At 37.2% G+C, this 64,521-nt stretch overlaps 1 protein-coding gene and 2 long non-coding RNA genes across 5 annotated transcripts; 1 reads left to right on the top strand and 2 right to left on the bottom strand.

Moving 5' to 3' along the window:
- Nucleotides 1-4,099: 4,099 nt before the first annotated feature.
- On the bottom strand, nt 4,100-28,933 carry LOC134221299 (uncharacterized). 3 transcript variants are annotated; one of them, XR_009982311.1, is made up of 4 exons: nt 28,781-28,933; nt 28,578-28,692; nt 28,432-28,515; nt 4,100-4,764 (listed from the first exon to the last, which is right to left on the bottom strand). It is a non-coding gene; the product is annotated as an uncharacterized LOC134221299 (long non-coding RNA). The 3 variants fall into 3 exon arrangements; XR_009982309.1 differs by lacking the exon at nt 4,100-4,764 and adding an exon at nt 23,315-23,727; XR_009982310.1 differs by lacking the exon at nt 4,100-4,764 and adding an exon at nt 23,340-23,483.
- Nucleotides 28,934-30,919: 1,986 nt separating this feature from the next.
- Nucleotides 30,920-32,395, top strand: LOC134221295 (protein farnesyltransferase/geranylgeranyltransferase type-1 subunit alpha). The gene is made up of 4 exons (XM_062700499.1): nt 30,920-31,048; nt 31,126-31,300; nt 31,373-31,727; nt 31,791-32,395. The coding sequence occupies exons 2-4, from the start codon at nt 31,159-31,161 to the stop codon at nt 32,290-32,292; spliced, it is 999 nt and encodes a 332-aa protein (XP_062556483.1). The 5' UTR covers nt 30,920-31,048; nt 31,126-31,158; the 3' UTR covers nt 32,293-32,395.
- A 1,143-nt stretch (nt 32,396-33,538) lies between these two features.
- LOC134221294 (uncharacterized) lies at nt 33,539-47,860 on the bottom strand. The gene is made up of 3 exons (XR_009982306.1): nt 47,792-47,860; nt 47,469-47,655; nt 33,539-33,909 (listed from the first exon to the last, which is right to left on the bottom strand). It is a non-coding gene; the product is annotated as an uncharacterized LOC134221294 (long non-coding RNA).
- Between the last annotated feature and the right edge of the window lie 16,661 nt (nt 47,861-64,521).

Genomic DNA, 64,521 nt, shown 5'->3' with positions numbered 1-64,521 from the left:
CCCTTGAGTATTGTTATTATTTGGGAAAAAATGAAAATAAATTTAGTTCAGTTTTGTTTAGTTAGAGTTTTGTATCCTTTTTTCACATAGGGGAAAATAGCTATTCTTGGCAGTCTAAGACATTCGCCAAATTAAATGATAAAAATAATGAATAATTACACTAAAACACAGGTATAGTTCAACTGATATACATTCGTATGCTATTCCTTTGATGATTGGTGTTCACTTAATATAATATCTTTTACCACAAACTTAGTAAATTTAATATAAAGTAACAGCTCAACGTTTCTTCTATTGGCATAGCAATTTCTATTATCAGCAATGATTTTGCTCCCTTCAGCAACTATACATGGAAGTAGAAAACTAGTAATGTATTGGTGCCAGATGCTGGTTGTTTATATCCTCTAGTAGTAAAATTCATTCATAATAATCGGCCGCACGCTCATCTCGCTTCACTCAATTTTGGAAGAAATTTTATTAATTATTAAAACTGGCTTAAAACAAAACATGAATTTTAGCCTTTGCATCAATTCACGTGGAAGATAGGCAAAAACATTTAAACACATTGCAAAACAAATTTTACCCCTTATGCGGCCAAAAAAAAACAGACGTGAATGGCAGATAGAGTACCCGTGTACCCAGATATTGACAATTTCATAACTTTTACCATTTTTAACCTATTTGAATAATGTTGGTCATTTTGGAGAAGGGAACTTACATACTTTTCGTCCGCTGCCAAGATTTACATCTTTTGTCTTTTGTAATGCCTTAGAGTCTTCACGCGTAAGCAAAAGTCTATCAACCAGTTTCAAATATACAACATGCTCTTTACGGTCCTTAGATTTGAAGGTCCTTACATGATATGTTCGTTTCATCAAAATAATCATAGGGGTTATGTACAACGACGTCAACCATGTAAAACCAAATCTATACACATAAAATTGTGCTGGAGCCACCTCATTCGTACACTACGTTTCACAGTTGAATAATTGATAATACCCTAAAAGTAGGCAATTATTTATGGTTGAAATGCGCTATGTAGGAACGGCGGGAATGGTTATGATTTTTTTGATGAGCTTGGAAAGTATTAAAGTTGCAAAAGGAAAACGGTTCTGTCAGCCACATAAGGCTTAAAATACTACGGTGTGGCTATCACTTTTGATATAATTCATGGTCTGAGTAAAAATCTGAATAGAAGCATTTGTATTCTAACACTTTTTTAAAATAAATGCCAACGCCGGATATTTTGTTCGTAGTTTTGCTAAAATCAAATCACATGGAATTGTGCGTGGTATTTTTTTAGCGTGTGTTTGATGTGCTCACAAACACATTCTCTCGCTCTATTCCGAAGTGCGCTGCTGCCAAAGAAAACGAACAGCCCCAATTTTATTTAGTGAAACATAGAGCAAATATTGGATAAATTTGCTATTTGTGGTGATAATCAAGTAATAATAAAGTGTAAAAAGTAGTTTACGTACCTAATTTGTCGTATCATACACGATAAAGAGAAGAAACAGGCGATCCAAAAAAGTAAGTAACAGTTTGCTTTTCGTCTGCTGCTTTCATGGGCGATGCAATAATGGCAAGGATTTCGTAGGTGCAAATTTGTTTCGGTGATTAATTCGTCAAATCTTGCTACTTTTACACAAACAACATATTCAAATGAAAGCCTAGACTTAAAATTGTGTGATTGAATCAAATTTATGTTCATAAATAGTGTATGTTTGCTGGAAAACGCAAATATTGTTGAGGGTGCCAACAAATGTCGCACCCTGCCAAAGCCGTATTCTACCCTATTTCGAGTGGAAAACTAGTACACTGCTAAAAATAACTATACCGTGGACCCCCGATAATTTGAACGGTACCTCATTCTGTATACTCTATTTGCATCAGAAAAAATGGTTTCTGGCTGCTCTCTAGGCTGATTTGTTTTGATTCTGCATTCCGTTTCACGATGTTCCATTTTTATGTTCTCGATTCCACGTGTTAAATGACGTTTGAACCATTTTTAATTTGAACGATGTTCAAACGAACGGGGTTCAAATTAAAAAGTGTTCAGATTAAAAGCGGTCATATTACCGGGGGTCCACGGTATATAGTATAGGCAAATTTATTTGAAACTTAGCGATCGCTTCGACACCTGGTAGTCAGTTTGAAAACTATGAAAAACGTGATGGGTGTGAAAATAATCCAAGAGAAACATGCCAAAGACGAAAATTTTCCGATTTTCTGATTAAAATACACGTTTTGAGAGATCAGAAACGTGCAAAAACTATGGAAATTGATGATAAATTATTTTTTCTTTGAAATCCACATCAATCCGGTTAGCTGTTACATACAATCGAGAGCAATTTGAAAAAAATATCGATCCGGACCAAAGGTTATGAACTCCCGGATTTGTTAATTTCGATCAAAATCACACATAATTAATCAGAATAGAAACATAAGCGATGGAAACAACCACAGCCAATGGAAAATGAAGGTATGTTGAATAAATAGGGATAATTTTGATGATCAAAAATTCAAACTATACACAGCAAAAAAAGTAGTTGAATATTACATCGAAATCGCTGCAACCAGTTGAGTCCATCAATTTTTTTATATTACATCGTGTGATGTACTAGAGAGCTAGCTATGTAATAAACAGGAGCGACGTAATTTCTATCGATGTAATCAAAAAGATGACGTAACTGAAGCGATGTAAACGATTGTGATGTAAAACCGTCCAAAATACATGGCGTTGAATGGAGTTTTTGAGTGTTTGGTGTTCATAGTGCGATATTTTCCGTTTTTATATAATACAACATACATTTGCACAGTGGCGTAGCCACGGGGGTGGTTTTGGACATAAACCCCCCCCTCCAGAGACAAAATTTTCAGAAGAAATTTTTTTTTCGAAAAAAAAATTCGGAAATCTTCTACACCCCCCCGATTTTCTGGCTACGCTACTGCATTTGCATATAAATAATAGGAATACAGCACAGTTCGATGATGTCCATGCTCTCAAATCATTATATTGTGCATTAATTCGGAGCATACTAGAGTACGGAGTACAAATCTGGGCTCCGTATCATTCCGTTCACATTGAACGCATCGAGAGAATACAAAACGCTTCATCAACTACGCCTTGCGCCGCTTACCATGGAACGATCCATCAAACCTGCCTCCATACCGAAATCGTTGTGCTTTTGATTGACTTACAACCAATGGCAGACCGTCGAGTGATGCTTCAGAGGATGTTTATTTTCGACGTCATAACGTGCAACATCGACTGCCGTTACATCCTGGAGAACGTTCGATTTCATGTACCGTCTCGTCAACTCAGGAATCGTCAAGTGTTATGGATTCGTGGTCACCGCACACACTACGGTCAAAATAATCCATTGGACTTATGCTGCAGACTATTCAACGAAGTGTGTTGTTTTTTCGACTTTAATGTTACCAAATTAGTTTTTAAAAATAGGATTAAGTCAAACAATCAGTCTGTGCAATTTACAAGTTGAAGACCATGTACAATAAATTTAAATTTATTTAAATTTATTATTTAATTGTGTATTACCTTACTACTATCGGAATTTTACAAAAAAAAAATACGATTTATGTCGATTTAAACCTATTTTTTCATTTAGCAGAAGCGGCATGTTGCGCTTGAGCAGATTCGGAGAATAGTAAATTTCACTATCATGAATTATGATATATGGTCCTGACCGTTCGTCCATCTAACGGCCACATCAGCCAAGTGTTGCGTAATCGAACGAACTTTGGATTCAGTGATTTAGCATAGCGGAAGGTCAGCGGCTGCTCAATTGAAATTCGCCAGTTCCGGAGTTACCGAGCGGCACTAAAATCGGTGTCGTTAGATGTCGTCAAACGCTGAAAAACGAAACATATAATAGTAGGGCTGGTAAAGCGCGGTTTATTTAGGATGGTTCATCAAGATAATTTATATGCACAATAGAAAAGAACAATGGGAATCCTGCCGAAGGAAATCATTCCCCAAGTAACCAAAAGTTCCTTTAAGAGTTCGTTTTTCGCTTAATCAGCTTAACAGAGCTGCTTAAGCGAAAAACGTACTCTTTGTTTTATATCCTTTCTTTCGGATGGGTTTAAAAGATAGTACTCTTGAGATAAGTTATACCAAACTGAGAACGAGTAGTATATTGTTCAGACCTTTTAAACGAATACAATATTACAATATCATGTGTGTGTGTGAATGCAATATGAATTATGCTTAAGTGTATTGGACTGTAGGCAGCTGTCATTTGACGTGCACTCTAAACAAAATAAAGTCCAAGTTGGATATATACTACAACTCCTTACCCCTTTGGGTTTTTTCGATTTCCAGCATTCACTGACGACTAATACTAAGTAGAGTTCAAAATTCAGAAGTTTAAATTCAATTCGAATGAACTTTATATTCAATTTAAGGAAAATCAATAAACTCAGACAAATCAAAGCCAATAGACCTGATTAATTATAAACATATATATCCTCTTTCTTAGATTTCTTAATTCGCTTCGATCTCCTCGGTGTAAAACCTGCCAATTCGTCACTCTTTCGTTTAACGCCTGCTCGAGGAACGATGTTCGCCGGCGTTTCATTGCCTGTTGCCCCTCCTTCATCATTTCGTGAGAAATTATTCTCTGATCTATCCTCATCGCATCGTCTCAAAACGACTACCACGTCCCGTCTACAGTTGTCTTCTGACTTACATCTTCGTACTTGGTTGCGGTGCGCCATGGTTGGAACGTTTCCAATTTGCACCTGTAAAATATTTCGAGAATGCCATTTAATGAAATTGCATTTTATCCATCTAACTTTTATGTGAGAGTTGTGATTTTTGTACCACAACTCATCACCCGCTGTCAGATTGCTCAATGGATCATTTGATCCCTGATGGACCTCTCCATCCTTTTCAAGGATGTTAGTATCATCATGCGGTAGTGATTTGATCAAATTATGTTGAAATTGCTTTTTTGGATGTACAAGATCAATTAATGTTTTTGGAGCAAACGAGTATATTCGTTCTGATGGACATTTCCCGTCTTTTGCCAAACAATTATTACGGTAAGTTATTAAAAATAAACTGATTTGGTTATCTAAGCTCAATTCCATAACTTTTCTATCAAACAGAAATTTATTCATGACTTCTTTAACGGTTCTTACAAATCTTTCGGCCTGACCATTGCTCGATGGATGATACGGAGGACTTTTGAGCACAATGATGCCTTGTTTTTCAAGGAAACTGATAAATGCATAAGAGTTGAAAGGTGGACCCCCATCAGATACTAACGTATCTGGTAGCCCAAATCTTGCAAAAAATACAACTAATTTATTAATAACTTTACTAGCGTCAGTCCCATTTTTCATCCACTCGATCTCGATCCATTTGGAGTAGCTGTCGACTATTAATAGAAAAATATGGTGTTCGAAATAAAAAAAATCGATGTGAATTCTACTAAAAGGTCTAGTAGTAGGGATCCATTTAGATAACAACTTTTGCTTGGGTACTATTGCCATACTATTACATACATCACAGTTTGAAACGAACTTTTCGATATCACTATTAATCCCGCACCAATAGACATTCCGTCTAGCTAGTTGCTTCATTTTCACCACTCCTGCATGATTGGCATGCAATAAGTTCAAAATTTTATTCTGCATTATGCACGGGATAACCACCCTGTCCTGATACAACAAACAGTCATCAATAATTTCCAAATCTTGGTGGTTGGCAAAAATGTTTATAAATTGTTTTCCCAACTTTTTCGGCCAACCATTTTGTAGATATGACACAACTTGCTGAAGAAATTCGTCTTCTTTGGATACTTTAGCAATTATTTTAAAATCAATAGGTAATTCTTCACCAAAATTCAAACTTTTCACGTTTTCCGCATCTAATTCATTAGGGACCATTTGATCTAAAGGAAATCTGGAGCAGAAATCCGCATTTCCCATTTTCGTTGAAGGTCTGTATTGAATCACAAAGTCATAAATAGAAAGTTCAAGAACATATCGCTGTAGTCGTGTCACGTAAATAGAGTTTTTACCCTCTTTGCCGAATATTCCAACTAACGGCTTATGATCTGTAAAAACTTGAAACTGTTGTCCGTATAGATATTTATGAAATTTTTTTATAGTGCTCACTAATGCTAGTGCCTCAAGGTGCAAAATAGGATATTTACGCTGTGCTGAATTAAGTGAAAATGATGTAAAACATATCGGTTTTTCAACTCCGTCAATAACATGAGAAATAACTCCTCCAAGACCATAACTGGATGCGTCCGATACAACAATAATAGGTTTATTAGGATCATAAAATTCCAAAAACTGTGCTTTCACTAATGATTGTTTACTTTCCTCGAAAGCTTTGTCGCAATTTTCATCCCACACAAATTTTACTCTATTCTTCAACAAATTATACAAATGGTACAATTTCACCGACAAACGGGGAATAAATTTATTGTAATAATTTATCAAACCAAGAAATGATTTCAGCTCAGTTTCATTTGTTGGGGCTTTAGCTTTCTGTATAGTTGAAGTTTTTTGCGGACATGGTAATAATCCTTTTTCACCAATAATATGTCCAAGGTAGTCCAGTTCAGTAACAAAAAAACGACATTTATCTAAATTTACTTTTATGTTGGCTTTTGAAAGTCGTGCTAAAACCATTATTAATCTCTCCTTACACTCTTCAATATTAGCACCCGCAATTAATACATCATCCAAATAGCAATAAACATAATCAATTCCTTGTAGCACTTGATCCATAACTTGCTGAAAAATAGAAGCGCTGGCTGAAGCTCCTTGGGGCAAACGATTGTAAGTATAGAGTCCTTTAATGGTGTTGATAACCATAAATTTTTTTGATCTATCAGATAATAATAATTGAGTATAAGCACCCTCCAGATCTAATGCGCAGAACACTTTACTACCAGCCAGGCCAGCAAATAAGTCTTGTGCCGTAGGTAAAGGGTATGTGTTTGGTATAATTACTTTGTTAATTGATACCTTACAATCAATCACTAGTCGGATATCATTATTTTTTTTTATAACTATCACCACCGGAGATGCCCATTCACTTGTTTTAATTGGAGTAATGATCCTTTGTTCTTCAAGTTTATCTAAATGATTTATAACCTTATCTTTCAATCGATATGGAACATTATAGGCCTTTTTAAAAATCGGCACCTCACTTTTCAGTACTAGATCAGCCTCATAGCCTTCAATGGGCATGGATAAATTTTTCCTAAACACGTTAGAATACTTCTCTTTTATCTCACTTACAATAGAATCAGTTCCATCAATCAATAATTTATTAATATTTTCTGGATCAGTAAAAAAATTTCTCCAATTTGGAAAAAATACGTCTAGCCAAGTCCGGCCCATCAATGGAATAAAATTATAGCTGCTATTTAGCACCAAAATCTTCAATTTTTCACATTTACCTTTAAATTCGACCATAACATTTGCTTGTCCTTCAATTTTAAGCTTGTCTCCATTAACTACAACGAGCTTCTTATTGCATTGTGTTAAAGGTTTATTAAAGTTCTTAAAGTATTGATCTTTACCAATTACCGACACCGAAGCCCCGCAATCTATCTCCATTTGCAACTTTTTGCCATCCATAATCAACTCTATAGTACACGGGTTATTTCTAATAGACGTCACATTCATGCACTTGAAATCACCTGCATCCCAATCCTCTTCACTCCCAGAATCGTCTGCTCTCAATCTGTTGAATAAGTCCTCAAAACTCTCGTCCTTACTTTCCTCTTCTTTTCCCTGGTCCACAAAATTAACTGCATCTCTCTTCATATTTTTCAGCTTAAAACATTTACGTTTAATGTGGCCTTTTATGCCACAGAAATCACAGATGAAATCCGCATATTGTCCTCTTTGGCTTCCTCGGTTGCTCCTCCAATCTCCTCGCATCCTAGAACTGTATGGTCCCATTCGTTCACTATTGTGTGCTTGTCTTCTCTGGTGATTTGGTCTAAAACCCAACCTCGTTTTGACTGGTCCCCGGCTGTGTCCTTCACCTGGATCTTCGTTAGAAGCTCTAGCCAAATCTATTGTTGCAAGCAACTTTTCTAGCGTGGTGCGTGGCCTGCTGTTATTTGTACCAGCCACATCAATTGTAGCTATCCTCTCCACAATGCTATTATCTGCTAACCCTCTTGTATTTGCACCTGCTACCTCCCATGTGGCAATTATTTTTTTCGGCATTACCTAATGTCAAGTTTTCCTCATTGAGGAGCCGCTGCTGGAGGGCTTTATCCCTTATTCCAGCAATAATGCGATCTCTAATGGCGATAGATTTATAGTCACCGAATGTACAAAATTCGGCCTGTAATTTGACCGCTAAAACAAAATCCTCCACCGATTCGTTTTTTTGCTGGACCCGATTATTAAAATTGAGACGCTGAATAATATCAGGTGCAACTTTATCGAATCTGGCCTTCAATTTTGATATCATGGTATTATATGCAATAGTATTTAAATCGGTATTAGGGAATAATAATTTCAATTCGGAATAAATCACTGGGCCACCTAAGGTAGCTAAATATGCTTTTTTGTGTTCTTCTTGAACGGAATTAATTGAAAAAAGATATTCTAAACGCTCTGCCCATTCTGTAAAACCCGCTCCTTTTCTATAGGGCTCGATGTTAGTGGCTAGGGCAGATTGCGCCATGTTTAAGCCGTTCAATACAAAAGCCGAGAAATCCTCGACAGTTGCCGACAATGTCTAAAGTTCTTTCCACTTCGGAAACGATCTTACTGGGAGGCGGGAGAGTGGTCCGGTATCGTCAAAACCGCCAGCTATGCGAAACCGCCCCAGTTGATTTCCTCGTGTTTGGCCTCACGAAAACAACTTCGCACAATGCCTTTCCTCTTATGGTGACAAAGCAGTTTGCCGTAGCTTCTAATTTTACCCCAATGGCCGATCAAAATTGCTTTTTTTTCTACCACTGTACCACACCGTACTCTTGTTAAAAATCCAATCCAAGATCCAATCGGTTCACTATGGCGTCCTCTTTGCAATAAAATCTAATAGGCCTTTTCATGTGACACTGCCGAGACTGCACTTGTTTACAACCGCTGAACAGGCCTGCAAGTCCGAAGCTGTCACTTTCATAGAAGAACTGTCAATTGACGATAAAATCAGCTGTTTTTAAACGTCTCGTGAAAAGGCCCATACACCGGGTATCAACCTCGTCGCCACTTGTTTTATATCCTTTCTTTCGGATGGGTTTAAAAGATAGTACTCTTGAGATAAGTTATACCAAACTGAGAACGAGTAGTATATTGTTCAGACCTTTTAAACGAATACAATATTACAATATCATGTGTGTGTGAATGCAATATGAATTATGCTTAAGTGTATTGGACTGTAGGCAGCTGTCATTTGACGTGCACTCTAAACAAAATAAAGTCCAAGTTGGATATATACTACACTCTTAAAGGACCTTTTGGTTACTTGGGTCTAGGATTCTGAACTTCCGAAATTCTAAAAAAAACCCTTTTGGAACTCCGAATAAAATTCCTTATCTTGTCTAGGATGATAATGGATTTTTCCAAAGTACCAGGAGAATCATGGAATCATTGTTTCAGAGATTCCAGCACAAATCCATCAGGCTTTCCGACGAGATTCCTTCAGGCATTCTTACCTGAATATTTTAGGTATTCCGACGAATACTTAGAGATTTGAACGCACATTCTTTAGATTCCGTCGGGATTCGTCCAGAGATTCCGACTGGAGTCCTTCAAAGATTCAGACATTTCACTAATAAGCTCAAAATAATTTTCTTAACTACTTTTATTGTTGACCATCGAATTTGCTGACTGTCAGATGCAAGGCCAACCAAAATAAGGTATTTTAAAACAAATATTGTATGGAAAAACTACACCTAAAATGATCTTCCCATCATATTTACGTGAAAAAATACGTGGTATTTTTCCATAGCACTTTTCACGTAACAATTAGATGATTCAAAAGTGAAGGCACTCAGTTCCACTCATTCGGCTGTCACTAGTGTGTCTCATGAAGATTACGTGACTGGTTTATATCTGTCATTTATTTATTTATTTCTTCGTCTTGAATTATAAAACTCCTCAGACTGCTTCTTATCTAATATTTCTTATTCTATTCTTAAAAACTAGTTTAGACACATTAAAATCAAAAACAGCACTTGCACTATTAAACGACCAAAAACAGTTTTCCAGAGGGTTGTTAAAACCATATGACGTCCTGTGACGCTGAATCATAATAAGATCGCGTTCCCGCAGTTGCCGAGAAGGAGCGTTAAACGTAACGTTTTGCAATAAATATGGACACTGCACGGCACTTTTTAAAATATCGAAAACAAACAGCCTTTGCAGATTGGTCCGACGAAGCGCCAGTGTCTCCAGCCCTATGAGTTTGCAGCGGCTGGAATACCCGGATAAAAATTTACAGTACCTCGTATGGCATAATCCATTGAAGTACAATAGATTGTATGGTAAACAAAATAATCTATTGTACGTTTATTGTAGTTTTTTCACGGTCATACAAATCTTTTATTGTGCTTACTTTAAATACACAATAAATTTAACTGTTACCAATACATTCTATTTTGTTTTTATTGTTCGCTTATGTTTTGTATTGCTCATCCCAAAACTAAATATATTATACAAGTATTCTAACTGGGTGATCAGAAAATCCATCTTGAAGAAAAAAATATATAATTTTTAAACATTTAATTTGTTTATTGTATTAATGAAATAATAATTGAATACAATAGAGTAACAAAAGGTTTAATTATTAAATGAAAAAAAAAGTTTTATCGATTTTTAAATAAATACTTTTTATTTCAGGTCTTGAAATATTCATGTTATGACCACACGGTTAGATGACTTTACCCATTAATGGGTACTATGTTATTGTTGATATTATTCCCACCGTGAAAAATTCACCCATTTTCTTGAAAAAGTGCCACTACCCATTTTAATGAGTAGTGGCGATTTTTAAAGAAAATGGGTGAATTTTTCACGTTGGGAATAATATCAACAATAACATAGTACCCATTAATGGGTAAAGTCATCTAACAGTGCAGGTGGAATTAAAAATATAAAAAGGAACGAAAACTTTTGCATATCATTTTACTCGGAGATTGGCTGGATTTATTTGAGCGTGTACGTTTTGTTTATGATTAGTGGTAAATATGAAAAAATGAAACTGATGTTGTGGTGCAGGAAGTGTCCCTTCATTACGGATTCTGGGGATGTGCAAGCGGCGGATCATAGGCTGCTGTATCGTGGTGAGTATCTATAATGTTAACATCATAATACCGGATGATTTTGATGCGAGAGAACTTTTTAAAGTACCTTTAGGAAGGGGTTCTTAATTTCCACCGCCGAAGCAGTTCGGAACATTTTTGTTAACATGCACACTTAATTTATTTCGCCGAGGCCGGCAAAACAAATTGCCGAGAATCCAACAGCTGAGATCTCGGTAATAATCTCGGTGAAAGTTCAAATTACCGACTGGTCGTAATTTGTATGAAATTTTCAGCTGTCAAAATTTACCGACCTGTTCGTAAATCTTTACCGATCTGTTCGGTAATACTTTGCCGAAGAGCTCAGTATAATATTTACTTATTTTTATTGTTCTTCAATGTAAATAAATGCTAATGCAAACACATTGGGACTTCAATAAATTAATGTATTTATTTCAGGCCTATGCTAAGAGCTCATGTTTAGCGTAGCCAACACCAACACCAACGCCGAGCAACGTATGTCAAATCTAAACAAGCTTAACATCATAAAACATCCAAATTCAGCTTTCTTCAATATGCAACTTTAATCGGGAATATTCATTAAATATGAATAATGAGTTTAATTGATTCAAAACTTATCTACATGATCAATCTTGATTTTACTTACATGGAGAACAACAATTTGTCTTTTATTTCGCCGTGAAAAGCTTGAGCAGAATTTAAAAATAAATCCTGCTCTTTTATTGTTGTGGATATTTTCAATTATCAAGCTACAATCTGAGACGAGACCTGCAAAGACAGCTTCTTTTTCCTTGTTTTGACACTAGTTCTTCTTTTCATCACAGTTGATCATCGATTCTCAACTGTTTCCTTGAGTGTTTCACCTAAATCCCGGGTAGAATCTTCTGAGCACAATAAAAGTGTTTGTGATTTACGGATTTGTAAACTTATTTTTATAAAGATTTTCCTATCGGAAATAAAACACGTATTCATAACAGTTCAATATTAAGCTGTCCGGCTTTTCTAGAATACTTTTCAAAGTGAAAAAGTACTCGTAAAACAAAATCATTCGGAATACTTTTTGAGAGATTCCAATACTTTTACACAAAAAGGTGCTGGTTGCATCTGACAATTCGTGACAGCGCTTGCTGGTTGCAGATGAAGTTACATTTTTTCCTCTTTGCAAGTCCCGTCCCAGGCTACAATTATTGGTGTTGTTGAGGATTGTTGACATCTCATGCGACTGACAGAGGTCTATCTGCACACTGTGCCCGGGACATGGTGGCTATTTTTAGGCTAATGGAGTTAGATAGGGATGTCTATAGCCTGATTTATTTCGATTATTCATACAGCGAGGGGAGACCAAATTTCGTAGGTCGATATTTTTTTACCACAACGCAACGGTATTGTTAATATTATCCATTATTTTCAGCAAGGCGAACGGGACAAGTTTTTCCAAGCCAAGGAGTCCTGAAAAGGACGCCATATCTCGCAAAAAAGACGACGTCTTTTCAACGGGATATTCTGTCTTTTTCGGGACTTTTCGGCTTGAAAAAGGTGAAAAAGCTTATGTCCACTCAGGAAAATCGACACATACTTTATGGCAAAAATCCATGTATTTCGAAATATGCATATCATGTGTCGGCACATACCAAATTGCATACAAATTCACACATGGATACGATGACCCACATAGATAGTATGTATGAACGCTCATGTAATTCATGCGGGCGCATGAAATATATGTGTCAAAAATATGGAATGCATTTGGCAACCCCCATTGCAAAAATCCATGAGTAAACTCATGAATATAATGCGGAGTTTTTTGTGAGTGTCCTTCTCCTAATCTTCAGTTGGGTGGGCACGATCAAATCGAGTAGACGCGGAATACTTGTAGTTGTCTTTTCCCAATTCCCAATTCCATATTACGGGTACGGCTTGATTTGGTTTCATTTGAAGGAGGAATGTATCCAATCGGCAGCACACGAAGACATAATTTCTGTATCGTGAAGTTTCTAATTTCAATGAATAAAAATAAAAATAATGTAATGTAGTTAAAACAGTATTGAGTAATGATTTAAACGTTTACTAATAGTTGTTATTCTAATATATTTACGTATATGTACTTACATTAAAATATTCCAACAAAATTTTCTCAATACTTTTTCCACACACGTGTCGACTCGAATAGCAAAGTATTTTTTGACAGTTGAGCTTTGCCGAAATTCAGTCAAGAAGTAAGTTTACCGGTTACTATGGCAAATTTTATTACCGAGTATTTGCAATCAATATTAAATACCAATTCTCGTCAATCATGTTCAAATTTTTAACGAGATTTCAGTAAATGTAAGCTTTGCTGACCATTTCGTTATTTTATTTTACCGAAATAAAATCTGGCGTTTAAGTGTGTGTACACACTTAATTTATTTCGCCGAGGCCGGCAAAACAAATTGCCGAGAATCCAACAGCTGAGATCTCGGTAATAATCTCGGTGAAAGTTCAAATTACCGACTGGTCGTAATTTGTATGAAATTTTCAGCTGTCAAAATTTACCGACCTGTTCGTAAATCTTTACCGATCTGTTCGGTAATACTTTGCCGAAGAGCTCAGTATAATATTTACTTATTTTTATTGTTCTTCAATGTAAATAAATGCTAATGCAAACACATTGGGACTTCAATAAATTAATGTATTTATTTCGATTATTTCATACAGCGAGGGGAGACCAAATTTCGTATACCTATAGGTCGATATTTTTTTTACTACAACGCAACGGTATTTTTAATATTATCCATTATTTTCAGCAAAGCGAACGGGACAAGTTTTTCCAAGCCAAGGAGTCCTGAAAAGGACGCCATATCTCGCAAAAAAGACGACGTCTTTTCAACGGGATATTCTGTCTTTTTCGGGACTTTTCGGCTTGAAAAAGGTGAAAAAGCTTATGTCCTTCTCCTAATCTTCAGTTGGGTGGGCACGATCAAATCGAGTAGACGCGGAATACTTGTAGTTGTCTTTTCCCAATTCCCAATTCCATATTACGGGTACGGCTTGATTTGGTTTCATTTGAAGGAGGAATGTATCCAATCGGCAGCACACGAAGACATAATTTCTGTATCGTAAAGTTTCTAATTTCAATGAATAAAAATAAAAATAATGTAATGTAGTTAAAACAGTATTGAGTAATGATTTAAACGTTTACTAATAGTTGGTATTCTAATATATTTACGTATATGTACTTACATTAAAATATTCCAACAAAATTTTCTCAATACTTTTTCCACACACGTGTCGACTCGAATAGCAAAGTATGTTTGACAGTTGAGCTTTGCCGAAATTCAGTCAAGAAGTAAGTTTACCGGTTACTATGGCAAATTTTATTACCGAGTATTTGCAATCAATATTAAATACCAATTCTCGTCAATCATGTTCAAATTTTTAACGAGATTTCAGTAAATGTAAGCTTTGCTGACCATTTCGTTATTTTATTTTACCGAAATAAAATCTGGCGTTTAAGTGTGTATCCTTGTTCCTTTTCAGAAGGAAGTTTATGGTAAGACCACGAAAGACTGAATATCGTTCAGCAGCTATTATTGGCCTATCTTACCAATTAGATACAATAATAACTGATACAGGTAACTTTTCCTTTTTTCTCGAAGTACTTTATATAAGAAAACTGACATGCTTTTATAATTTACATTTTTTACAGGTTCATACATAACCTGATGTGTTAGAGAAAACGACTAACTTCGATTCACACACTCAAGAAAAAACAAGTCGTATGTAAGTCCTATAGGAGACATATCAAGCTCTCTTTCCTGGTGGCTGAAATTACACCGTGCTCAGCGAGTATAGCGAGGTGCATCATCGGCGCATTTGATTTTAACGTCAATGCATCAGTGACTAAGTAACAGCAAAGCGCCAAACAACAATACTAACACATTAAATTTTGGATTGAATGAAAACTAATTTGAAATCGAACAAAAACTGAATTAAAACAAAATTTAAATTGAATTCAAATGAAATTGAAATATAATTAAAATAAATTGGAATTAAATTCAAATTAAAATTATTGTTGAATCACATTGAATTGAAATTAAAGTAAAATTAAGTTGTTTGAATATTAAGCCGATACTAAAATAAAATTAAATTGAAATCGTATAGATAAAATAAATTGTAGGACATAAAGTTGTATTGTATTTTTATTGTAATATTAGAGTAAAATGTATTCTAAATTTCATTATATTTCTACTGTAAAACAATAAAAAAAGCGAGAGACATTTAACATACATTATTTTCTATGGTTTTGTCCCTCTAAATCGTCCCATTGGAGAACCGTTGAATCAATTGTTTTGCTCTGAAAAATGTACGGAAAATTTTCGATTTTTTTATTGTAAAGATACATAACAACCCCCCTTTTTTATTGTAAAAGTCCCATTTACCATTCATTTTATCGTGGAAAACCATTATTTCCTATGTGATTTAATTGTTAAAATTCCATTATATTTAATGGTAAATCCTTTGTTTTACATGGTGTTGTTACAGTAAAATTTATGATATTTTAATTATATTTTTTATCCGGGTAGTCCGGGAGGTTTACAGGATCATTCCAGGGAAGCCGACGGAGGGCGTATCTGATGAAACATCGTTGAACCTTTTCAATCCTGATAGATTGTGTCACGTGGTATGGGGACCACACACATACTGCATGCTCCAAGATACTTCGCACCGTTGAACAGTATAGTGCTTTGAGTGCATAGATGTCCGTGAAGTCCTTTGTATTTCGACGAATGAAACCCAATGCAGCAAATGCTTTCGCGGTAGTCATGCTGATGTGCTCATTAAAACGAAGCTTGGTATCAATGGTCATTCCCAAATCGCGGATCAAATCTACACGTTCTAATTGAGTGGAACCTATCGTATACCCATTTTCGATACGTGTATTTCGGCGAGAAAACGATATAGCTTTGCATTTGCTTATGTTGAGAGCCATTCCATTTTCCGAACACCACAGTTGGAGTTCGTCTATATCGGCTTGAAGCGCACAACAATCGAGATGCGATGAGATTACTTTAAATATTTTTAGGTCGTCAGCATACAGTAACTGGCCCGATTTTAGCCGACTACATAGGTCGTTTACCGGACGTAATGGTAAACGCGCGTGAACGAGAGCTATTCAATCTGACGAAGGCCTTTCTTCCACTTAAATATGAGTGCAGCCATTGCGTTATCCAGTCAGGAAAACCCAGATATTTGAATTTCTGGATAGTGAGCTCGTGGGGAACTTTGTCGAAGGCCTGACTTGAATTTGTCATGACTTGAATTTGATTTTTTTCTTTTGCTGAATTAAAAGTGAATGATATAAACCCGAATTATTTTCCAGATTTTATTTCGAAATTGAAAATCTTTACAAAAATACATTAGGGTTTTGAACAAGAGGAACAGCATAACTTTTTTAAAACCGAAAAGTACTGAAAAAGACTGTATATCCCACTTAAAAGACGGCATATCATGTGTTGTCAGGTTTTCCATGAAATGTGCCGTTCTTTCAGTATTTTTCGGCTTGAATCATCCTTGTGAAAACTTGTAACGCCCCCTGGTGTTGATTAACAATTTCGTCGGTGCACAGAAAGAAAAAGCATTAATAAAATTAAAAAAACCATTGGTAAATTTAAAAAGTTGCGTTGGTTCTTTTTCGTAGAGAGTTCCGAAAGTTCAAAATAAAAGTACGCCAACTTTCGCAACAACCATGGTTCAAAAGTCGCATGACGTACTGATATTAAAAGTTTGAACTTTCAAAACTAAATTGTAGAACTGTCAAATGTAAATGATGACACAGTGGAAATAAAAGTAAATTATGTTCATTCTGGCATTAGGGTGGTTCAAAAAATCGATTTTGCTGTGTTAGTCTGATTCTTTATCATGTTCTGAGTGTCCTCTGAAAATTTGAGCTCATTTGGATTAAAACTGATTTAGCACAAACGATTTCAAGTTTGCATGCAAATTAGTATGGGGAAATTTATTTTTTCAGTAAACTGTAAATGACGCTTTCGCATTAAGCGCAGGTTAAAAGAAAACCTACATAGCTAAAAGGAATACTCAACCGCTTTCACCCAACGAAAACCGCATAAGAAAATTATTTTGAGCTTTTTAGTGGAATGTTTTCACCTGTCATAAGACGAGTTTAAACAATCCCATTGAATTCCACCACTTAATTGTATCCTGACAGATACGTATTTCGACCTCAACAGTAAGGCCGTCTTCAGTGTCTTGTACTTGACTCGACGAGGATTGTTTAAACTCGTCTTATGACAGGTGAAAACCGCATGTTGATTGATCGCCCCAGTAATTAGTAATCGATTTTAAGACAGGTTGCGAATCTTTAGTCATGATCGTTAAACTTCTTTGAGGGCATCACTGAAATGTGCAGTGCAACATAGTAGCCTGAATTTGTGTGTGCTATCTTTCGCGCCACGAGCAGCATTGTTGCCTGTTGAGAAGTTATGCAATTAGCTCCAGAAAACCATGGTATAGATTAAATTCGATTACTAATTATTTATTTATTTATTTATTTCGTCAAACATAATGTAGACTACATTAAAAAACTTATAACTATGTTCTATTGTAACTAATGTTCCTAAAATATTTTCTTAGGCTCATACGAGGCATGGCTAAATCAATTGCTTCACAATACTGATTGTAAACAGACATCATTTGATTCATTGGACTAAATTTTGCATAATTTGTTCGATGATGACAGGTGGCAAACAAGTTTCGATTTCTCAATTGCCGAGTAGGAGTGTAAAAATTTAAACAAGACAATAGTTTGGTGGAATCAATGCGGTGCGAAACAATATCATTCACAAATGAGATCATGGCAAATTCACGACGCTTTTTTAATGATTGGATATCTATAAGCATACATCGCGCCTCGTACGACGGAAGTGGGAATGTTGTCCACCCTAATTTGCGTAAGGCATATAAAAGGAATTGCTTTTGAATTGATTCTATTCGATCATCATGTGATTTCATATACGGAGACCATACAATGCTACAATATTCTATAATTGATCTGACATACGCAACGTACAAAGTTTTAATTGTATAAGGATCTTGAAAGTTATAACTAAATCTTTTAATAAAACTGAGCATATTTGTTGCTCTATGGATAATAGTGTTGTAGTGGTCAGTAAAGGTTAGCTTAGCATCTAAGATTACACCCAAATCTCTAACCCTTTCACATTTTTGTACTGGTTGATTTCCTAGAGTTACAGTTATCGATGGTGTGCTCCGTTTTCTACTGAAAGTGATCAAATTACATTTCTTGACATTAAGTTGTAGTAAGCTTTTGTTACACCAGTTATCAAATATGCGTATTTCGTTCAAGTAGATGTCATTGTCAACAGTATTTTTGATTTCCATAAATAGTTTCATATCGTCCGCATAAATAAGGATTTTAAGATGCTTAAGAATGAGTGATATATCGTTTACAAACAATATGAATAGAAGAGGTCCTATATGCGAGCCTTGGGGAACTCCAGATGTTACATTGACTGGAAGCGACTGTTTCCCTTCAAATCGTACTATTTGTTGGCGGTCAGTTAAATACGATTTAATCCATTTAAGGAGTCTCATCTCAATTCCCAATTTCTCAAGCTTGAAAATCATCATAGGAATATCGAGTCTATCAAATGCTTTGCTAAAGTCTGTGTAAAGCGCCTCAACATGACTACCTTTGTCCATAGCATTCAATGAGTAATTTACAAATTCTAAAAAAAATGGTTGTGGTTGATCGTCCTTTAAAGAACCCGTGTTGTGCATCTGTTATTATATGTTTTATTTGGTTGAACATCCTTCTATTGATGATTGATTCAAAAGTTTAGGAATACATGAAATAATGGCCACTCCACGATAATTTCTAATATCAGATTTTTCCCTGATTTAAAAATTGGTATTAGAAAAGACTTCTTCCATTCTTTTGAAAGCTACTGGTTTCTAAAGATAACTTGAATAACCAAAATAAAGGTGTCGTAAATTCGCTTGCCAACTTTTCAAAAACATAGGTGGAATTCCATCTGGTCCGGATCCTTTGAGACATCTAAATTCTGTAGAGCTGCCAAAATCTCCCTTGCATTAATTTGGTTTACACCAACACTGCTTAAATAGTCAGGAAAATGTGAAAATATTCATAATCACGATCACTTTCGGAAAATTCGGTATATGTCTCTTGAAAAAGGTTGAAAAAAGAGTACAAATTTCATACCCATTATCTCTTAATTTTTCATCTAAAGTCTTTTTCGATGGAAAATTTCTGGATTTTAGCTTGGTTTTGGCATACTTGAAAAGTTTTTTGGACATGATTTGATTTCATTTTCGGTTTTAGCATTATACTCCTTAAGAGCCGAAGACATGGCTAAACTAAGTTGATCGCAAATATTCAAATAGTTTTCTAAATTTTCTTGACTTGTGTATTGTTTATAAAGTTTATGAGCCTTTTGCTTTCGGTTTTCAAATTTTGATTTGTTTGTTGAACCATATTGGGTTTTTGAGTTATAATTGCGACGTTTCCTCACGAATGGTACTTCATTCCGAACAATGTCTAATAAAATTGCATAAAAGTCTGTAACAGCACATTCAATGTCAGTTTGATTTTGTAAAATTTGTTGCCAATTAGCTCTGTTCAATTTTTGTTTAATGTTGTCAAAATTTGCATTTTTATAATCGAGAATATTTTCGAAATCATAGCCATAAGGATCATGGTTCCGATGCACAAATACAGAGTATTCTATTGCTGTGTGAAATGCTTCATTTTTCCATAACGGCGATAGAGACTCATTTACACAGAAATCATCGAGAGTGTTTGTGAATAAAAAGTCCAAATAGCAATTTTGTCGATTTTCACATGATTGATTTGATTCAAGCCTAAACATGCAGTTTTCAAAAATAAATTGTAAAGTCTCATTTTCACCGACAACTGGCAGCAAAATACTTTCATTCTCAGAATCTGGAATGAAGTCTGCATTACGTTGGTTGAAATCGCCGTAAATGTGAACTTTGAATTCAGGAGGAAAATGGGAAATAATTTCATCGGCATTATGGAAGAACTTTTCATATGAGGATTTACAAGCTTGATCTGGAGGAAAGTACACTGTTGCAAAAATGTGAGTTTCACCATCAATATGCGTTTTACCCACACATGCTCAAATTCATTAAATTTGGTAGAATCAATGAGCTCCGAATTATGTTTTGAGGAAATTGCGATGAGAACACCTCCGCCAGACATTCTTTGCGCTAAGACGAGATCTCGGTCATCTCTAAAAACATTATAATCACTACCAAAAACTTCCTCGCTTTTAACGCTTTCTGACCAACTTGTTTCAGTTCCTAAAATAACCGAGAAAGAGGAACTCAAAATTTGTTTGTGTATTTCGTTCATTTTGATAGCACTTTTCATACGATTGAAGTTCTGACAGTATACAAGTAGTTCTGTTGCCTGTGCGTTTGATGAAGTTTTTGGTAGTTCGTCAATACCATTACAATTTTCTACGACTTCCTCCAATGAGTGCGTTAAGTTGATCGGAAGTACTATTTGTTGGTCACATTCTGCATCTCCCGACTGCGTCAATTCCTTTAAAAACCCGTCTGTTGGCAGGAGCATGAAGAACCATTGCTTTCCTCTAAGGAGTTCGTCAATTCTGGCAAAAACACTGACAGACACAGGGCCTCGGCGATGGAGATATTGCGTTGGTTGTTCTTGAATGGTTAGCAGCAAAGTATGGATTTAACACCTCTCCTCTCCGAAAAGCGATGGTTGGGCGGTACGGGTGTTGGCTTGATGGTGGTGGCGGTCAATTAAGATGCGGTTTTCACTGAGTGAAAGATGTTGAGTATTCCTTTTAGCTATGTAGGTTTTCTTTTAACCTGCGCTTAACGGGGAAGCGTCATCAACAGTATAATGAAAAAAAAAATTTCCCCATACTAATTTGCATGCAAACTTGAAATCGCTTGTGCTAAATCAGTTTTAATCCAAATGAGCTCAAATTTTCAGAGGACACTCAGAACATGATAAAGAATCAGATTAGCACTGTGGAGCAAAATCGATTTTTTGAACCACCCTAATGTGTATACTGTAAAAATTAATATCTAGTAAAATTTTAAATTTAATTTAAAAATTAGAAAAGCATATCAATATTTTAGAAAGATCTAAAATCCAAATGAAAACCCTGTTCATTTTCTTTACAGTAAGAAAATAAATGAGTTTTGGACTTTAAATCTTTTCAAAACCTTAATTTTGGTATTATCATATTAAAAAGGGGTAACATTTATTTTGATATTATTCACTATAGATACAATTTTTAACAAAAACTGGATCACTTTGATCTATGATACAAAAACTTATCCGCGAACGGTCCAGTATCACCCGTTAGAGTCGGGTTGCACTATGGCTTTGACCTTCTCCGGACAATGGACTAGATTTGGAACTCGGAACTCGGTATCGGTCAACAATCTCCTATATTAAAATTCTAAGTTTACCGATTGCCGAGAATCCAACAGCCGAGATATTGGTAATAATTTCGACGAATTTCGGTAAAATTTTTACCGAGATTTCGGTAAACTTTACCGAGTGATCGGCAATCGTTACCGAGATCTCGGCAAAAAATCAACTTTGCCGAGTTTCGGCAAAATATTGACGAAATTTCGGCAAAGAAATTACCGAATTTCAGTAAAAAATATTACCAAGATCTCGGCTGTTGGAATCTCGGCAAAAATTTTGCCGAGGTCTACAAAATAATTTAAGTGTGTATTGCAATTTTTAATTGGATCTTGATGTTTGCTGCAAATCCCCGCATTAGTACATACTCCTTCGGAGGGTGATTTCATTCGACAAACAGGATTGAATATGGGCAGCTGTTATTGATAGAAAATTATTTTTTATCTTTGTGACACTTACTTTCTTTTGCTTCCCGGTTCGGTTCCAGACGCTGGACACAGACAGTAACATGACTTCTTCGTTACCGTTATAGGTTGTAGTCCTTCCCAAGTAACCACTAGGCCGTTAAAAATGGCATTAATTCGATTCTATAGTCGCATTAACGACATGGCAACAGTGCTGATAAGATCTAAATCGCACTTGAGTGCTGCTCAAAAGCCGCTTTTGGCGAATTATTCGGCTGATATAGTGCATGCCCCTACTATTTTTCCACGCTTATGCGAAAATGTCAAAATATTTATACGAGTTGGAAAACGAGAAAAAAAATGAAACGAAAAATATTTATTTACATTCTGATGCGTTCTATCCTTTTTCTTCCAGTTGGGACTCGATGATTTTTTGTTAATTTTATTAAACTCCGGTCTTGAACTGTGTTCATTACGATGGATTTGGTTTTAGTTGGTCGCTGAGTTAGCCATCTGATCCATCTCCGATCTGAGTAGATGTATTGCTGGAAGAGGTTAATGAACAGAAAGATTCTGTCTTCTTCCATATCAATGAATGCCATGGCGAGAAAAATGTACAAAAAATATAATCCGTATACGAATCATTTATTATTATTCATAATAATCCACACGACACTTTTAGAAAGTCTACTTAAAAGCTTCCTTTCCTTTCGCCTGAAAGGATTAATATCGCTAAATATAGAATAAATTCACAGCTCATGAGGCATGATCATCATGCATTTTATATACAAATGTTTAACATTATCCATAATATTATTACTGCAGGTTTCAAAAACATCTGTTTCAAATACGAGTGAAAGAGATAGCTTCAAAATTATGAGTGTTATTGATTATGATTTCACGCAAATGTCATAGCTGATAGCTCTAAATTGACAATGAAGGTTACCTTATAGTTCAGAAAAAAATCTCTTGTTGACGTTAGCTTTCACCCCTTTCACCTCGCTGTCAACTTTACCTCGTCGTCAAGCGTTGCCATCAGATCAGATGTTTGTTGATTAATCTGACAGTTTGAACACTTTCATTTTGAAAAGATGCACTTTTAAATTTACACTCAGCAAAAAGAAAAAACACTTTTTATTTAAGAAATTAGCATTTATTTCATGCATTTTAACTTTTATTTGTACACAGAAAGAAAAATCATTTATCAAATTAAAAAAAACGTTGGTTAAAATAAAAAGTTGCGTTGGTTCTTTTTCGTAGAGAGTTCGGTATGTTCAAAATAAAAGTACAAAAACTTTTGTTATATCCAGGTTTCAAAAGTGACATGCAGCTCTGAAAATAAAAGTACAAACTTTTTAAAGTAATATTGTGGAACTGTCAAATCAAAATAGACACACTATAGGAAAAAAGTTTATTATTTTAAATTTTAAATGAAGTTTTAATTAACCCTGTCACCTGCCCAAGTCACCCCCTGCCCACGAAGTTTTTCCTCCACCCCAAAGTTTGTATCAATAGTTTTTATGTCATGGAAAATATGTTTATTTTTATTTCATTTTCAACTTGTGTTCGTTTGCACCTTTTAACTAATTTTATGTTCCGTGTTTTCTTAACACTATCATCCTTATTTGCTATGTTACGCTTTTAGTTATTATTAATACATTTCAATTGCCTCTGGCAGTTAGAATTTTTCCTCTGGTTGAATTGAACCATGTAGGAATTACAATGTTTTCAACTTAAACTAAACTTAACCTATTTTATACTAAGGGTACAAGCAGTTAATCGTTGCAATAGAAGATTGCAACGATTTTTGTCTAAAATTGGAAATTATTTTGTTGGACATTTGTTGCAATGTCTCAATATTAGAAATTCTATGAAGTTCATTGGTACTATACCACGGAGGCAACTTCAGAATCATTTTCAAAATTTTATTTTGAATCCTCTGGAGTGCCTTCTTTCTGGTATTGCAGCAACTAGCCCATATTGGCACAGCATACAACATGGCAGGTCTAAAATTTGTTTGTAAATCAAAAGTTTGTTCTTAAGACAAAGTTTTGATTTTCTGTTTATAAGTGGATATAGGCACTTAATATATTTGTTACATTTGGCTTGAAGGCCTTCAATGTGATTTTTAAAAGTTAATTTTTGATCTAGCAGAAGTCCTAAATATTTAGCTTCGCTAGACCAATTAATTGGAACCCCATTCATAGTGACAATATGTCTGCTAGAAGGTTTCAAATAAGAAGCTCTCGGCTTAAGGCTGCCTCACACCTCGGGAAAATTTTCCAGCGGATTTTGAGCCCCGTGTATTTTAAATGGGGCCGGGATTTTGATTTTCCGTGTCCAAATTCCGAAAACATCGCATATGCAAAAATGCATGGGGAAAAAATCCGCGAACCAAATTCCCGAGGTGTGAGGCTACCTTTATGTGGGAAAATTATAAGCTGAGTTTTGGAAGCATTCGGGGAAATTTTCCATTTTTGCAAGTAAGTGGAGAAAATATCCAAACTTTTTTGCAATCTACTACAAATGACACGAAGGCTACGCCCTTTGGCTGAGAGACCTGTGTCATCTGCAAACAAAGATTTTTGACACCCTGGTGGTAAATCAGGTAAGTCAGAAGTAAAAATGTTATACAAAATGGGCCCCAGTATGCTGCCTTGGGGAACACCAGCTTTTACAGGTAATCTATCAGATTTAGTATTCTGATAGTTTACCTGCAGTGAGCGATCTGATAAATAATTTTGGATCAGTTTAATGATGTACAGAGGAAAATTAAAATTCATCAATTTTACAATCAAACCTTCATGCCAAACACTGTCAAATGCTTTCTCTCTTTCTATATATATATATATATATATCAAGAAGAGCAACTCCGGTCGAATATCCTTCAGATTTGTTGAGCCGAATTAAGTTCGTAACTCTTAATAACTGATGAGTGGTTGAATGCCCATGGCGAAAACCAAATTGCTCATCAGCAAAAATAGAATTGTCATTAATATGAACCATCATTCTATTTAAAATAATCTTTTCAAACAGTTTGCTTATTGAAGAAAGCAAACTGATTGGGCGATAACTAGAAGCCTCAGCTGGATTTTTGTCCGGCTTCAAAATTGGAACAACTTTGGCGTTTTTCCATTTATCTGGAAAGTATGCCAATTGAAAACATTTGTTAAATAAATTAACCAAAAAGGATAAAGAGCTCTCAGGAAGTTTTTGATAAGTATGTAGAAAATACCATCATCACCCGGGGCTTTCATATTTTTAAATTTTCTAGTAATAGATCTCACTTCATCCAAATTGGTTCCCAACGAAGGGTCAAAAACATTCTCTTGATTGAGAATGTCTTCGAAGCTTCGTGTAACCTGATCCTCAATTGGACTAGTGAGACCTAGACTAAAATTATGGGCACTCTCGAACTGCTGAGCAAGTTTTTGAGCCTTTTCGCCATTTGTTAATAAAATTTTATTTCCCTCTTTAAGCGCTGGAATTGGCTTTTGAGGTTTTTAAGAATTTTGTTAATTTCCAAAAGGGTTTCGAACTGGGATCCAACTTCGAGACATTATTCTCAAAGTTGGTATTTCTCAGAATAGCGAAACGTTTTTTAATTTCATTTTGCAAATCTCGCCAAATAACTTTCAACGCGGGATCGCGAGTTCTTTGGTATTGCCTTCTTCTCACATTTATAAGACGGATCAGTAGCTGAAGATCGTCGTCAATAATAATGGAGTTGAATTTAACTTCACATTTCGGAATTGCAATGCTTCTGGCTTCGACAATTAAATTTGTCAAAGATACGAGAGCATTATCAATATCACTTTTGGTATCGAGAGGAATATCAACATCAAAATTCCTATCGATATACGTTTTATATAAATCCCAATCAGCTCTATGATAATTAAAAGTAGAGCTGATTGGATTATAAATGGCTTCTTGTGAGATTTCAAATGTCACAGGAAGGTGATCAGAGTCAAAGTCAGCATGAGTTACCAATTGGCCACAAAGCTGACTTGAATCCGTTAAAACTAAATCAATTGTAGAAGGATTTCGACTGGAAGAAAAACAAGTTGGTCCATTGGGATATTGAATAGTATAATATCCCGCAGAACAATCCTCAAATAAAATTTTACCATTGGAATTGCTTTGAGCATTATTCCATGAACGGTGTTTGGCATTGAAGTCACCAATTACGAAGAATTTTGATTTGTTGCGAGTCAGAATTTGAAGATCAGCTTTCAACAAATTCTTTTGCTGCCCATTGCATTGAAAAGGCAAGTAGGCTGCAATGAAGGAAAATTGTCCAAAATTTGTTTCAACAGAAACTCCCAAGGTTTCAAAAACTTTGGTTTCAAACGAAGAAAATAATTTATGTTTGATACGTCTATTAATGACAATGGCGACCCCACCACAGGCGCTGTCAAGACGATCATTTCTGTAGATAAAATAGTTTGGATCTCTTTTAATGGAGAGTCCTGGTTTTAAATACGTTTCAGTTATAATGGCAATATGCACATTATGAACTGAAAGGAAGTTGAATAATTCATCTTCCTTACCCTTTAGAGAGCGGGCATTCCAATTGAGAACTTTCACACAATTATTTGGATCCATTGAAACGGAGTCCGATAACAATTTTTGTGTGTACTTTATACCAACCTGAACAGCTTCAGGAATGGTATTTGCTTTGAACATTGCATCAATCATGTGATGCAATTGTTCAGTTAAAAATCAAAATCGGAAGCAGTCATGCTACCTGAATCGGCAACATGACCGTTATTTTCCGTTGGGACATGGGTATAAACCTCATTTTGAGAAGAGAAATTTGGTCTACCAGCAGCGATGTTTGCATACGTAGGTACATTGGAAAAATTGGAATTTACTGAAGTGCTTGCTACCCGTTGACGAGCGGCAAAATTTGTTTGTGAATTGTGGTGGGTATGAATTGCTCGACCGGTAACCGGTTTCGAAATTTGAGCGTTTGAAAATTTCTACCCGTCGAATCTGGGATCCGATTGGAATTTCCGTCATCAATTTTGCACGGGAATTCAAAACTTTTTTGCGTGAAGGGCATTCCCAGAAATTGGATTTATGATTGCCCCCACAGTTTGCGCACTTGAATTTATTGGAATCTTCTCTCACAGGACATGCGTCCTTGGCGTGAGAGGTTCCACCACAAATCATGCATTTAGCATCCATGTGACAATGTTTGGTTCCATGACCCCACTTTTGGCACTTACGGCACTGGGTGGGGTTTTGGAAATTTCCCCAGGCCTGCGGAAATGTTCCCATGTAACACGGACATGGGACATAATACAGGCCTTTTCCAAACTTTTCATATTATTTAGTTCACTTTTGTTAAAATGAACTAAATAAAATTCTTGAGAAATGCCCCTCTGGGAAGTACCAGAGTGTGATTTCTTTTTCATCTTAATTACTTGGACTGGTGAAAATCCAAGTAATTGAGAAATTTCAATTTTAATATCATCCAGTGATTTATCATCACTGGGGAGACCTTTCAAGACGACTTTGAACAATCGCTCAGTTTTGTCGTCGTATGTGAAGAATTTATGGCGCTTCTCAGTTAAATACTGAAGAAGACGTTTGCGATCGTCAAAGGATCCCGGCAACACGCGGCAGTCACCCTTCCTAGCAATCTGAAATGAAACCTTGATCCCCTCGAGGTTACTCAAAATCTCATTCCGGAAGCCAGAAAACTCGGCAACAGATACCACAATTGGCGGAATCCTTTGCTTTTTCGCATGAATCGAATCACCTGGGCTAGAGGTATATTCGATTTGCTCAATATCATCATTAATCAAATCGAACTGATTACTCAGTTCGATTGGAGAAGAATTATTTCCGATATTAGAGTTAGAAGGAATATCTGAATTCTCCAGCTTCCTTCTATTTTTTCCGCGCTTAGGCAGGACGGTCTTGAAACCTTGTTTCTTTGAAGGAAGTGGAGAATTCAGAGACTCCCCCTTCCTCTTGTTTTTATTAATGCTCATGGCTGATCGTGGAGACGTGACCTTCTAAGAGGTTTTTTCCCAGAACGGTGTCCCTGCAGGATTACCACCGCTTGTCGGAATTTTACTTCCGCAAACGGGTCCAACGTAAAACGAAGGCACGGGTCCTTGCAAAGATCGTAACGGGATCAGTGGGTACAAATAGCGCTAAGAAGCACCGTTGAAATTAAAATAGCTTCGGGTAGTATTAAAAACTTCCTTCCGCAAAGAGAGAAAGAACCGCACAGCACGAAAGCACGATGCGGTCTGATCGTTTGCACCTTGATAATTGATAATTGGCCACATATAGTCTGCTCCTTCGTCGATAAACCATCTGGTTAAACGATTTAGTCGGCATTTTGGATCTGTTAAAAATAAACAACGATAATAACGAAGCGGTAAACTCAATGTTATTAATCAAACAAACCTGTTTCTCGGCTTCCACAGTGTCGTCATATGAATGTCCATTGCTCCTATCCGATTAGTAAAGGCCCCTTTGGGTGAACCGCCTTGTCTTCAACGGTTCTTTGTCAGCCAGTGGCCTTGTGAAAATTAAATAAAAAATGGTTTTTATTTATCACGAAGCTGAAATATAAACTAAATGCAGGACTAAATGTCAATTGAACTAACCTGATGATGTAAATAAATATATAGTATCCGTTCTTCAGAAGCACTTAAGCTGTTCGGGATGCGACGTTTTTAACTGTTTTCGGACGATTGCCACTCGCGACGGATGAATATCATTCTGAGAAGACCGGGTGCGGGAAAAACTTTTGACTGCGGAATACACTGTAAGAAATGATTCTGACATTTTGGCATACTAGAATTGCATTTCACTTTTAAGAAGCGTGATGCTTATTTCTAAAGCCTTCTTATTGGTTTAGATAATTCAATAAAGATTAGATCCCATTTTGTAATACTTTGAAGTGTTTTTCACCATGTTTTTCGAAATGTTTTAAAACTGAAAATCTATTAATTTAAATAAAAATGTTTTTATTTTTTCTTGGGGTGCCCTAATCTAATGCCTTTTACTGAATGTTTTATAGTGCGATTTGACAGTTTTACAGTTTTAACAGTGAAAGTGTGAACTTTTAAATACATTAACAGAGCTGATAAAACATACTTTTAGAATGATAAACTAACTTTTGCGGTATACAATTTTACTTTTAATTTGAACAAAATATCGCACTTTTCAATTGTAAAGTACAACATATTTGAAGAAACAATGTTTTTTGTTTCTGTGTAGGAAATAAAAGAACTTTTCAAATTAAAATCATAAAATATTTAGAAAAACAGTTTTTGTTTTTTGTGTGTGGACACGTCTGATGCCTGCGAACCGGATCAAAGCGCTGGATGAAATCATGTATATTGTAAATAACACGGGATGAGCATTTGAGGTTAGGTTGGCTTAGTGGTGGGCAGTTGTCGTTCGAGAACCGATTATATTTCGCTGCAAACGATTTTGAAAGTAGTATTTCAGAATGTTTAAATATGTTTCACAACTATATAGTACTAACCTATTAAACAATGATTCCTGCATACCAATGGGGATTGTATAGATAAAATAATTATATCTGACACTGAATTAATGATGAATGTTTCTGACAGAACAAACAACAGTCTGAGTGAGTTCTCAGCTTAGTGACATGTCCAGTGATCTGAAATTCACGTAAATCATATGGTTTATTTAGGCGAATTTTATGTTAATTTGCTTTAATCAGGTAAAGCTAATGGCACAGACAAACAGACGCAACAGCGTGAACATTTTTCTGAAAATCCATTGCTCAACTCCTCTACCACTATCTTGCGAGCATGTTACATGAAACGATGATTCGTACGACATCGTCACCAGAAGGCGCTGGAGTGAAATGTCACACTCGAAGGATTATGACACTAGCGCCTCTAGTTGTGAATCGCGTAATCAATCAAATTCAAATTGATCGTTGAAGTCATGGTCGATGGTATTTTCTCTAGTGTTACGTCTGTTTGTCTGTGCTATTCACGTAACGTTAACGGGTTTATTATTTTGAGTGATAGATAACCTTACTGTGCAGTGATCTTTGACGCACTGCGAAATCGTGTGCGAGATTCGACTGTGATAATCATTTGTTCAGGGTAGGTCTAAATATGAGTAAAAATCTGCTGAAAATCGTCGGTTCATATTAAAATAACCCTCGGAATGATAGTTTCAACCAAGATTTTTTTATGTACAGGTTATCCGACTTGTCAAAATCCCCAACTCAGCCATCTTGGATTTTTGTATGGAATTTATTCTCGTTTGTTTACGTTTTGCACTGAAAATGTATGTTTCCCCCCCGCGCTGGTTATTCCCATCTACTGACGAAGTCGGATAACCTGTACATGAAAAAATCTTGGTTTCAACTGCAATATCTTTTTTGCTTTAGACAAATATTGCTTTTTGCATTGAAACTTTTCGTATCATGAGCCTTTTCACACATGAGTGTGTGAGCCTTTTCAAATGTTATGCGTGGTTGACCTAAAATCCAAACCCATCAGTTCGCTTCGAAACCAGGGGGGTAATATGCGCTGCATCGCGCCTCCTCTCCATGTAGTATGAAGCAAATGTAAATAAACAATCCCACATTTTTTTCGTTAGTCATCAGTAGTGTAGGTTAACCAATATCCTACAAGATTCCAGTTCGAAAAATGTTACACTTGCCAAGCGGGGTGGCCCAGGGTGGCCCGCCTTTCCCAAGCGGCGAGGCCCGGCTAATACATCTTAGGTAGGCTTGACTTGTTCGTGGATGACAGGCTTACTCCCCCCCTGTTCGAAACGTCATTATTTTTTTTGTTTTCGTATCACCCCGAACAAAATAACATTTTTTCTTGTTTCTCAGTCAGCCTGGTTCTGCTCGTCCATTATCTTGAAATTCGCACGTAGGTTTATTTGGATTTTATTGCGATTTAATGATACCTCTGATAACAGAAGTTTGGATATAAAATCTCTTTCACAGAATCAAAAGTAAGGTAGTGACTTATCAGCGACAATGGCGGAAGGAAACAGCTCGGACGAGGAGTTCCCCGATGATTGGATTCTGTATGCAAAGCGCCCCGAATGGAGCGACGTTGAACCGCTGAAGCAGGATGATGGTGACAATCCGGTCGTGATGATTCAGTACAGCGAGAAATGTAAGCTCTACAATATTTGTTTCTTATCAATTCGAATTGCTTTATCCTGAAGTATATCTCATTGCGGAACAGTCAACGACGTATTCAGCTACTTGCGGGCTGTCATTTCCAAGCAGGAAAAATCGGTCAGGGCACTCGGACTTACGCAAGATGCAGCCAGACTGAATGCGGCCAACTACACGGTGTGGCAGTACAGAAGGGACATCCTGAAAGCGCTGAACTTCAACTTATATGACGAACTGGACTACATCGAGGGGGTGATCGAAGACAATCCGAAAAACTACCAGGTTTGGCATCATCGGCGCGTGATTGTCGAATGGCTGAATGATCCGTCGAAGGAGTTGGAGCTGACGGAGAACATTCTGAACATGGATGCGAAGAATTATCACGCCTGGCAGCATCGCCAGTGGGCTATCAAGACTTATGAGTGAGTTTATTGCGATTGTAGCGTGGATTAAGTGATTATCTTATCTTGCTCATATCTTTACAGCCTCTTCGAAGATGAGTTGCAGTACGTGGACCGTCTGATCTCGGAAGATATGCGTAATAATTCGGCATGGAACGAGCGGTTTTTCGTGCTCAAACATACGGGTTTCAGCGCAGAAGTCCTGGAGCGGGAGATTAACTACGTCATGAATCGCATACGCCTCATCAAGAATAATGAGAGTCCGTGGAATTTTCTACGTGGCCTGCTGCAGCAAGGCGACGGTAAACTGGGCCAATTTCCGGAGATTGTTGATTTCTGTGAGGATTTGTACAGCTCCGGCATTCGTTCGCCATATTTGTTGGCCTTCCTGGTTGATCTGTACGAGGAGAAGTATTTCGAGGCAAAGGAAGCCGGTAACAATTCGAACGAGTACAAAACGCAAGTGCAGGATCTTTGCGAATCGATGGCAACCCAGCACGACAAGATTCGGTGCAAGTATTGGCGGTATATCGCTGAAAACTTCAAGAGGAAGATCGATGGCGAGGAGACTAGCAATGGATTGTAAGATACTGTAATGCCTGGGAAAAATGCATTAGGTCGAAAAGTCCAGATGTTTGAATATTATTTTTTATCGGGCATATAAAAACATAAAATTTGAAATTCACGAATACGATGTAATGTGATTTTGGTATCACATTCCTAAACTGCAGATGCGTCACGTGACCATTTCTTCTAAATTAAATATATCGAGAAGGGACTCAGGGAAATATCCTTGAATTTGCACAACAAAGCAATAGTTCGAAACAATACATCTGCAACAGCATCTCTCTATATTTAAACTTTTTTTTAGATTGCTTTGAAATTAGGCCGTATGTGCAAAAAAGAGAATTTCTTTGTTCACCCTCTCTTTTGCTAATTCAGATCAGCTAGTTTTGCATTTTTTGCTACATTTCCACTTCAGCACGTTAGAAAAAGCTATTATTTTTAGATATCTGCCAAGAAATGCGAAGTAATCTTATGTACAGTTCTGTAATAATCGAAAGGCGACATGGCCTCTGTACAGCAATTTCCAGCCATTGGCATATCTGGGAACATAAATTGTTTATTACCAAGAGAATCTGTGAAGAAACAACCTCAATTTTATTATGGCTGAATGATGTGTGAAAGAAATAAGAAAAGGGGATCTAGTCTCCTCAGTTTCCCCTTTTTTCCATGATTATACTGCCCGTAACCGCATAGTTGTCCCATCTTTGCTGGGTTTCCTATTCATATGGGACAGTTATGCGATTACAGGCAGTATACTTCGGCGTTGAATTTCTGAAGACCTCTGAAGACGAAAAGTCAAAAATCGGATCAGTAAAAGATTTTTTGCTCTTCAAAGTCATGGATAACACCTTTCAAATGAAATGCTTTAAAACTTCATCAGGAACGAATTTAAAACCAGTATTAATGCTTTCGGATACGAGAAATCCCATGTAATATTCTTCTTCTTCTTATTGGCATTACATCCCCACACTGGGACAGAGCCGCCTCGCAGCTTAGTGTTCATTAAGCGCTTCCACAGTTATTAACTGCGAGGTTTCTAAGCCAGGTTACCATTTTTGCATTCGTATATCATGAGGCTAGCACGATGATACTTTTATATGCCCAGGGAAGTCGAGACAATTTCCAATCCGAAAATTGCCTAGACCGGCACCGGGAATCGAACCTAGCCACCCTCAGCATGGTCTTGCTTTGTAGCCGCGCGTCTTACCGCACGGCTAAGGAGGGCCCCCCCATGTAATATTATTTTATTAAAATACTCAAAGAAGAGATCATAAAACATAAATTTATTGGTTGGTCAATCAAGTTCTTAGGAAAGTAAGTTTTTCGTCATCGTTATCGCTATCATCGATATTACCCCAGGCCCCTTTTTCTGTACTATTTTTTTTAACCACTTCATATGTTTGAGAAGGTGGTGGTGATGACAATGGTACTAGAAATATGGGGTTTGATAAATTGTCCACGGGGTGCAGTACACGTTCGTCTTCCACCATGAACAACGGATCGATGACGTACAAACCAATTGGTTTCGTTGTGTTAGGTTGCACGCTCCAGGCAACTGCCAGCAAAGTCAACACCCCAAATAAAAAACACGGTTTTTGCATCCTGTAGTTCGGTGTTGTTTCACTTCTACCTTAAACTGAATTGCGGGTCAGACTGTGGTAAATAACTTAATGGAATTATTAGAAAACGATAAAACGAAGTAAAAATTCAGCAGACACCTAATTGTATTATAATCGCTTGGTTCGAACTTGGATTTCCAGCAAATGGATTTTTATCAATAATACTCAGGTGTGTTGTGTGTTGCAATAGATACTCTCTTTCATCAGCCTGACTTCCTCACGTTATTTTTATATCCAAGCACCGGCATTCAAAAAATACTAATGATAACGAGTTCATTGAAATAAATTTAAATTAGAATTAGCATTGTTACGTTGAAGTGGTTGAAATTCGTAGATTGGACACTACATAGTGATACTCATGTTTTATATTTTTATATTTTGAGGAGACGAAGGTGCCATTTGTCAAGAAGGGGTGTGCTTTCCAATGGTCGTGGCAGGAAAGACAGAGGCGAAGCAATTACCGTCAAGGCTGAAGGTAAGAGCTATGCTGACGTTCTGAAGGCTTTGCAGGGCGATAAAAAGCTCACTGCATGGTCTAGGGGATGATGTCAACTGCATCCGTAGAACGCTGAAGGGCGAGATGATCCTCCCAGTCAACATGTTGTTGTATAACTCTTGAAAAAGGATATTATAAAACAATAAACTTAATCGTATATAATGCTATTTACGATTGGCTATATACGAACCAAAGTGGAGGCGATATGGATACATACGAGTTTCATTTCACGATTTTTCCCGACATCATACGAACAGTTGTACTATTAAACATTAAAATATAAAAAGTAAAAATAAATCTTACCAGCACCAAGTCTCGTGCATTCGCTCTTTGGATCTGCAGGCGGATACTCTACCACCACACCACATTGGACATCTTGAAGTGGAGCGGATTTTTGTCTAAAATAAACTATACAATTTATATCTTTACAACTGCTTGAAATTTCTACAAGCCATTTGGACTGAAGTGGTTTCGATTATATTACGATTCACATAGACATTCATTCGCACTGATCTAGGATATTGCAAGAAATACAAGTCATTACGAGTTTTTATTCACACAATTACGATTACGATTCACTACGGTAAAAATGATCGTGTACGATGCATTCAATACAACATTTTTCGACAATAATCTGACAAAGTTGGATATGCAGTGCGACTTAGATTTTTGATGGACGCAAATGCGACTTTATGTGCGGTTTGCTATACGATATGTGATTTACTGGGAGACCAATTCATTTTTATATATAACAACAAGAAGACGAAAAAGATGTTCATAAGGTACTTTCTTCAAGCTATGTCACATATATTTTGCAATACAACCATTAGGGCATGAGTTATACCTTCCATTATCTAAATACAATTCGGCCCACTTTGCCCCTAAATGTCTGCAGTTAATGTCAAAATGCTCATTTTTGAACCAATCTTCGTTAATAACTTCGTCAATATTAAAAATTAAAAATAACTGTCTTCGAAAGGTTTATGTTTTTTTTTATCGTGACGGACTTCTCGACTTCTATAGCAGATAGAGCTAACATTTTTCGTAGCAACTTTTTCTACAACTTCTCGAAGACACCAATGTTGTATCTTCACAATTGGAGGAAAGAGAATTTCCATCTCACTTATAGGAGGATTAATAAAAAAAATCCAACATATAGAGCAACATACTGAAACACTTCTCCGAAGTCAGTTAGCCTCTAAAATCAACTTTTCAAGGCCAAAACATTTTCGATCACGAGTTCCTGGGTAAGAAAACACTGTGCGACGTCCTCTTCGAGTTTGTCTGATAGACATTATATTTGCTGGTCTTTCTTCCGGAATACGCACTACATATCCAGCCCACTGTAATCTGCCGTATTTTATCAGCCTGCCGATCTCTGCATTTTTGTACACTAGGTTATTTATTCATTATTTATGTCTGAAGTGGCATGCGCAGTACATATCATCATTCAGCTCGGTCCATGATCCTTGCTCGCAATTTTGGTCCCCGTCAGATCGATATCAAGAACCATTTTTAACGGGTTATTGTCCGACATTGTGGCTACGTGCCCAGCCCATCACAGTCTTCTGATGTTTGATGGATAGTTCTCCCAAAAGCTGCTGCAACTCGTGGTTCATTCGCCTCCTCCATGTACCGTCTTCCATCTACACCCTGCTCTAAATAGTACGCAACACTTTCCTCTCGAAAACTCCAAGTGCGCGTTGATTCTACACGAGCATTGTCCAGGTTTCGTGTTCGTAGATGGCTACCGGTCTGATAAGCGTTTTGTAGATGGTCAGTTTGCTAAGGCGGCGAACTCTATTCGATCGGAGCGTTTTGCGGAGTCCAAATTACGAACGGTTTCCTGCCATGATGCGTGTCCGAGTTTATCAGTTGGTATCGTTATCAAGCACATGGGCTGCAAAATTGTGGGTTGACATCAAGGATGGGGCGCCCAACATAGCTCTGGTCCCCACAAGTTCCTATCTCACGCTTCCACGGGTCGTCGTCCGATGACAAAGGACCGCCAGCTAAGGGTTGTGTACTTAGCTGGTTGTGCAGCCTGGGCACTGTTGTCCTTCTGACATCAGCTAGAGTGAGAAGGTACGTCTCGAGCGTCTGTTCACCAGGAGGTGCGGCTCAAACAGCGTCTGTCTGGTTCCCAGCGGTTGATTAACGAAATGCTGTATCGCGTCAGCTATACCTAAGGTGGCAGCCCCACCAGCGCGATGTAGGTAACGCGACCCCGGTAAGGTAGCTTACCACGACTATGATTGGAAACTCTATACCTGGAATGTCAGGACCCCAAACGAACCTGGACGATTGAGCCTTCTGGATCGTGAACTGCAGAAAGTTGCAGTTGAACGTGAATTCCGAGCCGTGGACACCACGACCAACACTGCATTCAAATATAACATCTATCACAGCGGTGGTGGAAAAGCAGAGCATGGAGTTGGTTTCGTAGTGATGGGCAAGCAGATGAAGCGAGTGATGCGGTGGAAACCCATTAGCGAACGAATCTGTGTGTTGAGGATACGGGCAAATTCTTCAATTACAGCCTAATCAACGTTTACACACCGACAAACGATAAATCCGACGACGTGAAGGACACGTTTTATGAATCCAGTATTTTGCGCTCGATAATGGCGGCCTCGTGAGTTCCAACGAGTTCCTTTTTGACATTCAAGAGGTAGAAAATATTTACATATTTAGATCAATGTAGGCTTTGATTCATTGAAAAATATTGCCACTCATCAAGATTGTTGAAAACAAACATAACGTCAAATATTTTACTCTATATCCTTATAGATTTTACTCAAGAATTTTATTGTTTAGGACTACTACTAAATTACTGCTAGCATGCTCATCTTCATAAGACCCTCAAATAATTATCAGCATTCAAATATATTAACATTCACCACAAGCTCTGCTCAGAATATTATTTTATTATGTACTATGCTGCCGTCACAAGCATGACGGTTTCGATTAGAGGCCTAAATAAGAGAAACGCGGATATAAAATATGAATCTGCCAACACTGCATTCAATCTCCTTAATTAAAGAATGCCTGCCTGCTGGTTGGACAACCTCATTTGCCCTCTTTTTTAGAAAGAGCACAGACTGGAGTGCCCCAATTACCGAGGAATAACCCTCCTTAATTCGGTTGTCATTATCACAAGATCGCATATGCTGGATTTGCGGCCGATATCGATATTTTCGGGATTGATCGCCGTGCCGTGGAAGAGGGTTTTGTGCCTTTTAAGAGGGAGACATCGAGGATTGGACTCGCGATCAATACCAGCAAAACGAAGTACATGGTCGCTGGCAATCAACGTGGGTTCATTAATGGTGGTGGTAGTGAAATGGTGCTGGATGGTGAAAAATTTGAATTGGTAGAAGAATTTGTGTATCTTGGAACATTAGTGACGTGCGTTAATGATGTTACCCGCGAGATGAAAAGGCGTATTGCAGCTGCAAATAGAGCTTATTACGGACTTCGTAACCAGCTTAAGTCCCGTAGTCTGCAAACGAAGACAAAATTCGCGCTGTATACTACTCTGGTTCTTCCGGTGGCTTTATACGGGCATGAAACATGGACGTTAAAGGAGGCTGATCGGAGAGCTTTCGGAGTGTTTGAGCATAAGGTACTGCGGATTATACTCGGCGGTAAACAGGAGAACGGTATCTGGCGGCGTCGAATGAATCACGAGTTGTACCAGGTGTATAAAGGGCTGGATATTATTCAGCTTATACAACACGGCAGACTACGGTGGGCTGGACATGTTGTTTGTATGCCGGAAGAACGTCAAGCGATGATAATATTTAGTAGAGAACCCGGAAGAAATCGTAGGCTTCGTGGAAGGCCGCGTACACGATGACTTTTTGCAGTTGAAGAGTACCTGAGGACCTGTTCAGGGCGACTGGAAGCGATTGGCCCAGGATCAAGTCCAGTGGAGAAGGATATTCCATTCGGCGTAGGTTCATCCAAGAGCTGTAGCCCATCAACAGACATGCAAGACCATCACCTTGCTGTAACCCTCTGCCCATTTCAAAGGTGTAAATATGCTACAAATTACGATTCGTTATTTGCACTCCGAAATTCTATGACTGATCGGGACGCGTCGCTTGCGCTCACTGACTGGCAATGCCGGGTCGGGCGAAGCCGGCCGGCGACATGGTTATCCTCGGCTTGCTCGCGATCGACTTGCGACAGTCAGTGATACCAACAGAATAGAGCTGACTTTGTGTTACATCCCCATGGGTAAAGAAACTGACGTAATAAGACTGGTATGCACCTCACAAAAGGGACTCGAGAGTGCCACTGAAACTCGAATTACGCACATCACCCAATCCATCGACGCCTTGATCAATCGTATCAATTTATCCGGAAATTCGTGTTCGTGCATTAGTTGCCATACTGATCTCGATCGACTGTATCATGTGCGGCTATAAAGTCGTTGGATGGATGATGTGTAGGTACGTTGTATTCGCGGCATTTCTGCAATATCTGGCATACGGCGAACAAATGGTCCGGGGTAGAGTGTTCGCCCATATATTCCGCCTGATACTGCCCCACGAACTCTCTTGCAATTGGTGCTAGTTGACGACATAAAATTTGGGAGAATACCTTAATTACCTACAAATAGACCTGTGCAGGAGTTCATGAAATTCACTCACCCGATGGATTTTGACATTTGAGCGGGTCGTCTTCTCGAACAAAAGTTCATTTTGCGTTCATTATGCGACCCGCTCAAACGTCATAATTTCTTGGGGGAGTTCATTTTGCGTTAGTCTATTATACTTTCCGAATTTCGTGTAAATCCGGGGCCGAAAAACGTATGCGCTTGCTCCCAGGTTCGTCATCATACCGCCATCGTTGTCTGCCACATTACCATTCAGGTGCTATTCGTAATGCTGCCGCCACCTCTGGATCACCTCACACTCGTTCATAAGAAAATTCCAATGTTCAGACCGCATCGTGCTTTCGTGCTGTGCGGTTCTTTCTCTCTTTGCGGAAGGAAGTTTTTAATACTACCCGAAGCTATTTTAATTTCAACGGTGCTTCTTAGCGCTATTTGTACCCACTGATCCCGTTACGATCTTTGCAAGGACCCGTGCCTTCGTTTCACGTTGGACCCGTTTGCGGAAGTAAAATTCCGACAAGCGGTGGTAATCCTGCAGGGACACCGTTCTGGGAAAAAACCTCTTAGAAGGTCACGTCTCCACGCTCAGCAATGAGTATTAACAAAAACAAGAGGAAGGGAGTCTCTGAATTCTCCACTTCCTTCAAAGAAACAAGGTTTCAAGACCGTCCTGCCCAAGCGCGGAAAAAATAGAAGGAAGCTGGAGAATTCAGATATTCCTTCTAACTCTAATATCGGAAATAATTCTTCTCCAATCGAACTGAGCAATCAGTTCGATTTGATTAATGATGAAACTGAGCAAATCGAATCTACCTCTAGCCCAGGTGATTCGATTCATGCGAAAAAGCAAAGGATTCCGCCAATTGTGGTATCTGTTGCCGAATTTTCTGGCTTCCGGAATGAGATTTTGAGTAACCTTCAGGGGATCAAGGTTTCATTTCAGATTGCTAGGAAGGGTGACTGCCGCGTTTTGCCGGGATCCTTTGACGATCGCAAACGTCTTCTTCAGTATTTAACTGAGAAGCGCCATAAATTCTTCACATACGACGACAAAACTGAGCGATTGTTCAAAGTCGTCTTGAAAGGTCTCCCCAGTGATGATAAATCACTGGATGAGATTAAAATTGAAATTTCTCAATTACTTGGATTTTCACCAGTCCAAGTAATTAAGATGAAAAAGAAATCCCATTCTGGTACTTCCCAGAGGGCATTTCTCAAGAATTTTATTTAGTTCATTTTAACAAAAGTGAACTAAATAATATGAAAAGTTGGAAAAGGCCTGTATTATGTCTCATGTCCGTGTTACATGGGAACATTTCCGCAGGCCTGGGGAAATTTCAAAACCCTACCCAGTGCCGTAAGTGCCAAAAGTGGGGTCATGGAACCAAACATTGTCACATGGATGCTAAATGCATGATTTGTGGTGGAACCTCTCACGCCAAGGACGCATGTCCTGTGAGAGAAGATTCAATAAATTTAAGTGCGCAAACTGTGGGGGCAATCATAAATCCAATTTCTGGGAATGCCCTTCACGCAAAAGTTTTGAATTCCGTGCAAAATTGATGACGGAAATTCCAATCGGATCCCAGATTCGACGGGTAGAAATTTTTCAAACGCTCAAATTTCGAAACCGGTTACCGGTCGAGCAATTCATACCCACCACAATTCACAAACAAATTTTGCCGCTCGTCAACGGGTAGCAAGCACTTCAGTAAATTCCAATTTTTCCAATGTACCTACACACAAAAAACAAACGTGGTTTTACAGAAAGTTTTACACTTTACTTTTAAAAAGTGCTTCGTTTTTTTAAAACTGAAAGTGAAATACGTCTCATTCAAAATTACTTTTTGTTTTAAAAGTTTTTTTTCTTCTGTTCTCAACGACAAATTAAAAGTTCTCTCATTCGACCTAAAAATTATTTATCTGTCAACACAACAATACATCTATCTGTTTATTTTCCTCGCAGTGCATGACAGCGGCAAATGAAAACAAAACATTGACAAGGAAACCAGCATACGCCATAGGCACAGCTGCTTTCGATAAATTTAATAAATTTTGATAGTCGCAACTTTGTTGTGGTGTTCGCGCCGTTTTTATTACTTTTTGCCTTTCTCGTACAACAAAGTTGTACCGAAAGGCTATCATTTCACTCAAATTCGAACTTTTGATAGAAGTCCCGGAGACCCATAGTGTTATATACCATTCGACTCAGCTCGATGAGCTGAACAAATGTCTGTCTGTCCGTGTGTGCGTGTGTGTGTGTGTATGTGTGTGCGTGTGTGTGTGCACAAAATGCCATAAAAACATTAGCCAAATTTTCACATAGAAACTCTTAACCGATTTTCTTGCAACAAGTTGCATCCGACAGAGACTAAAACGCTGTTGATCACTATTGAATTTCATAATAATTGCAAATTGCAAAAAATAGATAATATTAAAATAATGATGAGACATAGTCACATAGAACAATAATGTGTTATGAAAAATGCCTTGCATCTATGAATATTTATGAAGTTTATCCGTGGCTTGCTCCCATTAAGAGTTTCATCGTACTATAAAGATGCTCGTGTTGCACGCATTTAGGCGTAAGTATGCTCTTCGTTCAGTTTCATAGTACCATGAAATTGTCCGAAAGTCAAAATTCGAACATAGGATATTCGAGGAACTTTTGGCAGCGCCATCTGTCGTCTACTAGTGTAAATTTTCTATCATAACATTAGACGGTGTAACTGTTTTGCCTTTCTTGTACATCATCGAGGTATAAGCGTAAAGGCTACATTTATTACCTTTTTACGCGAGAAAGGCGCCATCACCGCTAGGTTGATTAATCTGGGTTTTATTCTGTGCAGTGACAAGAATAAATAAAATCCCTGAGCTCTTCCGAAACGAAGAGGTAAGTCAAATATTTAATTAAAAGAAACGATGTTAATACTATACCAATGTGCACCAATTCTGATTCCTCAAAAACGCCACCCAATTCTGGTGCTTTGCTATAGCGTGAATGAATTTGTACGCTGTAACATTGAGATGACGATTCTCATGCGAGACTTTTGTTTTTGATTTTCTTCACAGATTTACTTTGATATTTTTGACAGGAAGAAGAACTATGACATGTTTAAACAAAGCACCCAGTGGTTTCAATCAAGCTGCGATGACTGGTTCTCGGGCTGGTTTAGGTGCTAGGTGGACACGACAGCCAAGGACATCTTGTTGCATGCATGTTTTTAAACCAACCCAGATGAATAAATATTGATAAAATAAGAAGAAATCGATTGATTCAATTGAATTTGAAAAGAAAACTTGAATGGAGGAGGGATGAAAAAAACCTTTCTGGTGAAATTAAAACTTCATTTCAAATTGAAAATATTCAACTTTATTCTACTATTTTGATTTTACAATTACGTTGTCATTTTGAAAGTTTTGTACTTTTATTTTCAGAGCCGCATACCATTTTTGAAGCATGGGTGTAACAAAAGTTTTCGTACTTTTATTTTAATCACACGGGACTCTCTACGAAAAAGAACCAACGCAACTTTTCATTTTAACCAACGGTTTTTTTAATTTGATAAATGGTTTTTCTTTCTGTGTACGTATGCAAACATCGCTGCTGGTAGACAAAATTTCTCTTCTCAAAATGAGGTTTATACCCATGTCCCAAAGGAAAATAACGGTCATGTTGCCGATTCAGGTAGTATGTCTGCTTCCGACTTTGATTTTTTAACTGAACAATTGCATCAAATGATTGATGCAATGTTCAAAGCAAACTCTAATTCCTGAAGCTGTTCAGGTTGGTATAAAGTACACAAAAAATTGTTATCGGACTCCGTTTCAATGGATCCAAATAATTGTGTGAAAGTTCTAAATTGGAATGCCCGCTCTCTAAAGGGTAAGGAAGATGAATTATTCAACTTCCTTTCAGTTCATAATGTGCATATTGCCATTATAACTGAAACGTATTTAAAACCAGGACTCTCCATTAAAAGAGATCCAAACTATTTTATCTACAGAAATGATCGTCTTGACAGCGCCTGTGGTGGGGTCGCCATTGTCATTAATAGACGTATCAAACATAAATTATTTTCTTCGTTTGAAACCAAAGTTTTGAAACCTTGGGAGTTTCTGTTGAAACAAATTTTGGACAATTTTCCTTCATTGCAGCCTACTTGCCTTTTCAATGCAATGGGCAGCAAAAGAATTTGTTGAAAGCTGATCTTCAAATTCTGACTCGCAACAAATCAAAATTCTTCGTAATTGGTGACTTCAATGCCAAACACCGTTCATGGAATAATGCTCAAAGCAATTCCAATGGTAAAATTTTATTTGAAGATTGTTCTGCGGGATATTATACTATTCAATATCCCAATGGACCAACTTGTTTTTCTTCCAGTCGAAATCCTTCTACAATTGATTTAGTTTTAACGGATTCAAGTCAGCTGTGTGGCCAATTGGTAACTCATGCTGACTTTGACTCTGATCACCTTCCTGTGACATTTGAAATCTCACAAGAAGCCATTTATAATCCAATCAGCTCTACTTTTAATTATCATAGAGCTGATTGGGATTTATATAAAACGTATATCGATAGGAATTTTGATGTTGATATTCCTCTCGATACTAAAAGTGATATTGATAATGCTCTCGTATCTTTGACAAATTTAATTGTCGAAGCCAGAGGCATTGCAATTCCGAAATGTGAAGTTAAATTCAACTCCATTATTATTGACGACGATCTTCAGCTACTGATCCGTCTTAAAAATGTGAGGCGAAGGCAATACCAAAGAACTCGCGATCCCGCTTTGAAAGTTATTTGGCGAGATTTGCAAAATGAAATTAAAAAACGTTTCGCTATTCTGAGAAATACCAACTTTGAGAATAATGTCTCGAAGTTGGATCCCAGTTCGAAACCCTTTTGGAAATTAACAAAAATTCTTAAAAAACCTCAAAAGCCAATTCCAGCGCTTAAAGAGGGAAATAAAATTTTATTAACAAATGGCGAAAAGGCTCAAAAACTTGCTCAGCAGTTCGAGAGTGCCCATAATTTTAGTCTAGGTCTCACTAGTCCAATTGAGGATCAGGTTACACGGATCTTCGAAGACATTCTCAATCAAGAGAATGTTTTTGACCCTTCGTTGGGAACCAATTTGGATGAAGTGAGATCTATTACTAGAAAATTTAAAAATATGAAAGCCCCGGGTGATGATGGTATTTTCTACATACTTATCAAAAAACTTCCTGAGAGCTCTTTATCCTTTTTGGTTAATTTATTTAACAAATGTTTTCAATTGACATACTTTCCAGATAAATGGAAAAACGCCAAAGTTGTTCCAATTTTGAAGCCGGACAAAAATCCAGCTGAGGCTTCTAGTTATCGCCCAATCAGTTTGCTTTCTTCAATAAGATATAAATAAATAAATAGAATGATGGTTCATATTAATGACAATTCTATTTTTGCTGATGAGCAATTTGGTTTTCACCATGGGCATTCAACCACTCATCAGTTATTAAGAGTTACGAACTTAATTCGGCTCAACAAATCTGAAGGATATTCGACTGGAGTTGCTCTTCTTGATATAGAGAAAGCATTTGACAGTGTTTGGCATGAAGGATTGATTGTAAAATTGATGAATTTTAATTTTCCTCTGTACATCATTAAACTGATCCAAAATTATTTATCAGATCGCTCGCTGCAGGTAAACTATCAGAATACTAAATCTGATAGATTACCTGTAAGGGCTAGTGTCCCCAAGGCAGCATACTGGGGCCCATATTGTATAACATTTTACTTCTGACTTACCTGATTTACCACCAGGGTGTCAAAAATCTTTGTTTGCAGATGACACGGGCCTTTCAGCCAAAGGGCGAAGCCTTCGTGTCATTTGTAGTAGATTGCAAAAAGTTTGGATATTTTCTCCACTTACTTGCAAAATGGAAAATTTCCTGAATGCTTCCAAAACTCAGCTTATAATTTTCCCACATAAGCCGAGAGCTTCTTATTTGAAACCTTCTAGCAGACATATTGTCACTATGAATGGGGTTCCAATTAATTGGTCTAGCGAAGCTAAATATTTAGGACTTCTGCTAGATCAAAAATTAACTTTTAAAAATCACATTGAAGGCCTTCAAGCCAAATGTAACAAATATATTAAGTGCCTATATCCACTTATAAACAGAAAATCAAAACTTTGTCTTAAGGTCACTCCTGACGGAATCCAAGTTTAAAAGTGCTCGCGTTTTCGGGGGCACACCACTCGATACGGAAGCAACGCACAACTGTCATTTTTATTATTTCACGCATGCTGCAACGCAGCAAAGCTAAATCAACAAAAATGACAGTTGTGCGCCGCCTCTGAATCGAGTGGTGTGCCCCCGAAAACGCGAGCGCTTTGAAACTTGGATTCCGTCAGGAGTGACCTTAAGAACAAACTTTTGATTTACAAACAAATTTTTAGACCTGCCATGTTGTATGCTGTGCCAATATGGACTAGTTGCTGCAATACCAGAAAGAAGGCACTTCAGAGGATTCAAAATAAAATTTTGAAAATGATTCTGAAGTTGCCTCCGTGGTATAGTACCAATGAACTTCATAGAATTTCTAATATTGAGACATTGCAACAAATGTCCAACAAAATAATTTCCAATTTTAGACAAAAATCGTTGCAATCTTCTATTGCAACGATTAACTCCTTGTACCCTTAGTATAAAATAGGTTAAGTTTAGTTTAAGTTGAAAACATTGTAATTCCTACATGGTTCAATTCAACCATTCAACCAGAGGAAAAATTCTAACTGCCAGAGGCAATTGAAATGTATTAATAATAACTAAAAGCGTAACATAGCAAATAAGGATGATAGTGTTAAGAAAACACGGAACACCTAGTCTAAGAGATGAATGCATGTATTAGATAATTAGCAAATAAAATTAGTTAAAAAAAAAAAAAAAAAATTCCAATGTATGTCCCTCCCTACACATGTCAGGTTGTGGCACGAGGCCCTTACGTAAACAGTACTCCGCCTCTTCATAGTCTCGATCTTTCTTCTGGCGCTTTTTCCTCCGCCCGTTTGTATTATGCCTCGTTTGCCCACGTGTGGTTTCGCAGCAATCTCGCCCATATGCTGCATTCTTCTGCATTTTACATTTTGTACCTGGCAGATGAATTGGTATGAACTTCATAATGATTAAAAGCTCCAAGAACATCTGTAGGAGTATTGACTGCATCATGTTTTCCACCAGCTCTAAAATATTTTTCAGCACATTTTTGAGAAAAAAAAAACAATGATAAAATCGTTGTTGCGTGGTATTATTTTGGGCTTTTCGTCGATATAAAAGTTTACAGAATGTAGGCGTGGCCAATCATCAACCTTGGACAAGCATCCTGGAATCCTAAACTAAATTCGCTCGCGTTTCCAAGGACACTCCACTCAATACGGAAGCACCGCACAACTGTCATCTTTATTATTTCACGCATGCTACGATGCAGCAAAGGTGTAATAAAAAGAGAAACTTTACATTTAAATTCCGGGAGGCTTATCTTGAGGTTTCGGAAAATTTATGAGTTGACAATTACTTTTACTTTATAAACATGTAAAATTTGGTGGCAAATTCCGAGATAAGGCTAAGTCAAATGCTGGTCCAAACCATCTGAAAATCTAAAGTGTGATTTTTTTTTGAATACTGTAGAAAGGTACAGCAGGAACTATGTCCACGGACTTGACGATTCCTCCCCAGGCCACTGCGAGTAGTGGGGCTTGGCGAGGCCTAACCAAGCGATCGTGTGCCACTCAAAGCGCATTATCCCACGTCCTGGTGTTGGATGGGACTCTAAACAGACTTGACACAATGACCATTCGGCGAGACAGGAGGTTGGCGCAGGCCCAATATGCCGCCTCCAAATTCAATAATTACGAACGACATAATATATAACACGACTCGATCTCGATACAATCGGCAATGACCTCGACGACAAAACTAGACCAACCTTCGAAAAGAGCGTAACAGCCAAAATTTATTCCTTCTGATTCTTCGTCTACATATATAGCTTTATATGTGGACAAAGAATCTGAAGGAATAAATTTTGGCTGTTACGCCCTTTTCAAATGTTGGTCTAGAAATAAATGATTGCGATTGGATGCTTGAAACATGGAACTGCAAGTCGCTGGGTTTCGCAGGGTGTGGACAGGACAATATACAATGAATTACATTTTCGCAATTTCGACGTCGTGAGGCTGGAGGAAATTTGATGGAAAGGACAGGAAGTGTGGAAAAGCGGGAATCGAGCGGCTACCAAAGCTGTTGCACCACCAACTCCGGACTAGAGTGACTGATAATAGAACTTGGAATGAACTTGGCTTGGCATAAGAAGTAAAACACCGAAAAAAAAAATATGAAAAATACTTGTAACTACCAATGACGCCCATGCGTCTGTGGCAAGGACGTCCTTACGTCCCGAGCCAGCTCACCTCTTCAGTTTTTCAGGGTCAGCACCAAGATTTTTTTATGTACAGGTTATCCGACTTCGTCAGTAGATGGGAATAACCAGCGCGGGGGGGAAACATACGTTTTCAGTGCAAAACGTAAACAAACGAGCATAAATTCCATACAAAAATCCAAGATGGCTGAGTTGGGGATATTGACATGTCGGATAACCTGTACATAAAAAAAATCTTGGTCAGCACAACGTTTTCACTTTTAACGCGAGCTAGATTGAAGCAAAGACTATGCTTTAAATTGTCTATTTGAAGATCTACTGGAAGGGTGATAAAATCACTTAGGATAAACTCACTGTCCGTCACGAATCACTACTTCCAGATTTATTAGCGTTCGATCCTCAACTTGCTGAACTACACTTCTGACTATCCGTTTTCTCGCTTCCCAGGAATTTTCTAAAACAAAAGAGACCAACAAGTTGGAAGCCGGTCCTTATATAGCTGTTGGGTAGAATATCGCGATCGTCATTCGATAGGGGAGATTGGGTACTCTTGATCCTCTTTTCTGATTTACGATGTATCACAGCCAAAAATAAATAAACATACGCGATTTCCACACAAACTCTCTAAGAATTATAGTATTTAACTTTACTGATGTATGACAGTCTTTACATTATTGTTGTTATTGATAAACAATCGATTTTATAGAGTGCTGTCAAAAATCTACTTTTAAAATATTCGGGGGAAATTGAGCCCCCTCCAAGAACTTGCTTTGATAACATTAGAAAAGTGCCCTCAGATCTTTTAAATATTTTTCATTCAAAATACGCAGAATTTTCGAATTGTTGTGCGTATACATGAACTAGTTTTGCTATTGAATTCGACAGCACATGCTATTTTAAAATTTGAGGAGACTTGATCCCCTTTCTATGATATCTACGCAATAAATATTTTTTCCTGCCAACCGTTCATCAAATTTGTCAAATCTACAAAAAATTAGAAGCCTGATTTATATATTTTTTTAATTTTTTCGCCAAATTTTTGTATGGAGAATCGATGGGGGATCAAGTGTCCCCATATTGAGGCAATAACTTCAAATTCAAATATCCTAAAACTTTGATGGAATGTTGACATTTTCATCAGTACAAATCATTAAGCACATTTATGGCTTTGTGCTGTGAAAAAACGAAAGCATTTGGTCATTGTTATGAAAAGTTATTAAAATTTTGCGTGGCCAATAAAAAAATCTTTGGGAAGGTCAAAACATACAAACCACCCTGCAGAATAAATAAGGTTGTCAATCCAAAAAATAACTCACCACATAAAGGTCATTTTTTCTAGAGGATCTATACTAAAAAATATGCTAGAACAAAACTACTTTAGTTCTTGATAAAACAGGTGGTGATCAAGTCTCCCCGGGGATCAAGTCTACCCACCTTCCCCTACTAAGATTATCATTTCACCCATAGCATTCTTCACATGATGGTGTGGAGATTTTGGTTTCTACAAACACTCACATGCTTCAGTTGGTGTGTTTCGTCGGCATGGGAATTCTCGAGCAGGACCAGTAGTCGCTTATCGACGTATAGATTTTGATGTGCCCTATCAGTACCTGATCTTTCTATATATTAACTTGAAGTATTTCAATTGGCGGTTTAAGGCGATACGGTACAAGTTAAATTTATATAATTCAAATAGAGTTCTTGCAAAATAGATATATTTTAAGTACAGTATTTTTGTTCTTGATTTTCTTTTCACCAAAAGCGAAATGTTTTGGGTTGAAACATAGGATATGTTACATACTTTAGGCATGACTTAGGCTCAGGTATTTTATTATCAAATGAATGATAATTAGTTATGCGTGCACACCAAGTTCATAAAAAGGGTAAGGCATCATTAACAGAATAAGGTATTATTAAATTATATTCTCCTGCTCGGGACGAGAAACGGTTTCATAGTGCTGGGGAAGATGCGGCAACGCGTGGTTTTTGTTTTGTTTTATACGATGACCTATGAAGACGAAGACGGATCTTCAATGTTTAGAACAAAGGCGTTGGATTCCTGGAGACGCTTGAAGAAAAGGTCTGAAGCCGGATCAGTGAAAGTTTTATTTTCTTCCGTGGGAGGCTTAGTTGGTTTGAACATCTTCAAAGATGCGAACCTAATCATTGTGAACCCGAGCAGGAGCGACGACCTTGATAACAACAGTTGGTATGAACTAAGCGGAGACTCATAGTGTTATACGCCAATCGACTCAGCTCGACGAATTGTCTGTATGTGCGCAAAATAAAATTCACTCATCTTTTAGGCACTTATCTTGATCCATTTTGTTTGCATAATGATAAGTTGCATTCGACGCGGAATCCTGTCCCATTGTTTTCTATTTAACATTGGCCAGATCGGACTATGGGATCAAAAGTTATTGCCAAAATACGATTTCTATGCAAAAAAAAACACGCTAAGAAAATCTCACTCAAGTTTTTTTTAGTTTGTATATAATGCACGAGAAACACCGCTAGGTGGATGAATCAGGGTTTTTACTCAAATAAGAGATAGTTTTACTATATACCTAACCATTCGTTTACATGAACCGATAACACTGCGGAGTTACGATGGTTTTAAGCATAAAACATAATTTCATTGTTTCAATTGATTAATCGATTAATCAAGTAACATATATGAGCTAGAATCATTCAAACAACAAATACAACATTTTTCTCAAAATTACAGTCGAGCAGTTCTTAGAAAGTAAATTTTGCGCCAGCAATCATCGCTATTATCAATACTCCCCCAGTGCTGGCCGCAGCACTATTTTTTCCAACATTTTCATTTGATTGAGGTTGTGATGTCGATGGCGGTGGAGACACAGGAATTGGTAAGTCCGTTGGAAGTTTGTTCTCCATATCGAATACCGGATCGACTGGTTCCGGTGTGCTGGGTTGCAAACTCCAAACAACTGCCGGCAGAGACAACAAGCCTAACACAATCCACGATGTTTGCATCCTGTAGTTTAGTGTTGTTTCACTTATACGTGATACTCTGGATTGCCGGTCAGACTGGTAATAACTCAATGAAATCACTAGCAGACAATAAAACTGTGTAAGAGCCAGCAGGTAGGTAATTGTATTATAATCGCTTTACTGGTTCGAACTTTGCAAATGGATTCCTATAAATAATAATCATGTAGGGTATATGGCTCAAACCTTAGCCTAATATACTGTGTTTGAACAGATTCATCGTTTTAAATCTTTACATATAGATAGAAGCTCTAACCAAAAAGATTGCTTACTTTTGATTATAAATCCAAGTAGTCTAAAACAATATTAATTGTGCAAATGCGAAATGGACTTCGGCAACTCAGACTTTGTACGGCTAATTTTCCTAGTCTTTGTTCTAGTGTTTGTAAAAGTCTTAGAGTGAAATCAGGAGTGATTCAGTTGCATTCCAAATTTTCGACCACTATTCTAGTTTGAATCTGGAGCCAAATAGAACAAGCTCGCTGGTTTCCCCAGCAGTGTTCTATTCATGTTTTTCAAATTTTCAATGAAATGAAATCATCACGTAGGCGCCAAGAAAGGCGCCGTAATTGCAAAGTGGATTGATCCGTAGATAAAATGACGCATTCATACACCAAAACAATTGGAAAATATTTGAATCTCGTGATTCAATCGTGGTTCAAATCTGCAGAAAATAGAACGGAGCGTTATACCAGTTTTAAATGTTTGACGGTTGACTGGTATAAGAAATGAATCTAGAGCAGCTGCTGAGAAAATTTATGTTTCAGATTCATATTCAAACTGACAGCCCCGAAAGATTTGAATCACTGCTGATTTTACCCTTAAGGTAGGCAATTATAATGTGCTGCTTAAAATAAAAATCGTAAGCTATAATTTGGCAACGAGTGCTCCTAATATTGTCCAAAAAAGTTTTGATTAATCGTGTCGCTATACTAACGAAATTTGTGAATTTAATATGAATACTAAAATACCTAGTGTGATTGTTTTCAGTCCATTTAATGTGCGAAAATAGGTCAGTCTATTCAGAAAACTACTTTATCGGGAAAAAGAAAAAAAACCTTCCACAGCCTGCCTGCTCAAGTGGATGCTAAGAAACCGAGTCAAAGTGATTATTCACGCAAGTTTATTGCGTTTATCAGTTGAATCTAGCGTAATGAAACCTAAATATGCTTGAAACGCTTTTCAAAGAAGTTGTGATAGATACATATTTCTCTTCAAAACGATGTATTATCGTTGAATTATAGATTGATTTGCGTGATGAGTTAACATTGCATCCTAGGCTAACATTACCTCCGGTGACCCTATGTTTCGAAAGAGATACTCTTGTTACTGAGTTCGTTAGCCTGACTTATTTGGCAATAAAAGTACTTTTTTTTGTTAAATATCTTGGCTGAACATATGCACAGCACGTGTTTCGAAATGGACAAATTGATATGAAATTTGCGAAAAAGAATCCACGTGTCTTGGTGGAAGGACTCGAACCCTCAACCTCCTACTCTCTAGATAGGCGTGATAACCCCTACACGGTTAGCTCTTTTTTTTTGCGGTTAGCTCTTTTTTTGCAAACTGAATATCTTTCGGATGCTTGATTTGTCCAATCTCCCATGTGCTTTACTGTTGTATATCCACAGTCAAGCGAGTGCACATCCCAAGTAACATTTTAAGTTTTATAACGCTCTTGAAGACCATAATTTACTCTACAAGAGTGTAATAAAACCAGCATAAAACCAAAATGTTACTAGGGATTGTTTATTAAACGTTTAATTCACAAATAAGAAACCTTCAAAAACGTGACCAAAGCGGGACGTGATAAAATCGGAGGTAGACAAAAACGAGAAGCGACGAAATCGGGTCAACACTGTGTAATTTTTCACTGCTCTCTTCTCATTTCTTTAATATCTCTTTTCACTTTTCTCTTTCCACTTCTCACTACATACTTCTTACTATTCACTCCTCACTTGTCAGTCGAACTAATGGCCACTTGGCCTAATATCCTTTCGGCCTAATGACCCAGCGTCGGTCCCACCTTCTTGGAAAAATATGTTTCAGAAACCATTCCAAGAATTTTGATGCCAGGGTTTCTTCTAAATGAGTTTGTGACCACTTTAGGCCCCACGGAAAACTGTTCCTGGTAGGGGTTTATACAACAATTGAAAACAAAAAAATGTTCTTTGATTTGATGCAGATGCTTCATTTTAATAAGTGCTTCCGCAGAAAGTCGTTCAAAGATTAGAAGATGATTCTCAAAAGTTATTTCTGAAGTTTTTTTGCGATATTTTTGGATAACTCCGATGGTATTTTTACAGGACTGTCGACAGAAAACGAAGAAACCTCTTAAAGAATTTTTTCACAAAGATCCTATGAGGATCTTTGTATAAATTCCTTGTAAATAAATTTCCTTAGTCTAAAGAGGATTTTTGCGAGAGACGAGCCAGCCTAGGGCTGCAAGTTTCTCTAATAAAGACAAAAAAAAAGGATTTTGGCAGCAATTAAAATCCGAAAAATTATACCGTTCATAAAAAAGCTATTCCTATGCTTATATTTAGTCACAATAAAAAAAACTACTTTGATATTTTTGAAAATTTTGCCGCCATGTAGTGGATTGTGGCGATGAATGCTTTGATAGCACGTGCTGTTTGTACTGCTGATAATTTTTTTTACATCTATGAGAGCTTTCGAAAATGATCATGAAAGTTGTCATTTTTTTTGCAAGGCACAAAAAGAAATTTTTGGAGGAATATCTGTAGGGTAGTAGTTTGAAAAGGAAGATGTATCAAAGTAGACCAAGGACTCATTAAGTGAGTCAGTGAGTGAGCTAGTCACGATAGGTTGTGCTCGCGGAGCAAAGTTACGGGGTGTTATAAAAGGTAAGAGAATTAAACTTATTTTCGGTGTGTGTTGTATTTATTCGTCCTGCCAGAAGATCCCCAAATCGCTACATATCCTACAATTTCTAATGCGATTTCCGCAAGGATTTCCGTAAGAATTCATGAAGAGATTGAAGAAATGACTTGAACTTGAACTAAAATTCCCAAATGAGGTTCCGAATAATTCCCCAGGGGAGCTTTTGTACAATTATGGAACGACTTCTGAGATCAGAGAGCAGTTAGATTTCTGCAAACATTTCCAAGAAAATTTCCGTGAGAATTCCCGGAGGACTGAGTGCAGCAATTGCTGGGATGACTTCGCACACGAATAATGAATTTCTGTAGGAATTCTCGGAGAAGTTCTCGCGAAACGATGGGGAATGCTCGCAACCTGCCTGACAATTCGGGCAATCCATATTGATTTAGTACATTCATTAAACAATTAAACAATTGAATTAGTACATTCGTAAGGGGAACTAACTTTATCGGCTCGTCCCATTTGGTGAAGGAAGCCGCTGAAACAGTAAATATAGCTGAAGTAATGAAAGAGTTTATAACAGTCGTAATGAAAGAGTTTATAACTAACCGTGAGTACAACAGAAGACAACCAAAACAATCGAATTAGAAAGAACACGTTTATAAGCTCTTTAATTATACTCTAAATTCTAAATATCTACACATATTGTCTATAGTGCACTATTATAATTCTAGTGAATTACTACGAAACTAAAGGTAACTTACAACTACTTAAAATTATAACTTAAAACCTAATTGATTAATAATATTATTGTTGCTGCAGAGAACAATCAGATTCCATGTTACCGTGACACATTGCATAGTTCGATAAGATGTGAAGCGATAGATGTACTTGCCGTTGGAAATGTTTGGTGTCATGTCCATCAAACTATTTTATTTAATACTTACCCAAGCTAATTCAGCAATGTAGATGTAGTTACTGTAATTCTGATGTTGGTTTTTCATTATAGCATCCAAATGAGTTGCATAATGTTCATTAAAGAACCCATTTCGTTGGTATGGAGAAGTAGGTCGTTTTATCACTCAAAGACGAACTGTAAACCAGGTATTATGATCTAGAATGGCAAAAACTACTATTTTGGTAGGGGAAAATACCTAATCTTGGCAGTCTATGACATTCGCCAAATTGAATGATAAAAATAAGGAATAATTACACTAAAACACAGGTACAGTTTAACTGGTATACATTTGTATGCTCTTTCTTTAATGATTGGTGTTCACAAAATATAACAGCTTTTACCACAAACTCAGTAAATTCAATTTAAAGTAACAGGTCAACGTTTCTTCTATTGGCATAGCAATTTCTATCATCAGCATGAGTTTGTTCCATTCACCAACTAGACATGAAAGTAGAAAACTGGTAATGTATTGGTGCCAAATGCTGGTTGTTTATATCCTCCAGTAGGAAAATTCAGTCATATTAATCGGCCACACGCTCATCTCGCTTCACTCAAATTTGAAACAAATGTTATTAATAATCAAAACTGGCTTGTGTTATGTAGACACATAGGCAAAAGCATTTAAACACATTGCAAAACAAATTTAACCCTTATGCGGCCAACAAAAAACAGACGTGAATGGCAGATAAGGTACCCGTGTACCCAGATATTGACATTTTCATAACTTTTACCATTTTCAACCTGTTTGAATAATGTTGGCCATTTTGAAGAAGGGAACTTAAATGCTTTTTGTCCGATGCCAAGATTTACATCTTTTGTCTTTTGTAAAGCCTTAGAGTCGTATAAGCAGAAGTCTATCAACCAGTTTCAAATATACAACTTGCTCTTTGCGGTCCTTACATGATATGTTTGTTTCAAAAAATCATGGTGGTTGTGTACAAAACACGACCGCTCGACGTAAGCTACGTAAAACCAAATCTATACACATAAGAATGATTTGAGAATTTTTGTCTGTCTGCTCTTATAGACTCAGAAACTACTGAACAGATCGGCATGAACATTTGTTTGAGAGGTTTTTGGGAACGATGAAGGTTCTTATGATGGTACAGCCGCGATTCGCTGGTTGGGCCACGACCTCGGCCCGACTAACGAATTCGGTTTTTAGTTGGGTCAACTGACAGCCATTTGAACACCGTTCTCCGTGTTTACATTGAATTTTGACGTACGGTTGCTTTTTAGTTGGGCCATTGCCCAACCAGTGGAGGCCCAACTAAAAAGTGACCCAAGTATTAAGATCCCAACCAGCGAATTCCGACTGTATTAGACCCCTCCTCTTCTGGAAAGCCCCCCTTCCCATACAAATGAAGTACAAATTTCTGCTTTAATCGAAAATTAATCTGAAAAATGTAATCCAAATTTGCAAATATCGAATACTTAACCGTCTTTTAAAAAATGTAAAAAATATATAATTAATCAATTATAGGTGAATCGAAGCTCGTCGGTTCTGGTAGTACAGTATATTAACAATATATTCCACCTCGTGAGTCTTCATATGTTGAATAATGGGCAGCACTGTCCTATCCAGCAGTTGGAGCCACCCCATTCTTACATTACGTTTCACAGTTGAATAATAGATAATACCCTAAAAGTAGGCAATTATTTATGGTTGAAATGCGCTATGTAGGAACGGGAATGGTTATGATTTTTTTGATGAGCTTGGAAAGTATTGAAGATGCAAATAGAAAACGGTCCTGTCAGCCACATAAGGGTTAAAATACTACGGTGTTGCTATCACTTTTGATATAATTCATGGTCTGCGTAAAAATCTGAATAGAAGCATTTGTATTTTAACACTTTTTTTTTAAATAAATGCCATCGCCGGATATTTTGTTCGTATTTTTGCTAAAATCAAATCACATAGAATTGTGCGTGGTATCTTTTAAGCGTGTGTTTGATATGCTCACAAACACATTCTCTCGCTCTATTCCGAAGTGTGCTGCTGTCAAAGAAAATGAACAGTCCCGATTTTATTTAGTGAAACATAGAGCAAATATTGCTTACACACCTAAAAATAATCATGTAATTTTAGGTGCTGTGACACCGACATATACGAGCGTCATTTTTGACGTAAAATTAGGTGGTACTTAAATTTTACATCACAACTTTATTGACAAAAAAATTGATTGATCAGAACGAGAATCGAACATAAGTCCGCTGAGTGAGAGCCCAGCACGCTACCACTTAGCTATCTCCGTTTCTTGAAAGAGGGATGATCGAAGTAAAACTGGTTCCACGATTTGCACTGAACAAGTATTTCACTGCATCAAGTCATTAACTGCTTGTGCGTTAGGTGCGTTGCAGCGGGTGCTGTGTTTAGGTTCCGTGACATGTTATTTCAAATCATCTGACTTTAAAAAATATACGATTATGTTTATGTCATGATTGTGGTTTTGTGTCATTTTATTGAAATACATCACCTGTAATATTCATATTTTTTTGTGTGTAAATTTGCTCTTTGTGGTAATAATCAAGTGGTGATAAAGTGTAAAAAGTAGTTTATGTAAGTACTTAATTTGTCGTGTCATACGCAATAAAGAGGAGAAACAGGTGATCCAAAAAAGTAAGTAACAGTTTGCTTTTCGTGTGCTGCTTTCTTTGGCGATGCAATAATGTCAAGGATTTCGTAGGTGCAAATTTGTTTCGGCGATTAACACATCAAATCTTGCTACTTATGTGATTGAATCAAAATTATGTTCATAAATAGTAGACCTCTTCATGTTTTCAAAAAGTATCAAAAATTCAACCGGTCAGCCGAGAATAACAATTCTTATGCTAAAATAAGTCTCCTGTCAAATTTTCAGCTAATTCGGATAAAATTTCGAGGTGGCTCAAGTCAATTTAGTGTTTTTCGGCTATTTTCAATTTTGTAAAAAATCTAACAAGAGACATAAACGTCGAAAACTATCGCAACAACCTCTATACTGAAGCTTTTGGTGTGCTCTACAAGTCTTGTGAACATTGCTATTCGTTCCGTTCACGTTTTGTCCATGTAAAAGTGATTTTCAAGCTTTTAAGTGCATAAAAATACTGTTTCCCCCAAAAGTCGTTGTTCTACAAAATTCTTGAATGTATGACAAATGATTGCTAATTTATTATATTATTATTCCTCTTTTTTCCCTGAAAATTTGAGTAATATAATTGTCGATGTGCGATTTACCGTTAAATTCTTAAAAATCAGAAGCTGAACATTTGTCATAAATTTGCACGCTGAGATTTCTTCAAACAAGTTGTTCAAACAAAGATGCTTCGATTTCACTTGTTACTACGATGCACTCAATGTTAAAAGCATGCAGACATATGGTGAAATTAACAAAATTTGAAAGTCGTTTGTTGTAAGCATCAAATATCATATGATTTGATTTATGTTTTGTTCGAACAACTTGTTTGAAGAAACCCTAACGTGCAAATTTGTGACAATTGTTCAGCTTCTGATTTTTAAGAATTTAACGGTAAATCGCACATCGACAATTATATTACTAAAATTTTCAGGGAAAAAAGAGGAATAATAATATAATAAATTAGCAATCATTTGTCATAGATTCAAGAATTTTGTAGAACAACGACTTTTGGGGGAAACCGTATTTTTATGCATTTAAAAGCTTGAAAATCATTTTTACATGGACAAAACGTGAACGGAACGAATAGCAATGTTCACAAGACTCGTAGAGCACACCAAAAGCTTCCGTATAGAGGTTGTTGCGATAGTTTTCGACGTTTATATCTCTTGTTGGATTTTTTCCAAAATTGAAAATAGCTCAAAAACACTAAATTGACTTGAGCCACCACAAAATTTTATCCGAATTAGCTGAAAATTTGACAGGAGGCTTATTTTAGCATAAGAATTGTGATTCTGGGCTGACCGGTTGAATTTTCGATACTTTTTGAAAACATGAAGAGGTCTAAAAATAGTGTATGTTTGCTGGAAAACGCAAATATTGTTGAGGGTGCTAACAACTGTCGCACCCTGCCAATGCCGTATTCTACCCTACTTAGAGAATTTTTGGGACTTTTGAATAATTTTTTCCTTACCCCAAAAGTCCCAAAAAGTCATTTTTTTTTAATTTTCCGTGATTAAACCAGATCTCGACGTTTCATACATTTCTAAGACATTTGGCACATAAAAATCGATTTCAAACCCCCCCCCCCCCCCTTGGGAAATTTGGCCGTTTTGGTCAAATAAAGCTCGATCCACTTAGGGTCTGTCTCATTTGGAGAATTAAACTTAGAAGTGACAGTTTGAAAATTAAAAAATCACCCCGTTATAAGAATGGCTTGTGCTACCCAGCGATTCCAATAGGACATCGATGGAAAATGATTCGATATCTGTCAAAAGTTATCTTGCTCTGCGAGCAGGGTTATTTGATAATTATTGAAATGTCACTTTTAAGTTTAATTTCAGTTTAATTATCCAATTGAGACAGACCCTTAGTATTTGGCCGTTTCTTTCCAATTACTGCGGCGCCTCTGGTGGCCGTACCGAGAAGTGAAATACATCACATCGTTGCGGAAGGTTTGTTTAATTTATGGTGAAAGTTTCATCAGTATTGCTGCTCACGTTCAAAAGTTATCGAAAATGGAACGCGAGAGATGGGAACAAATTTTGCACACTCACGTTGGAAATCCAACATGGTCAGGAGGAATGATTTCAAAGTATCTAAAATTAATTGAAATTGACTGTAAAACTGTCAAACGTTATCGGGAAACACTATTGCTGGATCGCGTAGCACAAAACAATCGTAGAAGTGGAACATACGACCAGAAACAACAAGTGAATGTCTGCAGAGCAGTTCGGAACCATTTTGGGATTTCCTTGCATGATTTAGCGAAAAAGTTCACTGCGCCGTACAGCACAGCTCAAATAATCTGTTGGCGTGAAGGTTTCAAGTCGTATGATGTCAGTAAGCGTCCCAACAGGACCCTGAAACAGAACCTGGTTGCCAAACATCGCGCAAGAATGCTGGTCGAGCAAGTTCTGACGAATTACAATTGATGTATTTATTTTGATGAGCCATTAAAATAATATTAAAATTGACTTTCAATTCCCGGGACACAAGTTGTACCTTGCCAAACGAAAGGGTAATGCCCCAGGAAAATTCAAATATGTATATGCAGGCAAGATTGCCCACAAATTAATGGTGTGTCAAAGCATCTGCAGTTGTTGAAAGAAAACTAAAGTTTTCATCAATGGAGCGACCATAAATGAGCAAATATACAAGGATGAGTGTCTTCAGAAGCGATTTTTGCCACACATTCATTCACACGACTGTCCGGTGCTGCTTTGGCCTGACTTAACAAGCTGCCATTACAGACGTGATGTGATGGAATGGTATGAATCGAATGATAATGACGTTATTGAAAAAACTATCAACCCACTAAAATGCCCAAATTTTCGTCCCAACGAAAAATATTAGGCAATTATCATAGGGAAACTTGAGAAGTGGTGTAAAACAATCAGAAAACCATCTTATATGGAGAAGTGGTGTGAAAAAATGACAGATTAAGTTGACCGTTCTACTGTGCAAAAAATAACGAGTGGTATTGAGAGAAAAGGCCGAGAATTCATCCGAAATGCCAATGAATCATTTTTCGATATTTTTTCCTTCAAAGTTTATTAAATTCCCTGTATAATAAAACCTGACCCACTTTTTTATGAACTTTTTCGGCAAAGAAATGTCTAATTTCGTGCGGCCAAATTCTAAGTGGATCAAGCTTTACTTAAAATACGAAGTCTGTGAAATAGGGACCAGGGTTTGCAACAATCGCTCTCAATAGATAGCGAACAACGATAAAAGAGAGGCAAAACTGTTTCGAATCATAACAAGCCATGATAACAAATTTATCAAACTTGTATACAAGTGCGAAAAAACAGAATCGGATAGGCAGCCCCCACAGAAAAATGGTGATTCTCGCTTTGTTTTCGCTTCTTTCGTGTTGGTTACTGCACAGCTGTGTAGAACAAGTTGAAATGCATCATCAGAGCCAGTGCTCCCCACATTTGGAGCTTTCTAAAAGAAATTTATCATGGGGTATAACATCCCGAATCAGTTCTCTATCATGACAGCTTGCGAAAAAAGTTTCTCGCTGTATGCTACATATCGTATATGTATACAGAGATGATAAGTAAGTGCTCTTTCTCTTAAGGATTCAATCCCTGATAGGGACTTTTTTCGAGGAGATGAAACTTTTGAGCACTATAGCAAGCAAGCAACCAAAAGTTCGGATTAGACTTGAGGATTGAACTAAACCGAACTTAACTCTCAATTAATACTATTAATTAACTTGAAAGTTCAAAAAAGTCGCTCATTCCTCTTAATCTGAACTTTAAAGTTCACGTTATGCTACTTAAATTATTGTTCCGAACTTCTAACAAGAAGTTTGGTTCAAGTACTAATCGAACTTCTAATCAGCTTGAAAATCAATATTATTCCGAACTCTAAAGTTCACACCACGGTGCTTTGGAACTTGTTCCGAACTTCTAACATCAAGTTCCACGATAGCACAAACCGAACTTGTTGTCAGCACAAAAGTACCCCAATTTTTTTTTTCACTTCACAAGTACAAAAAAGTTCTGAATAATACCTTATAGGAACTTGAACATAGGCACACTGCCACAAAAACAAAACAAAGTCAAACTGTTCAAAGCCGCCTATCAGGTCTACATGAACTTTTTATAAACTTTAAAGTTCAAAATCAAGCTCCATACGAACTTTTTGTGATCTTTCAAATTCAGAATCAGTTCGGTATGAACTTTTTGTGTCATAAAGTTCACATTTAGTGCCACCTTGGCATTATACGAACTTTCTAGTTCACATTTTATCCTTATTGAACTTATGGTCAACTTTGAGACAAGTGTCATATATGAAATCAACTCATGAAGTAAAATTTTGCCACTTTACATGTCGATCGTATGGAGCAGTGGTACGCACCCCAGATTATAAGAGGAGGACTGGAGTTCAATACTTGTGGTAGGCGCATCGTTACATGGAGTTTCGCATCCTAAATAAGAACAGCTTCTACATTCTAGCGAACAATCATTGAAAAAAAATTAAAATGCTTCTTTCAGTACATTGCCTTGTGGTTTTTATTTTATTTTGTAAAGTACACTTTAAGTTCATTGTCTAGCTGAATAGCATGCTATACAGGACTCTCAACGAACTTTTTGTGAACTTTGATAGCCTCTTTAGAAGCTTGAAAATAACTTAATGTGAACTTGATATGTAGTTCGGTTAACTACTTAAAAAATGAGCTGAATAGAATTCTATTCAGGATCCCTCTTAGAGCTGATTAAGCCAGAAATCTACTGTTATCTGAACTATTGGTTACTTGGGTACCCGTTTTTGAAATTCTTAAAGTCGATTTTCATTGGCACCCTTGAATAAAGACCGGTACAAACATCATGATTTCCTGATCAATCACGGAAAAATCAAACTCGCGATTCGATATCCAAGAACAGGTATTCGCACACTACGCGGTAGTGTTCTACATACAAGACGAGATCTGAAATCTTTACGGGAAAAATCCCAGTGCCGTAACACCAGTCACTACATAATGAACATATATAAGAAATGAACCAGCCTAGGGCTACAAGCCTCTATAATTAGATATAAATGAAAAAAAAATAATATAATAAGAATAGAAAAAAACATCCTGTCATAAAATAAAACATTACCAGCCGCGCGCGAAGCTTACTTGGACCTCAGGATCTATGCCACAATTTATTATCATGTCCGCATAACCCACCACATCTAAAACTAACTTATTTCAACTATAGGATTTCATTATCCCAAAAAGCATGACCGTTGATTAATGTTTGAATATTTGTACATATTCTTCCATTTGCAAATGATGCTATTCCTTTGGGAATACCGTATTCCCAAAAGCCACATGCATATTCGGAGTACTTTATTTAGTTTAGTTCGGCAACCAAAATATGTCAAAACACGTCATTGATATCTTTCGAAATTCCAGACTCGAACCAGTAAAATGATATTAATACAATTATCTGATAAATTATTAAAGTTTCATCGTCCGCTGATAATTTTATCGCATTATTTCCCATCTGACCTGCAAACCAGTATCACGCAAAACAGAAGCCATAGAACAAAACTGAACTAGCAAGATGCTAAAAAGTTGGATTTTTATAGTGTTGTTGGCTTTCCCTGCAATTGTTTGGGGCACAACCAGATCAACCGATTTTTCTGGGTACGATCCGTTGTTCAAAGGGGGACCACCTTTGCCGACAATTGTACCACCAGGATCAACATCACCTGCCCAATCCAACGGGAATTCTGGAAAAAATAATGCAGCAAGAGCGGCCAACACCGTGGGACTATTGATAATAATGATGGTTATTGGGACAGGATTGACTTTCCTTAAAATTGGTTGATCTTTTCGAATGTATAACAAGGTGTATTTTATATATTTCATTGACCAACGAACAATGAATTCACGTTTTATGCTAAGAATTATCCGCACTCAGTTGTTGCACCAGTGTGGCATGCAGTAAAACTACCGTTTATATTCAGACAATAAAATGTTGGTATACGTTCCTACTATCCGAAAGCATTCAAACATATTTTGAAAAAAAAAAACTAATGGTCCAATTATTGAACTACTGATTCGACTACGAATCTCTTCCTCACAGGAAGTCCTAATTTGTCAAATGGGTTAGGTTAGGGTATTTGATTGTGCCAAAACTCCAAGAATCCCGTACTTCTGAAAACAAATGGCAGCACAATCTTCTTCTTATTGGTATTAGGGTAATTCGCCTAATGTTGAATGACTAATTTCTTCGCCTATTGTTGAACGCACGTGCATTTCTTATGGGAGTTCAACAATAGGCGACAAAATTAGCCGTTCAACATTTGGCGGTTTCCCCTACATTTCCTACTGGGATATTACGCTGAACTTTAAAGTTCCGACTTGAAACCAGTGGTCGTGCTCAATCAATGTGGTGTTAGACTAAAAGGCAAAAAAGTCGCAGAAGTGAAATGTCAAACTTGAAGGTTTACAACGCTTGCGTCTCTAAATTTATAAAATAATCAAATTAAAATGATAGCTATCGTCATGGTCGATGGTATTATTTCTTTAGTCTTCTTCTTCTTCAACGGCTCTACATTTCAACTGGAACTTGGCCTGATTTTCAACTTAGTATTCTATTAGCATTTCCTCAGTTATTAATTGAAAGCTTTCTATACCCGCCATTGCATGAGTATGTATCTTGTGTGGCAAGTACAATGGATACACTATATATGCCCAGGATGTCGTGAAAGTTTCCAACCCGAAAACATCTTAGACCGAACCGAGAATCGAACTCGCCATCTACGGATTGACAATCCTACGCCTTTGCTCGCAAGGATACTGAAGACCCCTATTTCATTAGTGTTATGTTTGTTTGTTTGTGCTGTAGTATTATGATGCTGGGTCATTAGGCCGAAGGCCGTTAGGCCAAAGGTCATTAGGCCGAATGGTCATTAGGCCGAATGGTCATTAGGCCGAACGGTCATTAGGCCGAATGGCCATTAGGCCGAATGAGAGCTGGGGAGTGAGAAGTGAGCAGTGCGCAATGAGGAAGAAGTAGAAAGGAAAAAGGAAAAAGGAGGAAGAAGTAAGAAGGAAGAAGGAAGAAGGAAGAAGGAAGAAAGAAGAAGAAAGAAGGAAGAAGAAAGAAGGAAGAAGGAAAAAGTAAGAATGAAGAAGGAAAAAGGAAGAAGAAGAAGAAAGAAGAATGCAGAAGAAAAGAGAAGAAAGAAGAAAGAAGGAAGAAAGAAGAAGGATGAAGGAAGAAAGAAAAAGGAAGAAGGAAGAAGCAAGAAGGAAGAAGGAAGAAGGAAGAAGGAAGAAGGAAGAAGGAAGAAGGAAGAAGGAAGAAGTAAGAATGTAGAAGGAAGAAGGAAGAATGAGGAAGGAAAAAAAAGAAGAAAGAAAGAAGAAGAAAGAAGGAACAAGGAAGAATGAAGAAGGAAGAGAAAGAAGAAAGAAAGAAGAAGGAAGAAGGAAGAAAGAAGAAGGAAGAGGGAAGAAAGAAGAAGAAAGAAGGAAGAAGGAAGAGGGAAGAAAGAAGAAAGAAAAGAAGAAAGAAGGAAGAAGGACGATGGAAGGAGGAAGAAGAAAGAAGGAAGAAGGAAGAAAGAAGAAAGAAGGATGGAAGAAAGAAGAAGGAAGAGGGAAGAAAGAAAAAGAAATAAGGAAGAAGAAAGAAGAATGA

Source organism: Armigeres subalbatus, chromosome 3, assembly GCF_024139115.2.
Source record: "Armigeres subalbatus isolate Guangzhou_Male chromosome 3, GZ_Asu_2, whole genome shotgun sequence".
In the NCBI taxonomy this organism is placed as follows: domain Eukaryota; kingdom Metazoa; phylum Arthropoda; class Insecta; order Diptera; family Culicidae; genus Armigeres; species Armigeres subalbatus.
The sequence above is the reverse complement of the archived record's forward strand: the minus strand, read 5'-3'. Positions and strand labels throughout refer to the sequence as shown.

Excerpts from the sequence above, each read along its gene's own strand:
- LOC134221295 (XM_062700499.1), top strand. The coding sequence starts at position 31,159 with ATGGCGGAAGGAAACAGCTCGGACGAGGAGTTCCCCGATGATTGGATT. Across the intron at positions 31,301-31,372 it reads GATTCAGTACAGCGAGAAAT|TCAACGACGTATTCAGCTAC; the intron begins GTAAGCTCTACA and ends ATTGCGGAACAG. Across the intron at positions 31,728-31,790 it reads TGGGCTATCAAGACTTATGA|CCTCTTCGAAGATGAGTTGC; the intron begins GTGAGTTTATTG and ends ATATCTTTACAG.